The 59,048-nt window shown below is 41.7% G+C and overlaps 2 protein-coding genes across 2 annotated transcripts; both read left to right on the top strand.

The window, feature by feature from the left end:
• The first annotated feature begins 18,684 nt into the window (after positions 1-18,684).
• Positions 18,685-36,631, top strand: LOC122466679 (deleted in malignant brain tumors 1 protein-like). Its single transcript, XM_043551960.1, has 6 exons — positions 18,685-18,769; positions 23,200-23,235; positions 24,290-24,304; positions 25,205-25,355; positions 29,295-29,497; positions 36,594-36,631. Exons 1-6 carry the CDS (start codon positions 18,694-18,696, stop codon positions 36,629-36,631), a joined length of 519 nt encoding a protein of 172 aa, XP_043407895.1. The 5' UTR covers positions 18,685-18,693.
• A 568-nt stretch (positions 36,632-37,199) lies between these two features.
• Positions 37,200-58,766, top strand: LOC122466678 (deleted in malignant brain tumors 1 protein-like). Its single transcript, XM_043551959.1, has 10 exons — positions 37,200-37,260; positions 38,249-38,563; positions 39,064-39,085; positions 44,545-44,552; positions 46,611-46,761; positions 47,071-47,282; positions 48,646-48,818; positions 49,531-49,919; positions 52,581-52,883; positions 58,682-58,766. The coding sequence occupies exons 1-10, from the start codon at positions 37,200-37,202 to the stop codon at positions 58,764-58,766; spliced, it is 1,719 nt and encodes a 572-aa protein (XP_043407894.1).
• The last annotated feature ends 282 nt before the right edge of the window (positions 58,767-59,048 follow it).

Here is a 59,048-nt window from a genome sequence, read left to right as displayed (position 1 = left end):
CAGCTGGCCTGGGGGCCACCTGATCAGCTGGGGCAGCCCCTGGGCCAGTCGCACCTGCCGCTGCTGAGGCAGTCTTGGGACACCGCATCCATCTCCCCCAGCAGCAGTAGGCATTTGGGTGTGGGAGGGGGCTCAAGGCTGGGGCTGGGGCACGATTGGGGGTGAGGGCTCTGGGCAGCGCTTACCTCAGGGGGCTCTCTGGAAGCTGTGACATGTCCCTCTCTCACCTGCTAGGTGGAGGCATGGCCAGATGGCTCCACGAGCTGCCTCCACCCGCAGGCACGAACCCTGCAGCTCCCATTGGCCACGGTTCCTGGCCAATGGGAACTATGGAGCTGGTGCTCAGGGTGGAGGGAGTGTGCAGCGGCTCCTGGCCGTGCCTCCACCTAGGAGCTGAGGGAGGGACATGTCACTGCTTCCGGGGAGTCGTGAGGAGCCAGGTAGGGAGCCTGAAAGCCTCGCCAACACCCCACAAGTTCCTTCCTGGGCTGCTCCCCGAGCACCCACGATGCCCCCCCCGGGCCGCTCCCCTGAGCATCCGTGGTGCCCCTGGGCTTTCCCCTCAAGCACCCATGGTGCTCTTGGGCCACTCCCCCAAGCACCCGCAGCGCCTCTGAGCCACCACTCCCAGAACACCCAAGATTTAGTCAGGGATATATAGTACAAGTCATGGACAGGTCACGGACTGTGAATTTTTGTTTACTGCCTGTGACCTGTCCATGACTTTTATTAAAAAAACTTGTGACTAAAACGTAGCCTTAGTGATGAGCCATTGTCTTTTGAAGGTTGAATAGCGAAGACTGAATTTGTTGTCTACATTGTACTGAATTTGTGTGTGACATTGATCAGGGGCAAAAATGTTCACAGGAGCAGTTGTGGAAATGCAGGGGGAACCCAGCATTAGTTTTCCCCCTAAAATCTTATCAGTAATGTGCTCCTAAGAGCCCTTGATGCTCACTGGCATATAGGGTACTCTGTCTCTCGTCAGACCCATCCAACTCACTAGACCCAACACTGTGTTGTCATGATATTTATCCAAAAAGCATTATGTAGGGTATCATATAAAAGCTAATAGCTTGCTGGGTATTAATATCATTGCCTAGGTAAAGGTGCTAAACAGGTCTGTCCTAGGCAAAGGAATGTGGGTTTACCTAAATTTACATATTTGCAGTATAAAAAGCCATGCAGCTAAACTAGCAGTGGTTATCCTGATCCTGAACTCAAAAGACAGAGAATTAACATGGCTCCTGCACTCCAGAGAGACACAGGAGACTGAATCGTCAGGAGGCCTTCCTGACTTGTAAGACACAGACCTGCTCTACACTACAAAGTTATGCTGATGTAAGGCAACTAACTTTGACCTAGCTGTGCACGTGTCTACACTTACGTTAGTCTCCCACCAGTGTAAGTGCCCCGTTATGCTGACATGGTAACATCACCTGCCCGAGTGGCCTAGCGCCATGGTCGATGTACTTAGGTTAACTCAGCATGACTGTAACACAGCGTTTCCTATGTTGACCCTAGCAGTCCTCCATCAGCTGTCCCACAATACCTGACACTGACTGCTCTGGTCTACTGTCCAATGGTCACATGGACTGGATGCCTCCCCCAACTTTAAAGCCTCATGAATTTTTGAATGGTCTTTTCCTGATTGCCCAGTTTGGTGAGAGTACCTAGCAAGTCTCCACTGTTGTGTGCAACTGCCCAGATGACCATGCTGGCTACATGCTCCAGACGCACTGCAGCTTGAAGTAGGCAGGAAATATGGATCTCCTCAGACTGTGGGGAGAAGAGGCTATGCAAGCACGGCTACAGACCAGCTGTAGAAAGGTGGACCTCTACAAGCAGATTGCATGGAGGATGCAGGAGGAGGGGTATGACAGGGACCATCAACTGTGCCACATGACAGTGAATGATCTGCAATAGGCATACCAGAAGGCAAGGGAGGCCAACATTCAATCCAGTGCTGAGCCGCAGACTTGCCGCTTTTACAATGAGCTGTATGCCATAGTTGGTGGAGACCCCATCACCACCCTGTACATCACCACTGATACCTCCACAGGAGCTGAGTCACAAGCCCTTGGAGTGAACAGCGAGGACAAGGAGGAGGTGGAGGAGGAAGAAGGGGGACATGCAACCGGGGGGGTCCAGCTATGCTGCAAGCCAGGACCTGTTTCAGACTCCACCACAATCTAGTCAGTCCTGGCAGTTGAGCACAGATGAGCCTGATGCTGGGTAAGGATCCTTAAGTAAGTGTGTAAATGTATTTCCCATTAGAGTGATGGCACCCCCAACTTAACAGGCCACAGCTGTCAACTTTTCATTAACTTACTTGTACTAGAAGAGGTTCAGGTACAACAAAGAGAGGTAGTGTTGTTAACTGCTTTTCATTGCCCTGTAGAGTTAGGAAAGGAGAGGGGCATGCAGAGCAGTTTATCTACACAGGGATGCCCCTTAAATTCTCCTATGAGATCTTGATGACACTTAAGAATATAAGAACGGCCATACTGGGTCAGACCAATAGTCCATCTAGCCCAGTATCCTCTCTTCCAACAAAGAGTCCTGTGGCATCTTATAGACTAACAGACGTATTGGATCATAAGGTTTCATGGGTGAATACCCACTTCGTCGGATGCATGTAGTGGAAATTTCCTGAGGCAGGTATAAATACGCAAGCAAGAGCCTGGCCAATGCCAGGTGCTTCAGAGGGAATTAACAAAACAGTTAATCATCAAGTGATTCATCGCCTCTTCCATGGAGATACTCTGCAATCCTCTCCTGAAGGTTTCTAGGAATGGCAACCTTATTTCTTCCTCTGCAGTAGGCCACTTTCCCATGCCAGTTACTGATAACTTTGGCAGGCACCATTGCAGTAAACATGCTAACAGCATATGGGCCTGGGTGGCTTAGGGACACCAGCAGCTGCTGTACTCTTTGCCTTTGTTACCCTTGGGAGTGAGATTTCAACTAAAATAACCATCATCTGTGAAAAATGGTCAGTATTCAGTGCCATTGCCCTATATTCATAGTTTCACGCAACTGAGCAATTCCCTCTGCATTTCCCTCACCCCAGCGGGTCATACTCACCATTGCTCGAGCTGAGAGTGGAACTGGGGATCAAGAACTCCAAAGCAGAAATGTCAGTAAGCTTGTCTTGTTTAACTCTTTAAGGGAGCAAGGGGGAAGGCAGGAGTTCTGAATCTTAAATTTCGCTTTCCATTCTTAATATCCTGGCAATGGAACTCTTTGTATGTTTTATCGGCAGCTTCAGCCATTGTGACCTTGAGGTGGACTCCCTCTGCATCAGCAGAATGACTGAGTCAGCTAAGGAAGAGAAAGTAGAGGAATCAGAATGACTTGTTCAATGAGATTCTGCAAGCCAAAGCTGCATCAGACCATGAGCCCAGGGTCTGGAGGGTCAACACTGCACATAGTATGGAGGAGGAAAGAGTGGAGAGGAGAAAGGCCCAGAAGTCCCAGCAGGAAAAGGAGAGGGAGATGCACCAGGACATAATAGGGCTTCTCCAGCAGCAAACACAGATGGGGCAGACTCTGGTGGACCTAGAAGTTCAAAAATCCCGAGCTTGCCTCCTTCTGCAGCTCATTGAGAACTCCATTGCAAGATCTCCCTATACTTCGCCAACATTTCACATGGCATCAAGGACCACCTCACTACCCCTACCATTCCACCTCAGGAGACATTAAAGACAATCATAGCTTCACATACACTGACCTGTGAAAAGCCATGGTTGGTGTTTGTATAGCTGAAATGGACATTCATGTTCTTTCACCTTCATAAGTTCTGTTCTATTAATTTATTAAGTTTTTAATGTATTTGTTTTATAAATGAATGAGTTTTTTGAGTTTTTTGTTATGGAATAAAATTCTATTCTATTATTTAGAACATAATTCACCCCATATGCTGCTGAGCGCTCAGCACTTCTGAAGGCAACCAATTACCTGTTACTGCAGTGCACTGACAGTGTTAAATTCATACATGTAAACCAACCACCACACAATTCCTAACAGGCCTCAAAACAGGATAACCAGGTAGAGCACTGTACATAGAAACAAATTACTGTGGCTCACTATTACAGTGCTCTTTCAAAGTATCCTTCAGCCACAAATCTCCACACTGAGCTCTTCTAATAGTCCTTGTATCTGGCTGTTCAAACTCAGCAGACAGGTGCTCCACCTTGGTGGAAACTTTGCTTCGCAGATATTACACAGGACACAGCAGGCAGCTCTAACCATTGGAATATTTTTCTCACTGAGATCCAATCTTGTAAGTAAACAATGCCAGCATCCCTTCAATTTACCGAAAGAACATTCAACTGTCTTTCTGTGCCTGCTGAGCCAGTAGTTGAATCTTTCCTTGGTGCTGTAGAGGGGGTTGATGTATGGCTTCATCAGTCCAGGGTGCAAGGGATAGGCTGGGTCCCACAGGATCACTATTGGCATTTCAACATTCGCAATGGTAATCTGCCAGGCCCTGCTTGTAGCTTTCTGAACAGTCCTGTGTTCTTAAAGACGTGAGCATCATGCACCTTCCATGACCAGCCCACAATGATGTTGGTGAAGCATCCCTGGTGATCCACCACTGCTTGCATAATCATAGAAAAGTAGCCCTTTCTGTTGATATACTCTGTGGAAAGGTTGTTTGGTGCCAAAATAGGGATATATGTGCCATCTGTTGCTCCACCACAGTTCAGGAACCCCATTGCTACAAATCCTTCTACTATGTCCTGCACGTTGTTGAGAGTCACAGTCCTATGTTACAGGATGCAATTAATGGCCCTGCACACTTGCCTGACAATGGCCTCACAGTGTATTTTCGAATGCCAAATTGATTTCCCACTGACCAGTAGCAATCTGACATTGCAAGTTTCCACAGTGCAATCACCACTTGCTTTTCCATTGCCAATGCAGCTCTCATTTTGGTTTCTCTGCACTGGAGGGCTGGGACAAGCTCGGCACACAGTTCCAGGAATGTGGCCTTGAGCAGCTAAACATCCTTAAGCCACATCTTGGCATCCCCAGCCTGCATTACAATGCAATACCACCAGTGAGTGGTCGTTTCTCAGGCCCATCTGCAGCTGCTTCATGAATGCCACCAACAACCTTGAATTGGTTCTCGCTATGTCCCACAACAATCTGTCCTCCAAGAAATCATCGTCCCTGTAGACTCGGCTCTTGAGTCCTGTGCTTGCCACACACCTGAAAATAGTGCAGAGCTATGTAGGATCCATGCTTCTGTCAGAGTTGGTGGACAGTGAGGAGGATTGTGCGGGTTTGTCTGATTTTGAAAAAAAGGTGTGAAAATTATGGGATACAGATGACATTATGGGATGGAGTTAGTTGACTCCTTGCTTCCTGGCACTCCTGCGCGAATTAACACTTTAAAATGTTGCCATGTACCCCACCATGATTTGCCAAAACTTCCCAAAAGTCAGTGCTGAATGATGGCAGGTTGCAGTGTGGGATACCTATCCATGGAGCACTGCATTGAGCATCTGTACAAGCACTCCTGCTGAGTACATGCACTGCTGACACAGCAGCCAGTATACATGTGCACAAGTGATATACCAACTGTTGTGTCTGATGTACAGCGTATGCTGTACGCTGGTGTAACTTGCACTGGCAAAACTTTGTAGTGTAGACATGACCACAGACAATCCCTTTGGGGATATAAGGAACAGAAAGGGAGACTCTGTCTTTATTCTTTACCTTAGGAGACAAAGAAACCAAGTGATTTGATCTCTGTGGTGGGTCCTGGTAAGGCTGGGCAGAAAAAAGCCCTGGAAAGGAGACTGTGAGTGAGAGAAACCACCTTGAATAAAGACTGTATCTTGCTGGGTTAATTTTTAGTCTTTTAGAAACATATTTTCACTTTTATTTCCTTGTAACCATTTCCAATTTTATCCCTTTAACTTGGTACCATGTTCATCTGTTAATAAGCGTGTTTTGTTTTTATTATAAACCAGCAGTGCTGTGTAAGATCAGTAAAGTGTATGCTTCTAGAAATGTAACAGGTTGGAGTGTTTTATTGTCTGTGTAGGGACAGTGAACTTAATACTTTCTCTGTGAGGCTTCAGTGAGAGAGACTGGCCCCTGAAGTAGGATGATTTGGGGGCAAATGCGGGACTAGACGGCTACAAGGAGTAGCCTGCAAAGAGTAACCAAGTTGAGCAAAGCCAGCTTGTGGGCTGCTGGCAGGTTGTAGGGTCAGAGCTATAAACCAAAACAGCACAGCCACAAGACACCCAGCATTACAAGGTGGATGGTGACCGAATCCGTTACTGGTCTGAGTGAACCCCAAAATATCAAAAAGACATTAATAAAATATTCTACAAATACTTGGCAGTAGTTTATTTGTGATGCTGTGACTCAGTCTCATTTCTTAATTATGTGCTGCAGACAAGTGACTGACCTTTCAAACAGCATTCCTTCTTGAAGGAAGGTAAGTCTGATGGCCCTGTAGAAGCACCTCACTGCCATCTACAGCCTCAACCCTTTCATGCCATTAGCAGTAGCCAGGAAGAATAAAGCCCCTGGATCCACCCTAGAGATGTGAAAGTTAACTTTTGATTCATACATGGGTAAAAGGCACATGGGGTAATTTATGCCAAAGATGTTCTCCAGGAAATGAGAAGCAGGCTGGCTAACCTAGTGAGGAGGGCTTTAAACTAGGCTCACCGGGGGAAGGAGACCAAAGCCCTGAGGTAAGTGGGGAAGTGGGATACCGGGAGGAAGCACAAGCAGGAGCTGGTGAGAGGGCAGGGCTCCTGCCTCATACTGAGAAAGAGAGACGATCAGCGAGTTATCTCAAGTGCCTATACACAAATGCAAGAAGCCTGGGAAACAAGCAGGGAGAAATGGAAGTCCCGGCACAGTCAAGGAATTATGATGTGATTGGAATAACAGAGACTTGGTGGGATAACTCACATGACTGGAGTACTGTCATGGATGGATACAAACTGTTCAGGAAGGACAGGCAGGGCAGAAAAGGTGGGGGAGTTGTACTGTATGTTAGGGAGCAGTATGACTGCTCAGAGCTCAAGTATGAAACTGCAGAAAAACCTGAGAGTCTCTGGATTAAGTTTAGAAGTGTGAGCAACAAGGGTGATGTCGTGGTGGGAGTCTGCTATAGACCACCGGATCAGGGGGATGAGGTGGACAAGCCTTTCTTCCGGCAACTGACAGAAGTTACAAATCGCAGGCCCTGATTCTCATGGAAGACTTCAATCACCCTGATATCTGCTGGGAGAGCAATACAGCGGTGCACAGACAATCCAGGAAGTTTTTGGAAAGTGTAGGGGACAATTTCCTGGTGCAAGTGCTGGAGGAACCAACTACGGGCAGAGCTCTTCTTGACCTGCTGCTCACAAACCGGGAAGAATTACTAGGGGAAGCTAAAGTGGATGGGAACCATGAGATGGTCGAGTTCAGGATCCTGACACAGGGAAGAAAGGAGAGCAGCAGAATACGGACCCTGGACTTCAGAAAAGCAGACTTTGACTCCCTTAGGGGACTGATGGGCAAGATCCCCTGGGAGAATAACATGAGGGGGAAAGGAGTCCAGGAAAGCTGGCTGTATTTTAAAGAATCGTTATTGAGGTTACAGGGATAAACCATCCTGATGTGTAGAAAGAATAGTAAATATGGCAGGCGACCAGCTTGGCTTAACAGTGAAATCCTTGCTGATTTTAAACACAAAAAAGAAGCTTACAAGAAGTGGAAGATTGGACAAATGACCAGGGAAGAGTATAAAAATATTGCTCGGGCATGCAGGAGTGAAATCAGGAAGGCCAAATCACACCTGGAGTTGCAGCTAGCAAGAGATGTTAAGAGTAACAAGAAGGGTTTCTTCAGATATGTTAGCAACAAGAAGAAAGTCAAGGAAAGTGTGGGCCCCTTACTGAATGAGGGAGGCAACCTAGTGACAGAGAATGTGGAAAAAGCTAATGTACTCAATGCTTTTTTTGCCTCTGTCTTCACAAACAAGGTCAGCTCCCAGACTACTGCACTGGGCAGCACAGCATGGGGAGGAGGTGACCAGCCCTCTGTGGAGAAAGAAGTGGTTCGGAACTATTTAGAAAATTTGGATGAGCACAAGTCCATGGGGCCGGATGCACTGCATCCGAGAGTGCTAAAGAAGTTGGCGGATGTGATTGCAGAGCCATTGGCCATTATCTTTGAAAACTCATGGTGATCGGGGGGAGGCCTGGATGACTGGAAAAAGGCTAATGTAGTGCCCATCTTTAAAAAAGGGAAGAAGGAGGATCCTGGGAACTACAGGCAAGTCATACTCAACTCAGTCCCTGGAAAAATCATGGAGCAGGTCCTCAAGGAATCAATTCTGAAGCACTTAGAGGAGAGGAAAGTGATCAGGAACAGTCAGCATGGATTCACCAAGGGCAAGGCATGCCTGACTAATCTAATTGCCTTCTATGATGAGATAACTGGCTCTGTGGATGAGGGGAAAGTGGTGGACGTGTTGTTCCTTGACTTTAGCAAAGCTTTTGACACTGTCTCCCACAGTATTCTTGCCAGCAAGTTAAAGAAGTATGGGCTGGATGAATGCACTATAAGGTGGGTAGAAAGTTGGCTAGATTGGTGGGCTCAACGGGTAGTGATCAATGGCTCCATTTTCTAGTTGGCAGCTGGTATCAAGTGGAGTGCCCCAAGGGTCGGTCCTGGGGCCGGTTTTGTTCAATATCTTCATAAATGATCTGGAGGATGGTGTGGATTGCACCCTCAGCAAGTTTGCAGATGACACTAAACTGGGAGGAGAGGTAGATACGCTGGAGGGTAGGGATAGGATGCAGAGGGCCCTAGAAAAATTGGAGGATTGGGCCAAAAGAAATCTGATGAGGTTCAACAAGGAGAAGTGCAGAGTCCTGCACTTAGGATGGAAGAATCCCATGCACCGCTACAGCTAGGGACTGAATGGCTAGGCAGCAGTTCTGCAGAAAAGGACCTAGAAAAGGACAAGAAGCTAGATATGAGTCAACAGTGTGCCCTTGTTGCCAAGAAGGCCAATGGCATTTTGGGATGTATAAGTAGGGACATTGCCAGCAGATCGAGGGGCGTGATCGTTTCCCTCTATTGGACATTGGTGAGGCCTCATCTGGAGTACTGTGTCCAGTTTTGGGCCCCACACTACAAGAAGGATGTGGAAAAATTGGAGAGAGTCCAGCGGAGGGCAACAAAAATGATTAGGGGACTGGAACACATGAGTTATGAGGAGAGGCTGAGGGAACTGGAATTGTTTAGTCTACAGAAGAGAAGAATGAGGGGGGATTTGATAGCTGCTTTCAACTACCTGAAAGGGGGTTCCAAAGAGGATGGATCTAGACTATTCTCAATGGTAGCAGATGACAGGACAAGGAGTAATGGTCTCAAGTTGCACTGGGGGAGATTTAGGTTGGATATCAGGAAAAACTTTTTCACTAGGAGGGTGGTGAAACACTGAAATGCGTTACCTAGGGAGGTGGTGGAATCTCTTCCTTAGAAGTTTTTCAGGTCAGGCTTGACAAAGCCCTGGCTGGGATGGTTTAATTGGGGATCAGTCCTGCTTTGAGCAGGGGGTTGGACTAGATGACCTCCTGAGGTCCCTTCCAACCCTGATATTCTATGATTCTATGATTCTACTGTTCAAATATCTTCCAGCAGAGACCAGGAAGTTATAAAATAAAGCCAGGAACACCTTCATCTGAGACTGAAATGTAATCACTTTGTATTGATTTACTGTAGACGCAGAACAGAATATTGAGCCTCGCCCCTCCATAGTCAGAGCCTATAAATTCTGATGCTGCTTTTGTCAGGCACCCTGACAAGATGGGTACCAATCTTACCACAATGTTCTTCACTTGGATGCTACTGTTAATTTCCGAAACTCTGCAGACTGCTACAGGTAAAATGCCTACACTTCTTGCAAAGTCATTCTTTCAAAAAGGTAAAGAGAAGTTTTGCTCATTTTCACTGGGTCCCATTTAGAACTTACAATCATGGCAATGGGAGTTTTGTGAAAAAATTAAAGGTAGTGTAGGGCCGCATTGGCTAGCACAGCTTTGTTCTAGTGAAAAATGTGATCCAAGGAAGCTAGTTAACTATTACTATTATTTGAACCATGTAGTAAACTGCTCAGTATGATGAAATTAACCTTGCTCCCACTACCTAGGATTTTGTGTTAGGGGCTTGTACCACAATTAAAACCGAGTCAATCAATATACTGTAAGTTACTGATTTAATGTGTCCAAATCTTTGTGTTCAGGGTGGGAATTAAGGAGGGATGTGGTTTCTCTTGCTAAAAAGCATATTTATTTTAAAGTGCTTCAAATGTAATTCTTCCAGGTCCACAATGAATCACCCAGTTTATATTTCATTAAATATATTTTAATGACATGTAATCAGATATGCTTGTAAAATTATCATAGTGTACTTGGGGCAAATGGAATATTACACTCACTCCAGTATGCAGGCATCTTCCCTTTGTCAGCGATTTTTTTTCTTGCTATCTTATAAGATTAGTTTGGGTAACCGGTTCAAAATGTTAAAACAAGCTATTCTAAACAATCCTGTAAAGCTCATATTATATAGCTTAGACTTTGTACCTGAAAACACTGTGGGTGATTTTCATAACTAGTATTTCAGTAGCATTATAGTTATTTTTATTCACATCAGGCCCTTGATTAAATGAAAAATTTAAAGGGCAAATGTGCTATAGAGTGTGTCTATCCTTTCAGAGTATTGATGAATGGTTATGTTATAACAGGGGTATAAGGATACATGTATGAACCCTACCTGTAACCTTACAGCTGGGCAACTTCTTCAAAACAACTTAAAAATCTGACTCCTTCCCTGCTCTAAAACATCCTTCCTAACCTATCAATCATGGGATCTGAGTTACCCGTGTGCTCCCTGCTGAACAGATGGCTGGCCTCCTAACTATCTGACCTCGTCCCCTTTCTTCCTCTAATCTCTTTGTGTGTCTGTTTCTTTCTCTCCATCCCCTATTTCCTCCTCAGACTCTCCACATCTTTCCTCCCTCAGGATGGCCCTGACTCCTGCTTCCTCCAGCTTCTCCCACATTTTTCTACTAACTCTCACTTTTCCTGCCCAGTCCCTTGAGCACTGCTTCCCAGTGGGAGAGATTATTTCCAGTGCTCTCTATGCATTATGCAATTGGCTGTTTCAGGCACCTCTGTATTTTTGGCACCTTTCACCAGTGTTGTGGTGAGCAGACCTGTAGACTTACATCCCTCATGGACAGCTTAGGAAAATAGAAAGATGAAAAAGAGGTAGGCAATGGTGGCTGCCTTATAAGCTTTAGTGCGGGGCCCTCAGCTGGGATGTGGTTGACCCACGTTCAATTTTTCTCTCTGCCTGATGCAGAGCAGAGAATTGTAATTGGGTCTCCCCTGTCACAGCAGAGAGCCCTAGCCAGTGGACTATGGGATATTTGGTGTGGGCTCTCTGAAGCTTTTTTCTTTTGAAGGTGGTCTCCTTTATATAAATTGTCAATGGAGAAGGGACTTGAATTTGTGTCTCCCACATCCTAGGCAAGTGCCCCAACCACTGAGTTAAAGGATATAAGGAAGCTTCCTCCTACTGTTTTGTGAATCTAATCCTTTATTTCCTGTGCTTCTATTTTAAAATGCTCCAAAAATAATTTCATTTGACCTCAAATAATGTTTTTGTCATTCTGATGATTTTTTTTCTTTTGGCACTTTCAGTTTCAGATCAAACCAAATGGATTTTTTTTTTAAATTTTTTGAAACTGCCAGAGAACTGAAAAATCCTTTATTCACCCAGTCCCAGCGTTCAGTCCTGCTACTGATGCAGATATAGACTGACTGCAAGAAAAAATAACTACAGGTTACCTGTAACTGACCAATAGCATTGTGCATTGCTTCCAAATTTACCGTTTCAATTCTATGCAAATTGCAAAATGTTTTGGTATTGCCAAATCTACCTTTTTTTTCTGGAAAAAGTTTTGGCCTAAAAATTTTGCCCAGTTCTAGTTATAAGACATTGTTAACTAATGCTAAAATTTCTGATGTTTCACCCTAACAGTTTCGGGATATACAACATCTTCAGAAACAGGTAACTTATCACTTACATATTTTCCATCTTGACATAAATTTTAATATGCTGAAATGCACACGTACAGGATCACTACTGAAATTTATTACAGGCAGAGCTGCTAGTGCCACTTTTACTTAAGGTTGCCTAACACTGTCCACGATAAGGTCCAATTTTCAGTTGCTTATAACTTTGCCAAACTTCAACCATTTAGGCTCAAATCCATGATAAATGTTTGCCACACACTGATGTATTTTGGGAAGTTTCAGCTACAAAATTTCTTCTGTTTTCAAAAATAAGATTAGGGGAAACATGTTGTTTTGCCCAGGTTAAAAACATTCTTTAAACTGTTTCATTAAGGAATTCTTGAACCTCCATGATTGGGTATAGGGAGCTGGGATTTGGCAAAGGAGATATACCGGTACTTTTGGCCACCCTGTGAAAATTCAGCATAGGTCTCTAGTTTTGCCTGTTATCTTCCTGCAGGAACACTGGGATACACTCCATCATGGCCCTGGTACACAACTGGTAAGTGCTAACTCATGCTGGTTGCTCTGGGAGATTTCTCTTTTATGGGATTCTGTGCTTGAAATGTTTTGCAACTGCAATATATGATTTCAGGGTGCGGTTGCCACGTGACTGACATGAGAGGAAGGACAGGTTGAACAGCAATACAAAGGGCCAACGTTCAAACCTAGTTCAGGCAATAAAGGTTTCTCATTACATTTATAGAACTGTACAGGTGCATGTCACAGCCATAGTCTAACATATTTTACCCTCAGACAATTGAGGTGTGAAGAATAAATATAGTTCTCCTCAGTCCATCCCACACTCTCTCACTTCTGTTCCATGTCCCTCCCCAGGAGATAGTAAGGCACCTTTGCAACTGTTACAATTTTCCTCTGAGGACCAGATTTTCAAAAGTGTTCCTTCTCCCTGCATATATGATTCTTTTAGGATCCTTTGAGCTTGTTAGTTGAAGAGCAACTTTGTGGAAGGAGGCAAATCTTCCTATATCAAAAACAAAGAAACATTCACATGAAATTCTGAGAAGTTAACCACTGATTTCTAAACAGTTTTTAAAATGTTTGGGATGAATTCTGTCCTTACTCACATCAGTATAACTCCATTGACTTCAGTGGAACAGGCTGGAATAACAGTTCTATGGAGATTTTTACACAAAACCTTGCTATTCTGTGCTTGAAGAATGCAAATATCATAGTCATGTCTTTATTTCCCAATAGCTGGGGATTGTCACAATCCAATATGACCTCCCAGACTCCCAAATAAATCTTTCTGCAACTATAACTGTTCTTATAGAAATAGTGACCTTTGCTTTTGTCTATGTTTTTAGGCTATTATCACTGTGGTGGCCACCTTTCAGGTTCTTTTGGGGAATTCTCTAGTCCAAACTATCCTAATTACTATCCAAACAATGCACGATGCATCTGGGAAATACAAGTGGAATATAATCATTATGTAAACCTCCAGTTTGACCAGGTTGAGTAAGTAAAGCACTAGACTTTTATAAGTAATTTAGCCTTTTGTGATCTTTAATTGATGTGCTATCCAGTTGGTCATTTATTTTCACTGATCTTTATTAGAAGGCCCTTTAAACATTTGAATACATTATGGATGTATGAGTAGCACCATTAAGCGTGTATGTTCATCCCATTTAATGAATTTTCCTGACTCACGTGTGTACTAATTACATTTCTGTGTGCACACCTGACTTCAAAATCAGCAGACTGGGTGCATAACATGGGTTGGTTACATTGCAAAAACTCTGGGTGGTTGCAATTAGGCTTCATTTTTACAAAAAAATATTCTGTCTTCTATGTGCAAGTGATATATATAATTGCAATTTCACTTCATCTAGCATACGTACAAAATGTTAAGTACAATGAATACAATAACTTGGGGGAATTCAGGAGATTAGGCTGTGCTCTTCATCTAATGTTGATTTGTAAGTAAGTTGCAGTGCACATGTAACGTAACATGTTGAAATTAGATCACACACTTGGTGACTTGAGGACATAAAGAAATGTTCCCAGAACATCAGTCTTATCTACCCCATGATACTGGAAGTTCAATTGATTAAAAGTATGCATGAAGCATTTTTATTTTCTCAAAGTTTTCTTTAAAGAGCATTAAAAATGTTCAATCTTCACCTGGACATTCGCTTATACAGGGTGAACACATTGTACAGTAACACAGGGCATGTCTGCACAGTAGTGTAAACCTAGCATTAGTGGGACTCAAGTCAGCTGACCCATGTCAGGGAACCGTGAGCTTGAGCATTTACACTGCATTTCAATCCTAAAGGATTTTCTGACCCCGGGGTCTAATCTAGGGCTCTGGCATTCAAACTGCAGTGCGCACACCCAAGTCAAAGTAACCCTATTGTGGAATGCCTAGCTTCCCCTCCCCCTAACATTGACACTCAAGCCCAACGAATACGTTGCACTGTGGGAAAATTCATAGAATCATAGAATATCAGGGTTGGAAGGGACCTCAGGAGGTCATCTAGTCCAACCCCCTGCTCAAAGCAGGACCGATCCCCAATTAAATCATCCCAGCCAGGGCTTTGTCAAGCCTGACCTGAAAAACTTCTAAGGAAGAGATTCCACCACCTCCCTAGGTAATGCATTCCAGTGTTTCACCACCCTCCAAGTGAAAAAGTTTTTCCTGATATCCAACCTAAATCTCCCCCAGTGCAACTTGAGACCATTACTCCTTGTCCTGTCATCTGCTACCATTGAGAATAGTCTAGATCCATCCTCTTTGGAACCCCCTTTCAGGTAGTTGAAAGCAGCTATCAAATCCCCCCTCATTCTTCTCTTCTGTAGACTAAACAATTCCAGTTCCCTCAGCCTCTCCTCATAACTCATGTGTTCCAGTCCCCTAATCATTTTTGTTGCCCTTCGCTGGACTCTCTCCAATTTTTCCACATCCTTCTTGTAGTGTGGGGCCCAACACTGGACACACTACTCCAGATGAGGCCTCACCAATGTCGAATAGAGGGAAACGATCAAGTCCCTCGATCTGCTGGCAATGCCCCTACTTATACATCCCAAAATGCCATTGGCCTTCTTGGCAACAAGGGCACACTGTTGACTCATATCTAGCTTCTTGTCCTTTTCTAGGTCCTTTTCTGCAGAACTGCTGCCTAGCCATTCAGTCCCTAGCTGTAGCGGTGCATGGGATTCTTCCATCCTAAGTGCAGGACTCTGCACTTCTCCTTGTTGAACCTCATCAGATTTCTTTTGGCCCAGTCCTCCAATTTTTCTAGGGCCCTCTGCATCCTATCCCTACCCTCCAGCGTATCTACCTCTCCTCCCAGTTTAGTGTCATCTGCAAACTTGCTGAGGGTGCAATCCACACCATCCTCCAGATCATTTATGAAGATATTGAACAAAACCGGCCCCAGGACCGACCCTTGGGGCACTCCACTTGATACCAGCTGCCAACTAGAAAATGGAGCCATTGATCACTACCCGTTGAGCCCACCAATCTAGCCAACTTTCTATCCACCTTATAGTGCATTCATCCAGCCCATACTTCTTTAACTTGCTGGCAAGAATACTGTGGGAGACAGTGTCAAAAGCTTTGCTAAAGTCAAGGAACAACACGTCCACCGCTTTCCCTTCATCCACAGAACCAGTTATCTCATCATAGAAGGCAATTAGATTAGTCAGGCATGCCTTGCCCTTGGTGAATCCATGCTGACTGTTCCTGATCACTTTCCTCTCCTCTAAGTGCTTCAGAATTGATTCCTTGAGGACCTGCTCCATGATTTTTCCAGGGACTGAGTTGAGGCTGACTTGCCTGTAGTTCCCAGGATCCTCCTTCTTTCCTTTTTTAAAGATGGGCACTACATAAGCCTTTTTCCAGTCATCCAGGACTTCCCCCGATCACCATGAGTTTTCAAAGATAATGGCCAATGGCTCTGCAATCACATCCGCCAACTTCTTTAGCACTCTCGGATGCAGTGCATCCGGCCCCATGGACTTGTGCACATCCAGATTTTCTAAATAGTCCCGAACCACTTCTTTCTCCACAGAGGGCTGGTCACCTCCTCCCCATGCTGTGCTGCCCAGTGCAGTAGTCTGGGAGCTGACCTTGTTCGTGAAGACAGAGGCAAAAAAAGCATTGAGTACATTAGCTTTTTCCACATTCTCTGTCACTAGGTTGCCTCCCTCATTCAGTAAGGGGTCCACACTTTCCTTGACTTTCTTCTTGTTGCTAACATACCTGAAGAAACCCTTCTTGTTACTCTTAACATCTCTTGCTAGCTGCAACTCCAGGTGTGATTTGGCCTTCCTGATTTCACTCCTGCATGCCCGAGCAATATTTTTATACTCATCCCTGGTCATTTGTCCAATCTTCCACTTCTTGTAAGCTTCTTTTTTGTGTTTAAGATCAGCAAGGATTTCACTGTTAAGCCAAGCTGGTCAGCTGCCATATTTACTATTCTTTCTACACATTGGGATGGTTTGTCCCTGTAACCTCAATTCTACTGCCCATTCTGTTTCCTACCTGTGACAGTGCTAATAATGGGACTCAAGTGCCCATCAGGAGCCATGAGTACAAACACTGCATTATTAGCTCATTTGGTAGCTGTCTCAGTAGAATGATTTCAGTTTGAGAAGGCTTTATACTGAACTACCATCTAATCTGAGAATTGGTCTCGCCACCCCTAGGCTGAGTCACCTTGGCAGGAAAATGCCCGTGTGCACCTGTTCCAAGGATAATTAGGACATCCATCTCTTTGCAAGTCTTAAGTTTGAAAATAGGATTTTCAACGAAGGTGGTTTTTTTTCACTGTTTTTTTATTTATTTTTGTCTGTCTGTTTTGAAGTTTAATAATAAGTTGGTTTCAGAGGAGAAACACTCACACACGCCAGCCTGGCTGCTGCCAGCTGCAGAGCGAAGCGCATCCCCAGAGCTGGGGGTGCAGTGTGTTCTAGCACCCTCCAGGAATCCATGATCCCTTCCCCTGCCGCACCCCGGGAGGCAGGGATAGGGGATCCCTGGCAGGCTTTTGGAGCTGGCTCCCACTCACCACTCGCACAGTGCATGCTGTCTGGGTGCCCCTGCATGCACAGCTCCAGGGCAGAAGGGGTCAGAAAGCACAGTGGGAACCAAGCGGCTGTCCTGCAGGGATAGGGAACAGCCAGAGTATTGGGTGATCATTCCTTCCCTGGCCATGCTGAGCCAGGAGCTATGCTACTCCCCCTCCCTATAGCTGCTTGGTCCCCACTCTGCTCTCTGCCCTCCCTGCCCCGTGGGGCTGTGTGTGCAGGGCCGCCCAGACACTGTGCACCAACATCTAGCGGTGGTCTTGTGACCAGGAAGCAGCTCTCTTTGCAAAAAGCTTCTTCTGATCGGGTTCCATTGAAAACCCTGCAGGCTCTCTGATAGTTAGGGCCCTATGAATTTCACGACTGTGAAAAACATGTCACAGACGGTGAAATAAGCCCTTTCGTATGAAATCTGATCTCCCCCATGCTGCTGGGAGCGCCCCAGCAATGGGGCTTCTAGCTGCGAGTACCAACTGGGCTGGGGAAGGACAGGACTTGTCCTTTCCCAGCACGGACACTGTGGGGAGGTAGGAAAGATCAAACTCACCTCTGGTAACTTTTTGGGTTTGGACCCCCATGGTTACAACACCCTGAAATTTCAGACATAAACATCTGAAAATGTGAAATTGACCAATTAAAAAACCCTCTGGCTGTGAAATTGATCAAAATCGACCTTGAATTTGGTAGGGCCCTACTGAGAGTGTACTCGTAGACGGGTGTTCAGCAGACAATGAGTTAGTGCTGATCTGAACTGCTGCAGTATGCAAAGGGAGGTGTGGCTTCCTTTTGCAGTAGAGTGCAATACACCGCACCACAGATTGTTGGCATTGAGAGGACTAAGGAAGTTGCCTCAAGGAACTCTGGGATACATCTGGAAGACTTCTGGGACCTGAGTCAAGCTAGGGCTGCAGACAGAGAGAAAAGAAATAGGGCCCAGACCCGAGGTCCCAGCTTAACATTGACTCGGATTAACACATTAACACAGCCCTGCAGGATCCTGTGACCCTAGGTTCGAGTTCTAGGTTAACACAATTGGTGTATGTACGTAATAGGGGTTAGGTTGAGTCTGGGCTTAAGCCCGGGCTTACATTGCTGTGTAGACATACCCATAATTTCCACAAACAGCCACATTTTCAAAACATGGGCTCTGATTGTGTGTGTGTGACCTGTCACTTCTAGATGAACGAACAGTCCAGTGTGCCAAAAATGTAGTATCTGTGGTAGGCAAACATTTACCTGCATGCCTGCAAAAATGCCAGCAATTGTCACATGTGTAATGAGAGGTCAGGCTACTATAGACTGCAGGCCAACAGTGTCTGAGGCACTTTCAACGAAGTGTTTTGACTGACAGCCAAAAGGATACTTTACGAGTACAGTCTAACTTTCCCTCCACAGACTGGAGCCGCACAGTAACTGCGCTTACGATTTTATTGAAATCTATGCACGACAGCCATATACATCGACTTTGCTGGGAAGAATATGTACTGGTGGCTATCAAGCATTTACATCCTCTTCAAACAGAATGACCGTTGTGTTTTCGAGCGACGGCAGTTACCAAAATACAGGATTTCATGCTTCTTATTATACTGTCTTCGTAGGTAAGAGCAATTACTTTGTCTCTGATATGCTGCTTAGCATGGAACATATATTTTGTGAACATGGCAGAATGCACTAATTATTTAGGATTCTCATTCTTTCTGTTATATTATCCATTTTTATTTCTTCTTTGACGCTAGATAGTTTTAGCAATTTCAGCGGAAGGGGAGAGTTTTACAACAATGCATGTAAGTTTAAGAATGTAAACAGAGAAAGTTTCAAATGTAAAGAGAATATGAAGTTTCCAGAAAAATATGCATTCTCCACAAAAATGGCCCTCCTCCACAATCAAAGGGGGAGGAACACTGAGTGGCCACAGGGGAAGCACACAGTGCCCACATGGTGGGGGGGAGTTGGCTGATGTGAGAGAGCATGTGTGACTGGCTATCCATTAGGGTCCACCACCTTCCCCTTTGGCTGTAGGGGAGGGAATGAGCTAGCCAGTTGGCTCTTGTGCTCCCGCCACGTTGCCTATTTAAGCTTATCCAGTCTTTTCAAAACGTGTCTTGCTACAGCCAGCTACCCAGCCTTCCATCCCCTTAGCATAGCATGAGTGCGGTACTGTTTATGATGAGTTAGTGAGTAAGGTGTGCACAGAGGGTGAGGAGCTGAGGATGTTGGTGACAGAAGATTTTATGGGCCTGGCAAAAATAAAGCTGAGCTAAGCCATGGTCAAGTCCTGTTCAGTGGGTCGCTGAAAATGCAAATTGGCTGTTCCTTTTTCATCCACCAACCTCACCTCACTGACACATGTCAAGAGTGCAGCAGAAGTAGCTTTGCTGGGGCTCCACAACCTACAGGGAAGATTCAGTTTCTCTCAGCAGAGAATTTGACGCTTAACAATTAATACCGATCTTAATTAATAATAAACCTCAAAATGTCAGAGTATGGGTTTTGTTCAAATAACCATTCAGACGTTTGGAACCAAATGCTATTGTTCTATTTTGCTTCTCTGGCAGACCGAGGTTCGCTTTCCTAAGCCTGACTATGCAGTCTTCATTAGCTGGCAGGATGACAGAAGATTAAAAAATCTTGGCATTTTAGGAAATTGTCAAAAATGGGAAGAAGCTCTTACCGTGATGTGTAGGAATCCCCAGGAAAAGTGGAAAAGAAAAAAACATTATTTATTATGAAGAGAATCTGCAAAATATAAAATTAACTCAAATGTATAATAATCCTACTTTACATTTATATACAGGGGTTAATTTATGGATCTCAAAACAGCTTACCTAGAAGTAAAGGATCTTTATCCCCATTTTACAGATGGGGAAACTGAGACATAGCCCACACAACAAGACAGTTGAAAATGTGGGACTAGAAACCAGATTTCTTGACTCCCAACACCATGCTAGACCCACCCGTCCACAGTTCCTTCCTTGTGACATAACATTTTGCTATCTGTACATTATTTGCTCTTCTCTCAACAGGCTCTGGGGGTATAGAGTAGGGATTGCTGGAAAACAAGAAAATTCTAGTTTGGGGAATAATTCTAAGGTTTTAAATTTTGTTTTCATTCTGCATCAGAACAAAAATGAGACTGTTTGGGTTTTAATGAAAAAGCACAAGAGTTTTAGTGCAAGCCCTCCCCACAATAGCCAATAGCATGGTAGTTAAAGCATTCACTATGATGCAGAAAACCCAAGTTCAATGCCTGTTCTATCTATTTGGGAGCAGACACTTGAACCTGGGTTTCTCACATCAGGTGAGTGCCCTCCCAAAAACCAATTTCCTGCCTGGACCTGAGACAACTTCCCAGTGAAAGGCTTGTTGAAACAGATGTTTCCATGAAAAGTTTTGATGAATCAGCATTTTCCAACCGAAAAAACATTTGTCAAAAAATTCCCAACCAGCTCGAGTATAGCATGCAGCACATTAATATAAGCATAGGCTATAACCAGATGTGTGATTTAAACTCCTTAGTATTTTTCACGATTTCTGGTGGGGGGGGGAATTATACCAGTTGGAAAAAGATTACTCCCCATTATTCCACAAATCATTTCCCATGTCTTTCAAAGACTGGTGAATGGATGGAACAGATGTGAGGGTCATGTTGAACTTTATTGCAAAGGAAATTGGGCAAGGGTTTGTGATGATTACTGGAACACAGAAAGCAGAGGTTATTTGAAAGCAGCCTGAATGTGGATGGGCCATTTCAGAACAAGAAATGTCTATTTTGGTCAAGACTCAAAAATTTTTCTCTTTGATTATCTATATTGTGGAGGTAATGAATCCTATCTTTAGGACTGCCTTGGTCTAAGATGAGACTTATGTAACTGTGGTCCCAGTGAAGATGCTGGTTCCATCTGTACAGGCATTTTCCGATTTTCTAGTAAAGACCAGTTCTGCTACCCTTTCTCACATGGAGAAGTACCTTACTGCCATACTCCGAAAAAAAGAGCCAATGATTTTAGAGGACCTTCTTAGGGGTAAGTTCCTACACAACATGAGTAAGAGTTTAAGAATTGGGCCCAGAAGAAGGAAAAATAATCCTACAAATACTTTTGCACATAAATAATTTGAATCATCCAAGGTCTCATTGGCTTCAGTGGAACTAGTGGTGTGAATAAAGTTACTCATAAATGTAGGTTTTTTATATTATATGTTTTTCCATGACTCTGGCTCGCTGCATAAAATCTGTCCAGAATTTCAATGACTATGATTATTTAGTAGCTATATTATGGCAGCGCTTATAGCACTGGGCCACATTGTGCTGGGTACTGTACAAACACACACAAAGAAGCATTTTACCCCCTGAAAACATTTTTCTTGGTGTACGTTTTTGGCTATTACAAATAGAACTGGGCCAGATTCAATTTCCCTTCTGCCTGATATGGAAAAGGGATTTGAACTTGGGTATCCAATATTTCAGGAGTATTCCTGGGCCACTGAGCTATGGGATATCCTGATATAGAGTTTTCTCAGTCTCTCCTGTTCCATCTGTTCTACTTTGTCTAAATAATTAAATAGTCATTGGAACAGGGACTTTGAATTTGGGTCTACCGTACCCTAAGTCAGTGGTTCTAAACCAGGAGTAGAAGTACCCCTCGGGGTATGCAGAGGTCTTCCAGGGGGTACATCAACTCATCTAGATATTCTCCTAGTTTTACAACAAGCAACATAAAAAGTACTAGTGAAGTCCAAACTAAACTTTTATATAGACAATGACTTGTTTATACTGCTTTATAGTACTATACACTGAAATGTAAGTACAATATTTATATTCCAATTGATTTATTTTATAATTACATGAAAAAGTAAGCAATTTTTCAGTACTACCATGCTGTGACACTTTTCTGTTTTGATGTCTCCTTATTTTGTAAGCAAGTAGTTTTTAAGGGAGGTGTAACTTGGCGGTATGCAAGACAAATCAGACTCCGGAAAGGACTACAGTCATCTGGAAGGGATGACAGCCACTACCTTAAGTGAACATTCTAGTCACCAGCCTATAAAGTCATTCTTACACTTTGCCCCTCTCCCAATGAATTCATTGTCATTCATAGTGGCAATTCAAAGAGTCATTTATAATGATAATAATCTATTTGCCGAAAACCTTTTGCCCAGCTCTAATTATAAATATCCCTCTTCCTAACAAAAGAAATGCATTCCTAGGGCGAATTTCTTTCAGGAGCCATATGACACATGCAAGAAAATCAAACAATTTAGCAAATGTCTTCTTGTGATACTGAGAGATGTCATTGAAAATGTAAAACAGCCCCTAGCACAAAGGAGTCTGGTCTATGACCTGGGCTCCTAGGTCTACAGCAATACAGATAAAAACGATAATAATTAATCCACATGAATATTCATTTGAATAGTCATATTGACTTATATAGGACTAGTTAGCAGAGGAGAATTATTCTTGGAAATGTAGGGTGGCTGGAAGGGACCTTGAGAAGCCATCGAGTTTTTTCCCTCTGTGCTAAGACCAGGATTACATATACCAAGAACATCCTTTCTTCAAAACCTCGAGTGATGGGGATTCACATGCATGCATGTTTACAGGATTGGATCCCAAAGGGTTAACATTTGTATTTCTCAACTCTGTTTTCTCCTTCCTCTTCTTTTAGGTAAGTGTCTTCATTACAGTAATCAGAAGAAATGCAGACAGCTAGCTTTTTATCAGCTTTGTGAATTATATAATTGGCTAGAAATATAGTTATGTGTTATTTGCAAGATAGGTGCCTGTTTTGTATTCTCTAGTGTCATGATTTGCCAACCAGCCATCTCCCTCCATCCACCTACCTACCACATTCTAATTTTCATCCTTTGTCTCTCTCTCTCCCCCGCCCCTTCTCCTCCTTTCAGTTATGCTGTTAATTTGGTTATGATTTTCTTGGCGTTATCTTGAATTTGGCACATTACTCTAAAAGTCTCTCTCTCACTATTAAAAGATGTGGCCAATTTATACGTTGTTCTCCTTTTGTATTAATAGATACTACTACTCCTCCAACATGGCTGACTTCAACAGGTAATTCATAATTCTTTTACTTCTTTATTTGTATGTTGTAGTCTTCTCAATTTTATCTCATTATAACACACGAATAATTCCCATATAAATGGCACCAGATTCCTTGGATAGGAAAATAAGTTCGGCACAGTGATAAACCTTTGTATGTTTTGCAGGCTGTCTTCAGGCTGACGGCCATACATTTTTTTGAATATCAACTTTTTCTTTCTTTTGGCATCTAACTCTTCTAAGTAGGGATACAGTAGTACTGCAATAGTTTATTTAGGCATTTATACTTTAAAGGAAGCACTTAGGCCCCAATCCTGCAAACACATATGTATGTGCTTAACTTGGCTGACGTGACTAATCCCAGTGGCCTCAATGAAACTATTCCTGTCAGCAGAATTAAGCATGTGTGTGTATATGTTTGCAGAAACGGGGCTCTACAGCCTGGTGGTACTGGAGTACATTTGATATGGGAATTGATGAGACAATAAACATGGAACAGGGTGGAATCACTTTTCAGAGCAGAGCTGTACTATAAGAGAAATAAGCTGGGGCCAGTGAGCCTTTATTCTTGCTCACCAAACGTTTTTTTAAATTACTGCATTCCCTCTCTGTCTCTCATTTTCCCATCTATACAATGAGAATAATACTACTTACCTTTTTGGTAACTTGCTTTGAGAGCTATAGATGAAAAAGGCTATAGAAGAGCTTGGTGGTGTTATTATTATAATTTTCATGACAGAAGTAACTTGATCTGCACCTTCAAATGCTTGTGATCAAAAGATGAATCAATTGCAGTGAAAACTTTCTATGAATCACTGATTGGTCAAAATGTTCATTGATCGGAGTGAGGTCATAGGTTGCGTCCCTCTCATTCACCCAGAAGTTAGGGATTTGAGGGGGCTGTGTTGCTTTCAGGAGCCCACTGTCTCTCTGCTGCCCTACTTGTTGCTCTTTGGCACCAAGTTAATTGCAATTACACTGGTTTCAATATATTTTTGGTAAAACATTACAGTGCCCAAAACAAAACAAAAAATCACTAACCCCGTCTTTCTCTTTTATCTTTCAGACTCATCGACGTCTGGTAATTGTCTCTTTTTAGCATTTTTTGTTCAGTCCATCCCACTCTCTCTCACTTCTGTTCCCTGTCCTTCCCCAGGAGATAGTAAGGCACATTTGAGACTGTTACAGTTTTTCTTTGAGGACCTGATTTTCAAGTGCTCCTCCTCCCTGCATGCATGATTTTTTTAGGATCCTTTGAGCTTGTTAGTTGAAGAGAAACTTTGTGGAAGGAGGCAAATTTTCCTATATCAAAAGCAAAGAAACATTCACATGAAATGCTGAGAACACCGATTTCCACACAGTTTTAAAAGTGTTTGGGCTGAATTCTGTTCTTACTGACATTAGTATAGCTCTCTTGACTTCAGTGGAATAGGCTGGAATAACACTTCTGTGGAGATTAGTACACAAAACCTTGCTATTCTGTGCTGGAAGAATGGAAATTTCTTAGTCATGTTTTTTCTCAATAGTTGGGGACCACACTTCCTATATGTATCTTTTTTTAACATTGATTGTCACAATCCAATATGACCTCCCAGACTCACAAATTAAAGTTTCTACAACTATAATAGGTATTTATGCTATTAAGGAAGCACTTAGGCCCCAATCTTGCAAACATATATGTATGTGCTTAACTTGGCTGATGTGACTAGTCTCAGTGGCCTCAATGAAACTATTCATGTCAGCAGAATTAAGCATGTGTGCATATGTTTTCACAAATGGGTCTCTCGAGCCTGGTGGTACTTGAGTACATTTGATGAGACAATAACCATGGAACAGGTTGGTATCACTTTTCATAGCAGAACTGTCCTGTTTTTTACACTGTCACAATTCAATATGACCTCCCAGACTCACAAATTAATGTTTCTGTAACTATAATAGTTCTTACAGAAATATGGACCTTTTATTTTATCTATGTTTTTAGGCTATTACCACTGTGGCGGCCACCTCTCAGGTTCTTCTGGGACGTTCTCTAGTCCAAACTATCCTCATTACTATCCAAACAATGCACGATGCATCTGGGAAATACAAGTGCAATATAACGGTTACGTACATGTCCAGTTTGACCATGTTGCGTAAGTAAAGCACTAGACTTTTATAATTTAGCCTTTTGTGATCTTTAAGTATTGTGCTATCCAGCTGGTCATTTATTTTCACTGATCTTTATTAGGACGCCCTTTAACCATTTGAATGCCTTATGGATGTATGAGTAGCACCATGGAGTGTACGTTCATCCCATTTAATGAATTTTCCTGACTCAATTGTGCACTAATTACATTTCTTATGTGCACACCAGACTTCCAAAATCACGAGACTGGGTTCATTACATGGGTTGGTTATATTGCAAAAACTCCAAAGGGTTGTTGCAATTAGGTTCCGTTTTTACAAAAATATTCTGTCTTCTGTGTGCATGTGATATATATTATTGCAGTTTCACATCATCTAGCACAGGGGCAGGCAAACTTTTTGGCCTGAGGGCCACATCGGGTTTCCGAAATTGTACAGAGGGCTGGTTAGGGGAGGCTGTGCCTCCCCAAACAGCCAGGCGTGGCCCGGCCCCCTCCCCGTATCTGACCCCCACTGCTTCTCTCCCCCTGACGGCTCTCCTGCGACTCCTGCCCCATCCAACCCCCCCATTCCCTGTCCCCGACCACCCCCAGCCCCCTGCCCCTGACTGCGCCCTGCCGCCCCATCCAACCCCTCCTCTCATTCCTGACTGACCCCCCCAGGACTCCTGCCCCATCCAACCACCCCTTCTCCCTGACCGCCCCTAGAACCCTGGCCCCTGACTGCCCCCTGCTGCCCCATCCAACCTCCTCTCTCCTTCCTGACTGCCCACCCGGACCCTTGCCCCCATTCAACCCCCCTGTTACCCACCCTCTGATAGCCCTCCCCTATCCACACCCCCGTCCCCTGACCACCACCCCAAACTTCCCTGCCCTCTAGCCAACGCCCCCTGCTTCCAGCCCCTTTGCTGTGCTGCCTGGAGCACCGGTGGCTGGCGGGGCTGCAGCCGCGCCTCCCAGAGCACCAGGACAGGCAGCCGCGCCTCCCGGCTGGAGCCAGCCACGCCACCACGCAGCACAGAGCACTGGGTCAGGCCGCGGCTCTGCAGCTGTGCTGCCCAGCAAGAGCTCGCAGCCCCGCCACCCAGAGCACGCGTCGGCGGTGCAGTGAGCTGAGACTGCGGGGGAGGGGGAACAGCAGGGGAGGGCTAACAGAGCTCAGGGGCCAGGTAGGAGGGTCCCACGTCCTACGGATGTGGCCTGCGGGCCATAGTTTGCCCACCTTTGATCTAGCATATGTACAAAATGTTAAGTACAATGAATACAGTAACTTGGGGGAATTCAGGAGTTTAGGCTGTGCTCTTCATTTAAAGTTGATTTGTCAGTAAATTGCAGTGCACAGATAACATAACATGTTGAAATTAGATCACACACATGGGGACTTGAGGACATAAGGAAATGTTCTCAGAACATCAGTCCTATCTATACCATGATATTATATCTTCATTTGGTTAAAAGTATGCATGAAGCATTTTTTTTTCTCATAGGTTTCTTTAAAGAGGATTAATATTTTAATTTTAAATATTCAAAATTTGCTAAATCTTCACCTGGACATTTGCTTATACAGGGTGAGCACATTGTACAGTAACACAGGGCATGTTTACACAGCAGTGTAAGCCTAGGGTTAGTGGGACTCAAGGCAACTGATCCTTGTCAGGGAACCGTGGGCTTGAGCATTGACACTGCATTTTAATCCTAGATAAAGGATTTTCTGACCCAGGCTCCAACCTAGGGCTCTGGAATCCACACTGCAGTGCGCACCCAAGTCAAAGTCCCCCTGTCTCAGAATGCCTAGCTTCCCCTCCCCTCCAGCCCTAGCATTGACACGCGGGCCTGACAAATCTGTTGCACTGTAAGAAAATCCTACTGCCCATTCTCTTTCCTACCTGTGACAGTGCAACTAATGGGACTCGGGTGCCCATAAGGAGCTATGAGTACATACACCACATTATGAGCTCATTTGGTAGCTGTCTCAGGAGAATGATTGCAGTTTGAGAAGGCTTTATACTGAACTACCATCTAATCTGAGAATTGGTCTCTCCCCCTCTAGGCTGAGTCACATTGGCAGGAAAATGCCCATTTGCACCTGTTCTGAGGATAATTAGGACATCAGTCTCCAGGACTGTCAAACTAGGACACTTTGCAATTCTTAAGTTTCAAAATGGGACAGTCAATGAAGGTGTTTTTCTTTGGCTGTCTGTTTTGAAGTTTAATTATAAGTTGGTTTCAGAAGAGAAACACTCACACACCCCAGCCTGGCTGCTGCCAGCTGCAGAGCAAAGCTCATCCCCAGAACTGGGGGTGCAGTGTGTTCCAGCACCCCCAGGAATCCATTATCCCTTCCCCTGCTGCACCCCGGGAAGCAGGGATAGGGGATCCCTGGCAGGCTGTGAGGAAGTTTTGGGGCTGGCTCCCACTCACCACCCGCACAGTGCATGCTGTCTGGGTGCCCCTGCATGTACAGCCCCAGGGCAGAAGGGGTCAGAAAGCACAGTGGGAACCAAGTGGCTGTCCTGCAGGGAGGGGGAACAGCCAGAGTATTGTGGGGTCATCCCTTCCCTGGCCATGCTGAGCCAGGAGTTATACTACTCCCCCTCCCTGTAGCCACTTGGTCCCCACTCTGCCCTCGGCCCTCCCTGCCCCCGTGGGGCTGTGTGTGCAGGGACGCCCAGACACTGTGCACCAACTTCTAGCGGTGCTCTTGTGACCAGGAAGCAGCTTTCTTTGCAAAAAGCTTCTTCTGATTGGTGTCCATTGAAAACCCTGCAGGCTCTCTCATAGTTAGGGCCCTACCAATTTCACGGCCATGAAAAACATGTCACCGACTGTGAACTAAGCTCTTTCCCATGAGTCCCGACTGGGCTGGGGAGGGACAGGACTTGTCTTTCCCCTGCACAGCCACTGGCGGTAGTGGGGGAGATCAGACCCACTTCCGTTTACCTCTTCGATTGGGATCCCCATGGTTACAACACTGTGAAATTTCAGATGCAAACATCTGAAAACGTCAGATTGACTAATTAAAAAACCCTCTGGCCGTGAAATTGATCAAAATGGACCGTGAATTTGGTAGGGCCCTACTGATAGTTTACTTGCAGACCCATGTTCAGCACACAATCGGTTAATGCTGATCTGAGCTGCTGCGGTATGCAAAGGGAGGTGTGGCTTCTGTTTGCACTAGAGTGCAATACACCACACCACAGATTGTGGCATTGAAGGACTAAGGAAGTTGCCCCAAGGAACTGTGGGATACATCTGGAAGATTTCTGGGACCTGAGTCAAGCAAGGGCTGAAGGCAGACAGAAAAGTAATAGAGCCCAGACCCTAGGTTCCAGCTTAACATTGGCTCGGACCCCCCAGCCCTGCAGGATCATGGGTCCCTATATTAGAGCCCTCGGTTAACACAATTGGTGTGTGGACACAAAGAGAATTAGGCTGAGTCTGGGCTTGAGCCCAGGCTTATATTGCTGTGTAGATGTAGCACTGATAGACGCCAGTCACTGGCAGGCAGGATCAAACCTGGGGCCTCTGGAGCTTAGTGCATGAGTCTCTACTGCATGAGCAAAAAGCCAATTGCCTGTTACCTAAGGCTGTAGAGCAGACTCATTAATCTCTCTGTCTGTCTCTCTAAATGGTGCCACTAAATGGGACAGAACACCGCACCCAGGAGGTGTGTGGGTTACAAAGACATACCCATAATTTCCAATAAAGGCCACATTTTTGAAACATGGGCTCTAATTGTGTGTGTGTGACCTGTCTCTTCTAGGTGAACGAACAGTCCAGTGTGCCAAAAATGTAGTATCTGTGGTAGGCAAACATTGTTACATGTGTAATGAGAGGTCAGGCTACTATAGACTGCAGGCCAACAGTGTCTGAGGCACTTTTAACAAAGTGTTTTGACTGACAGCCAAAAGGATACTTTACAAGTACAGTCTAACTTTCCCTCCACAGACTGCAGCCGCACAGTAACTGTGCTTATGATTTTATTGAAATCTATGCACAACAGCCATATACATCGACTTTGCTGGGAAGAATATGTACTGGTGGCTATCAAGCATTTACATCCTCTTCAAACAGAATGACCGTTGTGTTTTCGAGCGATGGCAGTTACCAAAATACAGGATTTTATGCTACTTATTATTCTGTCTTCGGAGGTAAGAACAATTACTTTGTCTTAGATATGCTGCTTAGCATGGAGCATATATTTTTGTGAACCTGGCCAAATGTACTTATTATTTAGGATTCTCATTCTTTCTGTTATATTATCGATTTTTATTTCTTCTTTGACACTAGATAGTTTTAGTAATTTCAGCTGAAGGGGAGAGTTTTACAACAATGCATGTAAGTTTAAGAATGTAAACAGAGAAAGTTCCAACTGTAAAGAGAGTATGAAGTTTTCCAGAAAAATATGCAGTCTCCACAAAAATGGCCCTCCTCCACAATCAAAGGGGGAGGAACATTGAGTGGCCACAGGGGAAGGACTCAGTGCCCACATGGCGGGCGGGAGTTGGCTGATATGAGAGAGCATGTGTGGCTGGGAAAGGGGGGGGGGCTATCCCTCATGGTCCACCACCTTCCCATTGGCTGTAGGGGAGGGAATGAGCTAGCCAGCTGGCTCTTGTGCTCCCCCCACCTAGCCTATTTAAGCTTATCCAGTCTTTTCAAAAAGTGTCTTGCTACAGCCAGTTACCCAGCCTTCTCTCCCCTTAGTATAGCATCTGTGCTGTGTTATTTATGATGCTGAGGTTCTGACTGATCATGTGGTATGGGGCCTCTGGACAGAATGTTTCCTGTTGGACCAAATGGGCAAGAATTCTGGGGGGAGGGAGGTCAGCTTCTTCTCAGGATCATGGAGGCACAGTAAGCTTATAGCATTAAGACATACAAAAGGTTAACATTAGGAAAAGTTATACTGTTTTAGCACTGCAAATGGAGCTATGTTGATTTACAGTTGAGCATCTGGCCCAAAATGTATTAAGCAATACTTATCTGACAGGTCGGTCTTTATTAATCATGTATAATATTGTGGGTCTAAAAAGGACCAGACTGCCTTGTAAATGTTGTTTTTGTTAATTAGTTGTTACCTTTTCTAGGTTAGTGAACTCACTTAGAGCCATATATGAGTCAACTATATTTAGAGCTGAGGAAACTCCAGGTGTCTAATATTGTCTTATAGCCAAATCCATGTCTTATGGGTGCAAAAAAAAAAAAAAAAAGCCAAATTGCATTGGAACCACAGCACAAGTGAGCGGCCACAGAAAGGTCATGCAGGGAAACTCCAAGACCTCTAATTTCTGCACATCAGCACTGTGAAACTTTAAAGAGGCCTGGGGTTTGCTCACAACTATCTGACCTGATGTTCAATATGACCCATTCCTGTCTACACTGACTGCAGAGCTATGGCCAACATCATATTAGTTCACATGAGTCAAGGTTATTTCTAACTTGATGTAATGGTCTAATGAACACTAGTCCCCATCTCCTCCGACTTAGAAAAGACAGCCGTAGAACCTGAGTTGCCGAAAGCTTTCAGTGCCACAATCTGCTAGACGAATTGCGATACAACGTCAAAAAGATTACTCTTATCCTTGGAGCTGCCTTAGTTTGAGTTGTGGCAAATGTTTACAATACGTCAACAGTTTGAGACACTGTTTGTGTTTTACACTGAAAATAGTTTGTATATTTTCAAGTTGAAAATCCAAGACATTTGTTCCAGGGAAGGAATGGTGCTAATGGGTGTCACGAGTGCACAGATGGGTTTGGTAGCTGGGAAGCTGCCAAATAGGAAAAGGCTTGCCTATGCCACCCTGATATATTTTCTATGATATTTATCTTCCTTTTTTTCCCTTATCCTAGTGTTTACTTTCTCCTTTTTCTTTACAATCCCTTCTCCTCCCTGATTCTCATATTTGTCTTCCGCACTTATTCATTCCCTCTCTCACATCTCCTCTGTCTATCCCTGTTCCCTTTTGTTCTGCCATCCTCTGACCCAATATCCTGCCACAATCCAGTGCTCACCCCATGGTTCGGGGAGGAGAGGAAGAGTGACAATATCAGCCAACTGTCGGCATGTGCTGGGATTATATTGCCGATTTATACTAATGCAGAGAGGGGTGTGAGCAGAGTACAAAAGGGACTTTTTTTTTTGAGGGATGGGAAAAGAGTTAGTGATTTAGGGGTACACAGACGGGGAGGAGCTGAGGATGTTGGTGACAGAATATTTTATCGGCCTCGCAAAAATAAAAGCTGAGGTAAGCCATGGTCAAGTCCTATTCAGTGCGTACTGAAAATACAAATGTACTGGCTGTTCCTTTTCCATCCACAACCCTCACCGACACATGTCAAGAGTGCAGCAGAAGTAGCTTTGCTGGGGCTCCACAACCTACAGGGAAGATTCAGTTTCTCTCAGCAGAGAATTTGACGCTTAACAATTAATACCGATCTTAATTAATAATAAACCTCAAAATGTCAGAGTATGGGTTTTGTTCAAATAACCATTCAAACGTTTGGAACCAAATGCTCTTGTTCTATTTTGCTTCTCTGGCAGACCGAGGTTCGCTTTCCTAAGCCTGACTATGCAGTCTTCATTAGCTGGCAGGATGACAGAAGATTAAAAAATCTTGGCATTTTAGGAAATTGTCAAAAATGGGAAGAAGCTCTTACCGTGATGTGTAGGAATCCCCAGGAAAAGTGGAAAAGAAAAAACATTATTTATTATGAAGAGAATCTGCAAAATATAAAATTAACTCAAATGTATAATAATGATACTTTACATTTATATACAGGGGTTAATTTATGGATCTCAAAACAGCTTACCTAGAAGTAAAGGATCTTTATCCCCATTTTACAGATGGGGAAACAGACATAGAGTTTAAGTGACTTGCCAAGGGCCACACAACAAGACAGTTGAAAATGTGGGACTAGAAACCAGATTTCTTGACTCCCAACAATATGCTAGACCCACTCGTCCACAGTTCCTTCCTTGTGACATAACATTTTGCTATCTGTACGTTATTTGCTCTTCTCAGGCTCTAGGGATATAGAGTAGGGATTGCTGGAAAACAAGAACATTCTAGTTTGGGGAATAATTCTGAGGTTTTAAATTTTGTTTTCATTCTGCATCAGAACAAAAACGAGACTGTTTGGGTTTTAATGAAAAAGCACAAGAGTTTTAGTGCAAGCCCTCCCCACAATAGCCAATAGCATGGTAGTTAAAGCATTCACTATGATGCAGAAAACCCAAGTTCAATGCCTGTTCTATCTATTTGGGAGCAGACACTTGAACCTGGGTTTCTCACATCAGGTGGGTGCCCTCCCAAAAACCAATTTCCCTCCTGGACCTGAGACAACTTCCCAGTGAAAGGCTTGTTGAAACAGATATGTTTCCAAGAAAAGTTTTGATGAATCAGCATTTTCCAATGGACTTGGAACTTGGGTCTCCAGTATTTCAGGAGTATTCCTGGGCCACCGAGCTATGGGATGTCCTGATACAGAATTTTCTCAGTCTCTCCTGTTCCAGCTCTTCTACTTTGAATAAATAATTAAATAGTCATTGGAGTAGGGATGTTGAATTTGGGTCTACCGTACCTTAAGTCAGTGGTTCTAAACCAGGAGTAGAAGTACTCCTCAGGGTATGCAGAGGTCTTCCAGGGGGTACATCAACGCATCTAGATATTCACCTAGTTTTACAACAAGCAACATAAAAAGCACTAGCAAAGTTAGTGCAAACTAAACTTTTATATAGACAATGACTTGTTTATACTGCTTTATAGTACTATACACTGAAATGTAAGTACAATATTTATATTCCAATTGATTTATTTTATAATTGCATGAGAAAGTAAGCAGTTTTTCAGTACTACCATGGTGTGACACTTTTCTGTTTTGATGTCTCATTATTTGTATGAAAGTAGTTTTTAAGGGAGGTGTAACTTGGCGGCGTGCAAGACAAACCAGACTCCGGAAAGGGCTACAGTCATCTGGAAAGGTTGACAGCCACTGCCCTAAGTGAGCGTCCTAACCGCCATCTTACAGAGTCATTCTTACACTTTGCCCCTCTCCCAATGAATTCATTGTCATTCATAGTGGCAATTCAAAGAGTCATTTATAATGATAATAATCTATTTGCCGAAAACCTTTTGCCCAGCTCTAATTATAAATATTCCTCTTCCTAACAAAATTCCTACGATGAATTTCTTTCCAGAGCCACATGACACAAGCAAGAAAATGAAACATTTTAGCAAATGTCTTCTCGTGATACTGAGAGATGGAATCTGGTCTATGACTGGGGCTTCTAGGTTCTACAGCAATACAAATAAGAACAATAATAATTAATCCACATGAATATTCATTTGAATAGTCATATTGACTTATATAGGACTAGTTAGCAGAGGAGAATTATTCTTGGAAATGTAGGGCTGGAAGAGATCTTGAGAAGCCATCTAGTTTTTTCCTTCTCTGCTAAGACCAGGATTAAGTATACCAAGAACATCCTTTCTTCAAAACCTCGAGTGGTGGGGATTCACATGCATGCGTGTTTACAGGATTGGATCCCAAAGGGTTAACATTTGTATTTCTCAACTCTGTTTTCTCCTTCCTCTTCTTTTAGGTAAGTGTCTTCATTACAGTAATCAGAGGAATTGCAGACAGCTAGCTTTTTATCAGCTTTGTGAATTATACAATTGGCTAGAAATATAGTTTTGTGTTATTTGCAAGATGGGTGCCTGCTTTGTATTCTCTAGTGTCATGATTTGCCAACCAGCCATCTCTCTCCATCCACTACTTACCACATTCTAATTTTCATCCTTTGTCCCTCTCTCTCCCCAGCCCCTTCTCCTCCATTCAGTTATGCTGTTAATTTGGTTATGATTTTCTTGGCGTTATCTAGAATTTGGCACATTACTCTAAAAGTCTCTCTCTCACTGTTAAAGATGTTGCCGATTTATGTATTGTTCTCCTTTTGTATTAATAGCTCCTCCTACTACTCCAACATGGTGGCCTTCAGGTAATTCATAATTCTTTTACTTCTTTATTTCTATGTTGTATTCTTCTCAATTATCTCATTATAATACACAAATAATTCCCATATAAATCACACCAGATTCCTTGGATAGGAAAATAAGTTCGGCACAGTGATAAGCCTCTGTATGTTTTGCAGGCTGTCTTCAGGCTGACGGCCATACATTTTTTTGAATATCAACTTTTTCTTTCTTTCGGCAGCTAGCACTTCTAAATAAGGATACAGTAGTACTACAATACTTTTTTTAGGTATTTATACTTTAAAGCACTTAGGCCCCAGTCCTGCAAACACATATGTATGTGCTTAACTTGGCTGACGTGACTAATCCCAATGGCCTCAATGAAACTATTCCTGTCAGCAGAATTAAGCATGTGTGTATATGTTTGCAGAAACGGGGCTCTACAGCCTGGTGGTACTGGAGTACATTTGATATGGGAATTGATAAGACAATAAACATAGAACAGGGTGGAATCACTTTTCAGAGCGGAGCTGTACTAGAAAAGAAATAAGCTGTGAGGCCAGTGAGCTTACTAACTGAACTCCATCCAGCCTTTTCTCTTGCTCACCAATTTTTTTAAAAAAAAAATTACTACTTTCCCTCTCTGTCTCTCTTTTTCCCCATCTATACGCTGAGGATAATACTATTTACCTTTTAGGTAACTTGCTTTGAGCGCTATTGATGAAAAAGGCTATAGAAGAGCTTGGTGGTGTTATTATTATAATTTTCATGACAGAAGTAACTTGATCTGCACCTTCAAATGCTTGTGATCAAAAGATGCATCAATTGCCATGAAAACTTTCTATGAATCATATTGGTCAAAATGTGCATGGATAGGAGTGAGGTCAAAGGTTCCACCCCCTCCTTCACCCAGAAGTTAATGATTTAAGTGTGCTATACTGCTTTCAGGAACCCATTGTGTCTTTGCTACCCTACTCGTTGCTCTTTGGCACCAAGTTAATTACAATTACACTGTTTTCTATATAATTTTGGTAAAATATTATGATGCCAAAAACAAAAAAATCACTAACCCTGTCCTTCTCTTTCTCTTTTCCAATGTTTGCCAATCGAATATACAACAGTATTACTACTCCTGGGGTACCAGGTTCAGGAGTCACTGCACAACTAAGTTGTACCACACAGTTGGTGTAAAGAGAGATGATAAAGCCTCCTGCACAATGCATTCTACCCCGCTGGTCAGAGGGGAGTGGCTGTGAGAGATACCAGCAAAAGGGTCAGGGGCAAGTGAAAGGAAAAAATGACTGAACTGATGGGTTGGTGATGTATGTTGGGGAGTTTTAGGAGTTGCCCCCTACTGATTAAAAAATAGATTACAAGCTTCTAAAGTACCCTCACAGTTTCTACAAAGCTGCACTACTCTTGGATCAGATTTTTGAAGGCTGATTTTTATTCTAGCAAAATAAGTAAATTGACAAACTATTTTCCAGAAATCTTTTGCCCATCTCTAATTAGAAATAGGCCTCTTCTTAACGAAAGAAATATATTCCTGGGATGAATTTCTTGCAGCAGCCAACTGACACACGAAAGAAAAGGAGACATTTTAGCCAACATCTTCTCATGGTACTGAGAGATGTCATTTAAAATGTTAAACATCCCCTAGCACAAAGGAGTCCTGGTCTATGAATGGGGGTCCTACGTGCAAGAGCAATAAAAAAAAAACCTCCCAATAATAATTAATCCACATGAATATTTGTTTGATATAGCCATATTTAAATGGAACTATTCAGGAGAGGAGAGTTATTCTTGGAAATGTAGGGCTGGAGGGGATCTTGAGAGTCCCTCTAGTCTATACCCTCTGTGCTAAGGCAAGATTAAGTATACCTAGACCATCCCTGAGACATGTTCATCTAATCTGTTCTTCAAAGCCTCCATGCATGTTTACAGGATTGGGTACTAAAGGAGTAACCATAATATTTCTTAACACTGTTTTCTCCTTCCTTTTCTTTTAAATAAGTATATAATTCTTTGTACCTCTACATAAAGCACTCAGATATTTAAAAATGAAAAGCACGGTGCAAGTGTGAAGTATAGTTACTGACACATATTAAATTTGCTTCCTGTTCACAAAATGAAAATTTCTTCAGACATATTTGTTAGTAAGGTGTTAATTAGAGCTAACGCAAATATTGAAGGGGAAATTGATTTTTCTCTCCCATTCCTCTCCCTTGTTTTCCAATTGCTCATAATTTTCTCAAACAAATTCTTTTTTCAGCTGAAATAACCCGTGCTTGGTCTGAAGCCTCAAAGTGATTGTGTTGTGTGGAAAGTTTTGAGTAAAACATGTGCAGCCATTTTTGAGTTATCTGAGGAAGGGAGGTTAAAAATTCTCTGTGTTCCTATTGACATCTTGCTGGGAGTGGAAATTTCAGTCATGGTTTGGTTTGCAGGTCTTATTTCCTGTGTCTTCACACCTTTTTTCTAGTGTTCTTAACCTGTGTTAGCTAACCCAAGGTAAAATCCTAGTCTGATGTTTGGAAACGAGTGAGCAGGTTGAGTTAAATTGTAGGCTGCCCCATGGTCTATAACTTGACCTGCTAACTCATGTGAAAACTTCCAGCTGCCTTGTCTTCATTTGAATTTCATCTCAAATGAACTCAAATTAAGAACACACCTATTTTCCTAGTCAAGACCAGTTCTGCTACCCTTACTCACATGGAGAAGAACCTTACTGCCATACTCTGAAAAAAAAGAGCCAATGATTTTAGAGGACCTTCTTAGGAGGTAAGTTCCTACACTACATGAGTAAGAGTTTAAGAATTGGGCCCAGAAGAAGGAAAAATAATCCTACAAATACTTCTGCACATAAATAATTTGAATCATGCAAGTAGATCCCATTGACTTCAATGGAACTAGTGGTGTGAATAAAGTTACTCGTACATGTAGGTTTTTTGTATTTTGTGTTTTCCCATAACTCTGGCTCTCTGAAGAAAATCTGCCCAGAATTTAAAAAATGTATTAAAATTAGAACTGGAACAGAACCAAAACCATGTATCCAAATATATTTGGCCTCTGGGATCATTTGGATCCCAGTCGAAACTGTGATTTGGGCCCATCTCTAATTTAAAACTGAAGTGTTCTTGCATGCATGTTAGAGCCTTTCCTAGTCAACCTTTCATTGTGTTGATAAATGAAGAAGGTCATAATATTTGGTATGATCTGTTAAAGCTGCCTGAGCGAAGGCCTGCTAAATTAAGGGTGCCTCAACCGATACACCACAATCAAGGCTGTTTCAGTTTTGGACATTTCTACCCAAAGCACATTGCTGAAGATATTAAGCATGCATAGATGCAATTCAAGAGACTTCCTTGTTTTCTTTCTTTCTTTCTTTCTTTCTTTCTTTCTTTCTTTCTTTCTTTCTTTCTTTCTTTCTTTCTTTCTTTCTTTCTTTCTTTCTTTCTTTCTCCTTTTTTGGTTTTGAGTTTACTTTTCTTCCTTTTACATTTTTAAATATTCAGGGAAATGGGTATTTTATAAGACGAAACATGGGAATTATTAATAAATGCATAAAAGATGGAGATGAAAATGGCCAATTTAAGGTAATTTATATTTATGAAAACAAATCTCAGTACCATTGGAATGTTCTCGTTGTTTGAGAGACATAGAGTGGAGAGTTAATTTCTCCAAGACATTTCTTTGTCAATGATAAAGTTTGTGATAGAAAGATATAATCTGTCATATTTTCTCAATTATCAGGAGAGAAGGAGCCCAGTTCTTCCTCTGCAGAACACAAGTATATTTCATTAACTGTAATGGGAATTAAGGGTATCCCCTGTGGTAGGAAAATCAGATTCCAGTAACATGTATGAAAGCATGCCAACGTGAGAAACTTTGTGAATGCTCATTGAGTTGTTTTTCTGTCTTTCAAAGGTGTTTTTGATCTCAGACTGGTGAATGGCCAGAACAGATGTGAGGGCCGTGTTGAAATTTATGCCAATGGAACCTGGGGGACAGTCTGTGATGATTTCTGGGACATAAATGATGCTCAAGTTGTATGCAGGCAGCTTGGCTGTGGATCGGCCATTTCCGCACCAGGAAGTGCCCGATTTGGTCAAGGCAGAGGAAATATTTTCCTGGATGATGTGCAGTGCAGAGGAAATGAATACTTTGTCTGGCAATGTCAACACAGAGGGTGGGGCATACATAACTGTGGCCACAGTGAAGATGCCAGTGTCATTTGTTCAGGTACTGTCTTTTCTCTTATAACTATTTTAGTTAAGAATCAGAGAGCAGGATCTTTTATAAATGTGGAATTCTTGCCATTGGCAATTCCTTCATTTTCTACAAATAGCTTATGACAAAAAGTATGTTAAGATACTATCACACTCTGAGGTGCAATCCAGACCAGGGAGGGGTTGTGTCAGTACCTGCCCTGCAACTTGGAGTGCCGCACAATGCCTTGCTGATGTACTCCCAACCAGACCTACGTCAGCCAGACAGTATGCAGGTCACACCCTGAGTGTTTGTATATAGCCACAGCCCTGGTCCAGCTGCTCTGACCCCAGTAGCCTGTCAGCGACAATGCAGTCACACTCTGGCTTCCAGCAGCCTTGATAACTACTTCCAGGGTGACTCCAATGCACTCCCAGTCCCAGATTTCCCCCCAAAACACGTTTTCTGCATTGTCCAGTCAGAGGTGAAAGTAAGCCGGTACGTGCCAGTACAGTGTACTGGTAAGAAAGTAGCTGAAGCATTCAGTACAACTGGGTAAATTAGGCTAGGTTTAACTGTAGTAATAACAAAAAAATCAGATTTATCACTTGGATTAAATATATTTTACATTCTCTAGAAACAAAATGCTCCCCTTCAGTTTTCAGTTGTAACTTCTTGTCACTGGGAAGATGTTCACGTGATTCCAAATGTTAGCTTTTGAGTGCCATCAGGGTAACTGCTTGCTTCTTATTGGTCAAGTCTCTCGTGTCAGGCGCGCAATTTACAGTAGAAACTAAGTGAAAAAAAATGCTGTCTAAGAAGATGCATGTTCAACAGACCCGAAAGGGTATGTTTAATCGTAAAAGTGAGGAAATGGGGGATTGTCAGTCAGAAAGAACAGCAACAAATGAAGGAGCTGAAAGTCTTCCACAAAAGCGTATGTCTACCCAGCCGGCAGCGCTTTAACGTGGCTGTGTAGTCGCGACTCCAGTGCTAGGAGAGAGCTCTCCCAGCATGTAATAAAACCACCTCCACGAGGGGAATAGCTCCCAGCACTGTAGCACTGTCTACACCAGCACTTTACAGTGCTGAAACTTGCGTCACTCGGGGGAGGGGCGGTGTTTTTTCACACCAGTATTCTAGAATAAAACTAGTATACAGCGACTGTATCCAAGCCATGAAAAGGGATCCATGAAGTTAAGTGTGTAGGAGTGGAGATGGGAAGGGGGGCGTTGCGATAGGACCGTACCAGTAAGAAATTTAAGTTACTTTCACCCCTGTGCCCAGTCCTCTCCTGGACAGTTCAGATATTAGAGGTCCGTTGCCCCAGAAAGGAGTCAATGTGCAAGAGTTTGCTACCTTAATTGGAGTTGTCAAACAATTCAGTTTAAACACACAAGTTTATTTAACTACAAAGAGAAAAGCTTTAAGTGAGTACAAGATTTGATACAAGACAATATTAGACACATGAAGTTTCCTCATCCCTAAATGTAGTTGACTTGAACTTGGTTCTAAGTGAGTTCAATAACTTAGAAAAGGTAACAACTAATTAACAAAAACAATATTTAACAGGCAGTCTAGTCCTTTTTAGATGCACAGTTTCATACATGTTTAACAAATAAAGATCTGTCAGATAAGAATTACTTAATACATCATAGACCTGATGCTCTGTGCTAAATCAGCATAGTTCCACCTGCTGTGCTAAAACAATATTGCTTTTCCTAATAGTAAGCATTTTTAAGTCTTAACGCAATAAGGTGACTGTGCCTCCATGCTGCTGCAAGGAAGGCAAAAAAATCCCGCTGGACCTTTTGCCAGATTGGTCCAACAAACAAAAATTCTTTCCTGATCCCATAATGGGTGATCAATCAGACCCACAGCATCATAAATAACACAACACATACTAAGGGGAGGCTAGGCTGGAGCAAGAGGCTTTTGGAAAAGACTGAGTAAGCTTAATAGATAATGGGGGGGAGGGAACACGAGAGCCAACCAGCTAGCCCATTCCCTCACTTCCCTCCAATGAGGATGGTGGCAGACCTCAGGGGATAGCCCCCTTTCCCAGCTGCCTCAAGCCAGCCCTCTACCCCCACCTCCTGGGTGCTGCCTCCTTCCCCTCTGGTCACTCAGTGTTATTTTCCCCATTGATTGAGGAGAGTGGGCATTCATATTATCATAGAATCATAGAATATCAGGGTTGGAAGGGACCTCAAGAGGTCATCTAGTCCAACCCCCTGCTCAAAGCAGGACCAATCCCCAATTTTTGCCTCAGATCCCTAAATGGCCCTCTCAAGGAATGAACTCACAACCCTGAGTTTAGCAGGCCAATGCTCCAACCACTGAGCTATCCCTGCCCCCATTATCTGAGGGTCTGGCCCCATATTTTTATGGGTAATTTCATACTCTGTTTAAATTTGGAACATACAAATCCCCTCATTATTCATTAACCATTTATGCATTATTATAAAACTTGCCCATTTAATTGAAATTCCTTCTACTGTCTACTGGCAAAGAAGAAATAAAAATGGATAACAGAAAGAATGGCAACCCTAAATATTTGGTTCATCCCAGCAACTTCATAAAATATATATTCTCTATGTTAACCAGAGAGTATCTGAGACAAATTTACCAGTAATTGTTCTTACCGCATTGAAAAGAGTAACAAGAAGCATGACATCCTGTATTTTGGTAATTGCCATTGCTTGAAAACAGATCAGTCATTCTGTTTGAATAGGTTATAAATGTGTGATAGCCACCAGCACAAATTCTTCCCAGTAAAGTAGATACAGATGGCTGTTGCGCATAGATTTTAATAAAAACGTAAAGGCAGCCGCTGTGCTCCGCCAGTCTGGAGAGGGAAAGTTAGACTGTATTAGTAATATATCCTTTTGACTATCAGTCAAAACACTGTGGTTGAAAGTGCCTCGGACATTGTTGGCCTTCAGTCTACACTAGCCCAACCTCTCATTGCATACATGCAGGTAAATGCTTGCCTATCACATTTGCTACATTCTTGGCACACTGGACTGTTTGTGCAGGCAGAAGTGACAGCTTACACACGGACAAGGAGAACTATGTTTCGGAAATGTGGCCCTTAGTGATAACTATGCTACCTTATGGAGAAGGGCAACAATAATGATCAGGGGTATCGATCAGCAGGAGTATACAATTTTTATAGTGGGGGTCTGAGAGCCATTGAACCAAACTGTAAACCCCGTATATCACGGAAATCATTTCAAGCCAGGGAGTGCGGCAGCCCCCCTCGTTCCAGCACCTATGTCGGTCAGCTTCCATATGAGGAGAGATTAAAAAGACTGGGACAGTTCAGCTTAGAAAGGGGGCGAGCAAGGGAGAATAGGATCGGTGTCTATGCAGTCATGAACGATATGGAGGAAGTGAATAGGGAAGTGTTAGTTACCCCTTCACATAATACAAGAACCAGGGGTCACCCAATGAAATTAATAGGCAGCAGGTTTAAAACTAACAGAAGGAAGTACTTCTTCATACAATGCACGGTCAACCTGGAACTCATTGCCAGAGAATGTTGTGAAGGCAAGAACTATAACTGGGTTAAAAAAATTGGATAAATTAATGAAGGATAGGTTCATTAATGGCTATTAGCCATTGGTCAAGGAACAACCCCATGCTCCAGGTGCCCCTAAACCTTCAACTGCCAGAAGCTGGGACTGGAGAACAGGGATGGATCATTCGAAATTGCCCTGTTTTGTTCATTTCCTCTGAAGCATCTGACAATGGCCACTCTTAGAAGACAGGATACTGGGCTAAATGGACCATTGGTCTGACCCCATATGGCTGTTCTTATGAGATCCAGGCTCAAGTCCCTGCTCTGCCTTGGAGCAGAGACTTGAACCTGGGTTTCCCTCACCAGGTGAGTGCCCCAACCACTAAGCTGTAGAGTCTCTTTCTTCCTAGCTATGGAACTGGATGGAATCACTTTTCAGAGCAGAGCTGTACTATAGGAGACATAAGCTCCTGCCAGTGAACTTATTAACTGAGCTCAATCCAGCCTTTTCACTTGCTCACCAGACATTTTTTTTAAAAAAAGTACTTTACCTCTCTCTTCCATCTGTAAAATGGGGATAAGAATACTTACATTTTTTGTAAAGTGCTTTGAGATCTAATGATGAAAAGTGCTACATAAGCACTTGGTGGTAATGTCATTATTATTACTTTCATGACAGACTTAACTTGACCTGTACCTTCAAATGTTTGCAATAAAAAGGTGCATCAATTGCAGTGAAATCTTTCTATGAATCACTTACTGGTCAAAATGCTACCTTATTTATGTGAATTTGACCATGGTGGCTTGTCCTTAATTCATTGGAATATAGCATAAATTGCAAGTGAAAATGAGCTTTGCGGTGTAATCCCCTTTACGTACACATCAGAAAAGCACCATACAATGTTCTGTCATGGCAATCTTTCTTTAAACAGAACTTAGTTGCAGTACAGGGAGAGCCTGCCCACAATGAACTTTGCTCAAGTCCCTTTTTAAAAGTCCCTTACTTCAGTGGGCATCAGATAAATAATAGATATATGAATAAGCTCACATGTATTTTTATGGTTTGCATAGTCTAAAAATGATCAGCCCACTCTACTCCTTGGGAATAACCTCAGCATCGTTTAGATGGCCTGCCTTGAAATTAATTGGAGGATGGAACTGATAGTTAATATCCTTAGAACATTTCTGAATATTAAGGATTTCCTCACAAGATTGAATATATTGATGGCACCAATCCAGCCAAGCACCTCTGCACATGCTTAACTTTAATCACATGTTGGTTACAAGTCAGTGGAATTACTTCCTCGCTTACATTTAAGCACTGTTTTCTATATATTTTTGGTAAAACATTGCCATGTAAAAAAAAAAAATCAAAATCACTAATGAAGTGAGCTGTAGCTCACGAAAGCTTACACTCAAATAAATTTGTTAGTCTCTAAGGTGCCACAAGTCCTCCTTTTCTTTTTGTGAATACAGACTAACACGGCTGCTACTCTGAAAACTAACCTGTGTCTTTCTCTTTTATCTTTCAGATGCAACAACACATGTTAATTGTTAATTGTCTCTTTTTTAACATTTTTTGTTTAGATACCTTTCTCTTTCCCAGTGTTTGCCAATCCAATAAACAGCAGCATTACTGCTCCCAAACAGGGGTACCAGGGAGTGGTGCTGGAACAATGTGTATAGTGGGGGTGCTGAGAGCCATTGAAACAAACTATAAACCCTGTCTATGATGGAAACCACTTCAAGCCAGGGGCTGCGGCCGCACCCCGAGCACCTCTAGGTCAGCACCTATAGCTCCAGGTTCAGGAGTCACTGGCAGAACTAAGTTGTACCAAACAGTTGGTGTAAAGAGAGATGATGGAGCCTCTTGCACGAGGCATTCTACCCTGCTGGCCAGAGGGAACTGGCTGTGAGCAATAAAAGCGAAAGTGTCAGGAACAACTGAAAGAGAGAAATGACTGAATTGATGGGCTTTATATAGGTTGAGGAGTTTGACCACCCCCTACTGATTAAAAATAGATTACAAGATTTTAAAGTACCCTCACAGTTTCTACAAACCTGCACTACTCTTGTATCAGATTTTTGAAGGCTGATCATTATTCTAGCAAAAAAAAAAAATTATAAAAAACTATTTGCCAGAAATCTTTTGCCCAGCTCTAATTATAAATATCCCTCTTCTTAACAAAAATAAAATACATTCCTAGGATGAATTTCTTTCAGGAGCCAACGGACCCACAAAAGAAAATAAAACATTTTAGCCAACATCTTCTCATTGTACTGAGAGATGTCATTTAAAATGTGAAACAGGGCCTAGCAGAAAGGAGTCCTGGTCTATGACTGGGGGTCCTAGGTGCTACAGCAGTACAAAAACCCCAATAATAATTAATCCACATGAATATTCATTTGAGTACTCGTATTGCTTTAAATGGGACTATTGAGGATAGGAAAATTATTTTTGGAAATGTAGGGTTGGAAGGGACTTTGAGAGGCCCTCTAGTCTATACCCTCTGCACTAAGGCAAGATTAAGTATACCTAGACCATTCCTGAGAGATATCCATCTAATCCATTCTTCAAAGCCTCCAATGGTAGGGATTCACATGCATGCATGTTTACATGATTGGGTCCTAAACTGTATTTCTTGTATTTCATTGTATTTCTTAACACTATTAGAATCATAGAATCATAGAATATCAGGGTTGGAAGGGACCTCAGGAGGTCATCTAGTCCAAACCCCTGCTCAAAGCAGGACCAATCCCCAACTAAATCATCCGAGTCAGGGCTTTGTCAAGCCTGACCTTAAAAACTTCAAAGGGAGGAAATTCCACCACCTCCCTAGGTAACGCATTCCAGTGCTTCACCACCCTTCTAGTGAAAAAGTTTTCCCTAATATCCAACTGTTGTTTCCTTCCTCTTCTTCATTGCGGTAATTATACGCAGACAACTAGCTTTTTATCAGCTTTGTGAATTAGACAATTGGATAGAAATATAGTGATGTGTTATTTGCACAATGGATGTGCATGCTTTGTATTCTTTAGTATCATGATTTGCCAGCCTGCCCGTCTGCCATCTCTTTTCCCATCTCTCCATCTACTGTCCTACTTATCCCTTTCTAATTTTCATCCATTCTTTATCTCTCTTCTGTCTGCATTCAATTATACTATCAATTTAGTTTTCTGATTTTATTGGCATTTTCTTGGATATGGCACATTATTCAAAAACTATATATGTCTCTATTAAAGATGTTGCCCATTTAAATATTGTTCTTCTTTTGTATTAATAGTTCCTACTACTACTACTCCAACATGGCTGCCTTCAACAGGTAATTTCATAATTATTTTACTTCTTTATTTGTGTGTTGTACTCTTCTCTACTCACTTATTATAATACACAAGTTATCCACATATTAATGGCACCAGATTCCTTGGACAGGAAAGTAAGTACGGCATGGTGATAAATCTTAGTACTTTTTGCAAGCTGTCTTCAGGCTGAAGGCAATACATTTTTTGAATATCAACTTTTTCTTTCTTTTGGCAGCTAGCATTTCTAAATAGGGACAGAGTAGTACAGTACAATACTATATTTAGGTATTTTTACTTTAAAGGAAACACTTAGGCCCCAATAATGCAAACACATATGTATGTGCTTAACTTGGCTAATGTGACTGGTCCCAATGGCTTCAATGAAACTCTTTATGTCAGTAGAAATAAGCATGTACATGAATGTTTGCAGGATTGGGGCAATAGCTGGATCAAATAAAACAGAGTTACCAGTCAACAAATACATGCACTTAAAGTCAGTTTCTGTGTGCTTCACAGGAGGAAAAATAAAAATCCAATATTTTTTTCTATGAGTTGCTCAAGAAGATAATGACTGTCCTTGTTGTTTTCCCCCTTTTTGTATAAGCAGGGCAGGAGTGGTGCCCCTAGCCTTTGTTTTCCAGAAGCTGGGAATGGGCGACAAGGAATGGATCACTTGGTGATTACCTGTTCCGTTCATTCCCTCTGGGGGCACCTGGCATTGGCCACTGTCGGTAGACAGGATACTGGGCTAGATGGACCTTTGGTCTGACCCAGTATAGCCATTCTTATGTTCTTAAGCCTTCTGTCAATTAAAGCTCTGCATTAAGTAAAAATTGTTACATTCCAAAGTTGGCTGTAGACGCTATTTTCATTCAGACTGTAATTTTTGTTCCCAGTGCACCAGGTGCTTCTTCAGAAAGTTACTTCCAACCTGAATTAAGAACTTAACATTATCAGAGAAAAAAAGCATAATCTTTCTTCCCTGAACATTTTCTTTGGTCCATATTTTCTGTCTTCAATTATATACATTTAGGGCTTAATCTTGAGAGACGCTGAGCATTAAATGAGACTGTGAGTGGGATCCACAGCTCTCGGGATTAGATACTGATCATAGAGCACCTCATTGAAGTTATAGGAGGCTTTCCTTTAACTTTAGCAGGTTTTGGCTTCAACTGATAAATCATATACAAATATATGCAAAAATATATATAAATGACTCATATGTATTTTCTTTTCTTACATTTTATTCTGCAGCAAAATATACTTGTGGTGGTGTCCTTCAGTATTCATCTGGGACATTTCAAAGCCCATTCTATCCTGAAAATTATCCAAACAACGCAGACTGTGTGTGGGAAATAGAAGCAGTGAGCAATTACCGCGTAACACTTTCATTTAGAGATATAGTGTAAGTAAGGCACTAATTGCCTAGTCAATTCATAAGTTCAAAATCATGGAATTTTGAAATTGGTACCCTCTCCATTTCAAGGACATTTCTCACTTGTAAATGACCAGTAAACCTAAAATGAAAATTGTATGAATATAGTATTATTTGTGGTTATTTGTTCAGTCCTGGTTGGTACCATATAAGAAGCAAAATGAAGACAATCTGTCACAAACACTTTGCAGCCGGAAGGGTTTAATGTGAGATTTAGTGGTGACTAGTTAAACAGGAGTTCACAAAATCGTTTACAAAATGTTCATGTTTATTCCCCAGGACAGAAGGTAGTAGATGCCAGTATGATTATATTGAGATATATGATGGGCCACTCCATACCTCTCCTTTACTGGGGAAAATTTGTTCTGGTTCCTATATCACATATACATCGTCCTCAAACTTGATGACAGTTCGATTTCACAGTGACTCAAGTGTCACAAAGAAAGGGTTCCGTGCTGACTACTACTCCATTCCAGCAGATCAGAATACTAGTAAGTTCATGTTTAATACAGAACTTCGCTTTTCAGCAGACAAGCCTATTTACTGACTTTATTTGCTAAATAACTATTTATTAATGTTGTTGAACCACTTCAGTATAGCAAGCACTCACTGTCATCTTTCATACTTTGGGATTATTGACCTATTACTTTCAGTTTTATATTTAAACAAAATCAATGTTTGTTATTATAAAATTTATTATTTTTAGACATTTTCTCTGATATTCAGCCTCAATTTACTTTTTCTTTATATCATCTCATTACTCTTACTTGTGGCCCTTTGTACTACCTAAGTGCTCGTTCTTTATGGGTTTGATCCTAATCCTGATGTAGGCAAAACTCTCATTGCAAGCATGAATGAATTTCATGTCCTCTCCACAGCTCATTAGTTATTATTTATTTGAGCTCAATGCCTGTTTAGCACCTTGCTGGTACACGTTTAGTATTAGAATGATTTATATTTAGAATCATTCCCTCCACTTCCTTTTTCATTTTTGATGCTCTTCCTTGAATTCCCTGCAATTTGTCCACGTCTTCAGCTACAGAGGTGCCCACAAGTGAACTAGAACACCTTCCACAGCCATACAAAGCCTGATCCTTAAGCGCTCATTCAGGCAAGACTCCTATTCTTTTCAATGTGCATTTTGCCCAAGTGAAGACCACAGGATCCAGTCCCCAATGAATGACTATCACTTTGATGTTATTCAGCCTCTGCACATGTATCTCCAAACCCCATATGGCTCATGTAAGGCCATACATGCAAACCCTTGATTCGGCAACCCTTGATTGTATTGAATAGAACATAACTGGTTAGTTCCATTGGCTGATCAGTATAATTCAAGATACCAAATCTGGTCCATAAATTGCTGTCAACAAACACCAATTTCTCTTTACTTTATTGTTCCCTTTGTCTTCACCTCCCATTGCATTTTAGATCATTCTCTCCCAGAAGTACTGAAATGCTTCATTTTATTTGCTTAATAATGGCCCTGGTAATACTGTTCTTAATTTTACTCAAGCAAAATTCCAAGCAACTTCAATAGGACTTTTACTTCACTCCAGAATTTTTTCTACTATGGTAACTGAGATTCATTGATGAGACTCTCTGAGACACAGGAAGCAAAGTTATAATTTGCAGATTTTCATAGTAATAGTAATCCACAGCCGAAACCCACAGGCCGCTGGTGCATCATTCAATATTTATGACGTAATATAGTAAAATCGTGTGGTTTGGCTTATGAACCCCTTCCCCCTCCCAATCTACACACAGAGTAGATAACAGCATCTGTATAGGTTGCAACATTTAATGATTGTATGCCTGAATGCACTAATAATGTATGTTTTATCCACCCACTAGCTCTTCTGTGCTTGCCAGAATACATGCATGCAGTTGTTAGCAGAGCCTATCTCCACTCACAAGGCTACGATGCAGGGGATGTCAGCTTGAATGACCCTTATTGTAAACCAATTGTTACACCAAACTACGTTATATTCAACATACCATACAATGGCTGTGGCACAAGACGAGAGGTATGAAGTTGAATATTTAGCAACCTGAGTAAGTAGGTCTGTGCAAACTGCAGAATTTATTTTGAAAAGGGTCATGAACAGAAACCTGCTTTGGTTCACAGGAGTTACAAGTGAACCAATCACTGCAGGTTCAGATTCATCGAACGCTCCCACCTGTCCTTCCCCTGCCTGCAGGAAACACATCACTTATTGTAGATTGACTTTATGGGGAGTACTGGGGGGACAGGGAAGATAAGTGAACAACCTCAACCCATGTTCATAGACTTTTTTCTAGCATGAGCTGACGTTCATGAAGACTAATAATACTTGGCACTTACATAAGCCACAGTTCAGCAAGGTACCAATTTAAAGCATTCACTTCTATAGTACTTTAGATTAAACACAACTCTAAGTACCTTGCTGAATCAAGACCTTTGTGCATTACATGTTCAAAGCTTTGCATGAATGTAAACTAACTGGGCTGTGTTTGGGTTCAAAGAAACTATTTTTCACATCTCAATGTAATCACCGCATCATACAGCCAACAAAGTTTTTTAAAATGTGTTGTGAATAGAAATAACCAAAGTCACACTTCTTTTCAAAATACTGAAACAACACTTTAAATGCCTGTTATTCTATGGACACATCAAAAGTTTAGTAAGAATAATGGTAATTGTGATGTCAGGCAAAAGTGGACTACATTAGATAATTTTGTATTTAATGTGTCAAACAGGGAAACAACAACACTATCATCTATTCCAACTTGATCAAAGCAATCTCTTCTGGTTACATAATCAAAAGGCAAAAAGATCTTCATTTGCATATCAACTGCAAAATGCTCCAAAATAGATGGATAGAAATAATGTATGTTGCTGAGGATGTTACTGAGGTCAATGAAACTCAGTATGGCAGATACGACGTGAACATTTCATTTTATGAATCACCATCCTTCTCATGGCCAGTGTATGATTCTCCATACTACGTTGACTTGAACCAGAATTTATTCCTTCAAGCTTCAATTCACAGCTCTGACCCAAATCTGGTGTTGTTTTTGGACACGTGTGTTGCATCACCTGATCCCAATGATTTTACAACAGTAACCTATGACATTATGAAGAGTGGGTAAGGACTTTCCCAGCAATAGTTTAGAATGAAACTGTGCATGGAGTACTGTATCTCTTTTGTTTATGCAATAATTTGAATGGGGACAGTGTGAAGTAATTTCAGTTTTCCTTGCCAACAAAGTATTTAAAAAAACTTTTTTGGGAAATCCTGGAAAAAAATGAGAAATCAATAGAAACAATAGAAATGACATTTAGATGATGCAACTCTGCATCTGTGATTCCATTCAAGAATGTAACGTCGTAACTAAAGAGGTAAATTCAGTTCTTATGTAAGCAGCTGTAACCCCAACCTCCGCTGATGTCAGTGGATTTTCACCTGCCCACATCAAGATTGAGTTCAGCCCCAATTAGTTTGTCTATAGAATTCAACTGTATTTTTAAAATATTCTGCTCCATTTTTTAAAAGAAAAAAATTCATTCTTTTGCAGTCCTAGTTTTTTTGGTAGCATACTGTAAATGTTATTTCAAATTACTGTAATTCAATGTTTGGTTCAAATGACTGAAATTTAAGGTTTGATTTTTCCTGCTTTTCTGTATTTTCCCTGCTTTTTAACATCTTTTCAGTTTCTTTTCATGAGTGTTCGGTGTTTTGCAAGTAACACTTAAGAATTTTAATGTCACTTGGATGACCCAGAATTGTTCATCTGTCTTGGCTTAAACCATTTCTTGTGGAAAAGTCAGACTAAAGAATTATAGAAAACAAATTAGATTTAGATCTGGTATGAAAATAAAAATCACTGATCTCATCCAGAATAGCAATCCCTATGGTTCTAAACCCTTCCTGCCAGAATTTCAGTAGACTTCTCCATTATTAGACTCAACACCTTTCTGCATATGAAAGCACAACTCTTTCATGAGCAGGTCCCATTGTCAATGAATATGACTATTTATTGGTGCAATCCTAATTATATATAAATAATGGGGAATAAGAGTGAAATTTCAAAATAATTCAGCCAGAGTAGCATTAGAGCTGCAGAACATAGAGAAGTTAAGTTTTAAAGAAGCCACCTGCATGATAGTTTAAAACCCCCTATCTATTGCAGGAGATGAAAATTAGATATTCAAAACAGCCCTTTTAAGAAATGAGCTGATAACATCATACAATGAAGAAACAGCCAAATCTTTTAAACCTCATATTTATTTAAATTAAAACCCAAAAGGAAATAAATTTTCCATATCTACATTCAAACATATCTTAACCATCTATAGGTGACAGAAGTGTTGGCATGAATATAAAACAACATAGTAACATATGCAGTCTTATAATAATCTCAGTTTATACAAGTTTAATACCTTGTGATCTTTCTTATGCAAATGAGTTTATTAAAATGTGTATAAAATACATTGATGATATGACAACTCTGCAGCTTCTTCTGAGATAAGAGCTGTGTGTTAACAGGTCAGCTAAGTTTTTTTTCGTGGTGGTTAAATTGAATGCACTGGCATGGAACTTTGGCACTTACTCAGGTGAGTCAAGGCTGACAGGAAAGTGAAACATACTAGAATCTTGTTCTGTGAAGTTCCTCTGCAGCTGATTTAGTAGAGATTAGAGTCATTGGAAATGGCGACTTTCTTGCTTCTTGCATCCAAAGCAGAAATCAGAAGAGTGGGAGTGAGTTGGATAAGATGGCAGAGAATGGAAGAAGGAATTTATCATCCTTATTATTCATATCCAGTAGCACCTAGAGAACCCAGTCAGACATCAGGGCCCCACTGTGCTAGGGTGCTGTATAACCATTTAGTATAGAGATGGAGCCTACCCTTCAGAGTAGAGCTGGTAGAAAAAATGTGGACTGAAATTGTTCCTGTCAAAATATAGCTGTTCAGAGCTGAAGAGTTTCATGGCAATGTATCACTTCTGATAGAACTGTCACTGGGAAGGGTTTCTCCGGTGAGACAAAGAGAGACCTAGGCCAAGTGATTAAGGTGTTTGCCTGGACTGTGGGAGACCCAGGACCAAGTCCCTGCTCATGCAGAGCAGGGACTTGACCCTGGGTCTCCCATCTCCTGTGTAACAGCCCTGGCTATTCTGCATTGAGATTCTCTCATGTATGGTTTTTTCATGAAAAAAATTGAAATCTCATTTTTCATCTGCATTGGAACAAAAACAAATTTCAAAACGGTGTCTGAAATAGAATGGTTGTTTTCTGGCCAGCCTCACTTAAGAGCTTAAATCTTGGTTTCATTTTCCCCTTAATAAAAATAAACCCCCTTTGCTTCAGCTGTTCTATAGGGGTCATATACATTGCAGCCTGGAGATCTAAATAAGCAGCCTTGGGCTCATTTCACCTCCAGGGGACCTCTTTGCAACTTGTCCGTCCTGGGCCCCGATCCTACAAAGACTTATGCACAAGTCTAACTTTAAGTATGCAAGTTCAGTAAAACTACTCACACTCTTAGAGTTAGGCATGTACGTAAATACCTTGTTGATTTAGAGACATCAGTATTTATATTTTGCTTTCAGACAAGTCACTACTACTATTTTAACCTCTTTCATTTTCTATTCTTACTATAATTGTATATTTTTCTCTCCCTTTCTGTTGTCAATGAAATTTAAATTTTTTAATTTTTATCTGTGCACATAGGGCATGCTGGATGCCAGTGATTTATTTTTGTGTGGATGCATGAAGACTAATTGTATTTTATTTATTTATTTTAGATGTGTTAGAGACCCTACCTACAGGACATACTATTCATCCTACAGCTCCACAATACGGTTCAAATTTAATGCCTTCAAGTTTATTAACCAATATTCATCAGTTTACCTGCAGTTTAAAATGGTGGTGTGCAGGGTATATGATTATTCTTCCCGATGCTACCAGGGCTGCATAACCAGGTCCAAGAGAGATACCAGCTCTTACCAAGAAGAGGTGGATGTTGTTGTTGGGCCTATTCAGCTTCGGAAAGATGGCACTAAGAACAGGAATTCTGGTAAATTTAAATACACTAAACAAAAGAGAAGGTTAAGTGTGACTATGAGCATTCTCAGTGTGGCCCCCTCCAATGACCAGTCTGGGCAAACTGCAAAGAATAGGGCAGACAATCCCCCAAACTGGTGGTTTATTCCCATAATTAGATTCACCAAGCCAGTAACAAAACAGCTTCTGTACTATGTACCAAGAAGCTAAAATACAGTTTCTTTTAACCAATCCAGCATTTGGCTCCCACCCTGAGAACCAAGTCTATACAGTGAGAGTTACTTTAAACCTTATTCACCATAAAGTTCGACTGCAAAGTTCTACCAATCCCAAGAGATCGGACACTGTTACCTACCATGTCAAGGAATATTTCAGATCTGACCCAAATAAATGCTTACAGCCAATTCTTATTAACTAAACTAAGATTAATTAAAAGAAAAGAAAGTTACTGTGGTTAAAGATGTTTATACATACAGATATGAGTAAAGTTCTTAGGTCAATTTCATAATAGAGATGGTGAGGCTGCTGGTTTGTGAAAATACTTCTAGAATCAGTTCAATAGGTTTTAGTCCAATAGGCAGTCCATGTGTAGAGTTTGTTCAAATTCTTCTGAGAATTTGCAGGGATAGTCCAGGGTACACCTGGAGACCTCAGTCTGGTGAGTTGAACTTCCCCTGACAAAGTTTAAGCATATCTGAGATAAAACAAGATCAGGTCCAAAGCTTCTTTTATGTTCTCTAGCAAGTTGACAGCATCTTGACAGCAGACATCACAGCAAGGGCCATCCCAGATGAAGAATGGGCAGTGTATATTGTTGCTTTGAAGCTAAACTTTTATTTCTTATGTATATCCAGATAAACTAGTTGCACTGATTAGCATAAGGCAATTGCCCATTCAAACAGTTCATAGGTAGTTTACTACAAACATCAAAGAGAAATAAAGACAATATTATTATACCACAAGTTTAATTTAAATGTTAATATCCCCTTTTGATCTCTGAATCAATTGACTATATAATGAAACATTACAGATAGGATCCGAAGTTTAACATTTACAAGCTAATTAGATTACATTGTTAAACTTCTAATAAGATATAGGTAAACACAAACAAATACAATTAGTATCTGCTTCTAATTCTCTAACAATACAGGTTTACATTTTAAGAAGTTTGGCCTATTTAACACGGCTTTGTTAACTATCTACAAGGAATGGTTCTGTTTACCATTTCAGTACTTTTCTAATATGACCTTAAAGGTTGATTTTGGGTCACTTGGCCTGCTTGCTGCTTAACTCTCTCTGGCTCAGTGTCACAATAAGGTTCCGTAAATCACTTTTCATTTCATTTTACAAAATCTTACTTCTGATTTCTAACAGCGCAGCATGCTTTTACTGGTTTAGCAAAAAATCCCTTATAAATATCAGGGACTTGTTTATTGACTAAGAGCATCTACAGATTTGTTCCTTACTTAACACATTTCAAACCCATCATTTTAATCTGCCCAGCTCAGAAATTCTAATTGAATCAATTCTTCAGGAAGAAAGATGCAGTCCATCTCCTTATTATAGCTTCATTGATTTAATTATCCTCAAACTCTTCAAGCATTGTGGTTGTCATGGCTCACCTTGACTATCTCCAGTAACGTGAAACCTCAACCTTCCTTGAAAAGTGATTCCATTCCCTAGCTAGTTATGATGTTTTCTTAATATTGAACGTAAAACATCCCTGTTGGGGGGTCAGTTCATGAAATAGTCTTTACTAATATAAAGATGGATTGTTGTGTCTAGAATGTCTTCTATAAAATAGAGTGAAATTGATTTATTTCTTGACCTGATCTAGAATGTAACTTTACAATTCAAGTTCTGTTTGTCCTGGTGTCTTTGGCAATAACTAGAGCAGAGAACGAACTGAAACCAAAACTCTCTCTCTCAATTCACAGAGCTGGACTATTCTGAACATCAGGAAGACGTGGATTCCCGTGGTTCACTTACTACTACTGCTGGTCATTCCCAGGCTCCATTTATTGTTACGGGTGTGGTGCTTGCAGCTGTTATTTTCACTCTTGTTGGGTTTCTTTTGAAAAGTAAACTGAGGAGACCGATTCCGTACCAGATAATGTGAGACGCTAAAGACACCAGCATCAGGGCATTTATGTAATGATTCAGTTTCTAGCATTTGCACTCAATAACTTTTATACGACAAATCATGCCTTAAAGAAAAAGTATGAAAATGTTACTGTAATGAGGCTACACTCTGAGTTCTGGTAAATTCAGGCTAGAGATGGGCCTGAGGTTAAAACCCCACCTCCAAATAACATGAGAATCTAGGAGAAGTTTGAATCCAGATCCCAACTCTCTAACTTGCTGCGAGTTCCATGGACTTGAATCCCAGCCCCATATCCGGCCCACCAGCTCCCTTCCCCACTATCTAGAACCAGACTTTGCAGCTCAGGACTATCTCTAGTCTAGATAGACCAAAAACTGGGTTCAATTCGTGTTTCACCACAAACATCGTGTGTGATCATGGGTGTGAGACACAGTCTCTCTGGGCTTCAGTTACCCATCTGTAAAATGGAGATAAGAGCACTTTCCTGCCTCACAGGATTGTTGTGTGGAGAAATACATATAAGATTGTGAGATGGGCAGATACTACAGGGAACGGGGCCATACAGGTACTTAAGATAGACAGAGAGTACTTTGTTTTGATAACTTTATATATAATAAAGGGCAGTTTGACATTATTTTTATGTTTACCTTTGACACCTGCCTAGCACATTTCAGTCACTTCTGATCAAGATATTTAGATTCTAATGCAAGTTTTCTCCCTCATAATCCTCCTCTCACTTCCTTTCAAGACCAGTGTTTCTAACATCTCAAATAGTCTGACGTGGAAATTATGGTGAGGAATCAAATGTAATAGATTATGCAAATTTGTAGGATGGGATGATTTCCAGTCTAAAAAAATCTCATATATAAACACAGCAATTTAAAATCAGAAAAGTGTTTACAAAGCAATATTTCTATTTGTGTACTTGCAAATATAATGTCTCTGCATCTCCAGATTACTGCTTTGCAATATGAATAATGTGGTTTGTGATAAAGAAACTTTGGCAAGAACCAATTTGTGTTGTTTTTTTCCATTTCCAAATCAATAAGTGTATTTATTTAGGCTTTTTATAAGAAAATGAGATTTGTTTCTGCCTTTAAACAGAACACAATATTATAGAGAAACTGGTTTTAAGAAGCCAGATATTTAAATGGGATCGGTCACTTATATTTGACTCAGAAATTTTTCTATCATCTTAGTGTGGTTTTTTTTAAACCTGGAAAATGTCAAGATTGCAGTGGGGAACAGAGGAGACTACAAAGGAGCCAGTTGCAGCTCCCTGGGTCCTGGGGCTCTCCCTAATGATGCCAGCTGATTATGGCCCCCAAAGAGCCATCCACCAGCCAAGGATTACGGGACCATATTGGTGCACTGGCCATGCCCACCCCCACCCCCTCTATGTCACCAAATGCAAGGGTCACAGGGACACTAGCATAGGAGCTGGCTGTACCAGCTCTACGCAGTTGGGGACTAGATCCACACCAAGAGAATCATCAGTTAGGGAGATCCAGCAGCTTTCCAGCTTCATGGCAAGCCCAGTGCTGACGAGATTTTCTGATCCCGTATTTTATTAAAGTTATTTCTGTGTAGAGTAGCTGGCCTGAGAACACATACCATGCAGATGGATTCTAGATGCACTTTAAATGTCCCCTGCATTTTTGCAATTTTTTCCTGTAGGTCCAAGCACACGCTCTTTCCCTTACTTTCATTGACTCTAATGAGTCATATGTATATTTTTTATTAGAGAAAGTGCAGTACATGTCAGAATGTAACCACTATGCCCTTCAGCTAGTATATTTTTCTAAATGATTTTCTGATATGGGCAAAGAAATTATTGTAAAAAGGACCTGAATGGAATCTGTTCCTGGTCAATTGTTACATTTTCAAACATTTCAGATGACTTTTGTCTATGAAACCCAAGGTTCCTGCTGATGTCAGTTTTTCAAATTCCCTCCCCTACCCCTAAATTAACTGGTTTGAACTTCCTTTATCAGGAACTATACTTCATAGTGATTGGGGGGGGGGGGGAGGGATTTGTTCTGAGAAAACTGTGTGTGTGAAATGGACCGTGTGTTATTGGTGGGAGAAAAGATCTTTTAAACTTTGTGGACTAGGTAAAATAAATAGGAATAGAATGGAATAAGACTGAGGAATGGTCAATGAGTCTCACACTGCTCTATATAGGTTTAGTTGGCAGTCATGTAGATCTGGCTAGCCATATGGTGCTGGCTATTCTGAAAATACATTACTGTCCTAATATTACTTTTTCATATGAGCAATTGCTTTAGTTGCCACAGGGAAGTTATGTATTAATAGATGGGGCAGTGATCTGGTCTGCATCATAGCAAATGGGAAAGGAAGTGGCCCTGTAGATAGTCTTCATGATGATAAGGTTTGAGAAACCCAGGACTGAAGAAAGAAGATAATAGTACTTCACAGGGTTGAGTATTAATACTTGGAAGACTGTGAAGTGCTCAGGTATTGCAGTAATAGGATTCATCTACATACCTGTAACTGGGGAAGCTCTACTCCTGTCCCGCGATCCTTGCAATCTTGTATGCCTCTAGCCTGTTTACACCTCAATGTGATTTGTTAACATTACCTGATGTATCAATCCTGTGCAGCAGCTCTGTCTACAGCATTTTTCAGATGTCAGCCATTTCTCCAGGGAGATCTCACCCTCCTGAATTCCCTTTTCCCTCGGCTCTGCTAGCACTTACCCCCGGTACTATTTAACTCCTCCTCCCAGCTGATAGGACAATTAGCTCCTTAGCATCCCCAGCCCCATTAGGGAATGAAGTACTGTATTCCTCCATCGAGTCTTCTCTGGGGGGAATTAATCAGAGCTTAAGTGACCAGAGTGCTGGGACAGATGTTGGCTCTCAGCACTTGGATATTGTACCTTAGATACATTTAAAATACACATATACTTACTAGTGATGCTTCTCTATCTGCTGCCAATTCCCTCCCAGAGAAGATCTAAGGATGAAGCCTTATTAGTGAATTGGAACAACTGAACTGCACCAAACACTTGTGCTGGCACAATCATGCTCTTAATTTTTCTATTTCCTTTTCCAGAAAATGTTGGTAATTATTTCATACTTTTTCTTTTGAGATTTGTTTCAGTTTGGGTTCACTTCTTTCTCCTGCATTTTAAATTACTCATGCCTCACAGTCTCCTTGAGAAGGACTCTCTTTATCTCAGTCTGTCTTTTCTCCATTCATGCTTATCTTTGGCTTATCTTTCATTTTGATAAGATTATCTGTGTTCTGTAACTTTTCTAGTTCTCCTACGTTCCTGGCTCCTGCAATGCTTGCCTCTTGCTTTCCTTTTTTGGATTAATTATTCCACAGCATTGTTCATTTTGTTTGCGTTATTGATTGAAGGGGACACGTAGAAACCTTTGTCATGAACTGAGCTGATTGGAGAACATTTGTCATTGTACAAATTTCTTGTTATTTTAATAGTGAATTATTAGACATACTTTCCCCCATTATTTGTTCTGCTGTGGTCATGAGTGCTTCAAAGGATGTGGGTCACTCTCTGCTGGGTGTCTGCTAATATGTTTTTCTAGTGAGATAGACCTCAGGTTGATGATTATAATGATTTGTATAATCAGTAGCTGCTGTGACCTAATGAGCAGGAACTGTGAACAGTTCTTACTTAGAATTATTTCACCTCAGGATAATAATTTCAAAAATGCCTAAATCTCATTTTCAAAAATAACTTAATTTCAGATTTGTAAAGGTTATTGGGTACTTTAGGATGCAGATTGGTGCCTACTTGGATTTACAAAAGCACCGAACTTCCAAAAGTGCCTAACTTCCATTGGTTTCAGAGTAACAGCCGTGTTAGTCTGTATTCGCAAAAAGAAAAGGAGTACTTATGGCACCTTAGAGATTAACCAATTTATTTGAGCATAAGCTTTCGTGAGCTACAGCTCACTTCATCGGATGCATACTGTGGAAAATACAGAAGATATTTTTATACATACAAATCATGAAAAAATGGGTGTTTATCACTACAAAAGGTTTTCTCCCCCCCCCCCCCCGCCCCACTCTCCTGCTGGTAATAGCTTTTGTAAAATGATCACTCTCCTTACAA

This window comes from Chelonia mydas, chromosome 7 (assembly GCF_015237465.2).
Source record: "Chelonia mydas isolate rCheMyd1 chromosome 7, rCheMyd1.pri.v2, whole genome shotgun sequence".
NCBI lineage: Eukaryota > Metazoa > Chordata > Testudines > Cheloniidae > Chelonia > Chelonia mydas.
This window is presented reverse-complemented; position numbering and strand designations above follow the sequence as displayed.

Excerpts from the sequence above, each read along its gene's own strand:
- LOC122466679 (XM_043551960.1), top strand. The coding sequence starts at position 18,694 with ATGACCGTTGTGTTTTCGAGCGACGGCAGTTACCAAAATACAGGATTT. Across the intron at positions 18,770-23,199 it reads TTATTATACTGTCTTCGTAG|ATACTACTACTCCTCCAACA; the intron begins GTAAGAGCAATT and ends TTGTATTAATAG. Across the intron at positions 29,498-36,593 it reads TTATTATTCTGTCTTCGGAG|CTGAAATAACCCGTGCTTGG; the intron begins GTAAGAACAATT and ends TTCTTTTTTCAG.
- LOC122466678 (XM_043551959.1), top strand. The coding sequence starts at position 37,200 with ATGCAAGTAGATCCCATTGACTTCAATGGAACTAGTGGTGTGAATAAA. Across the intron at positions 48,819-49,530 it reads GCTGTGGCACAAGACGAGAG|GGAAACAACAACACTATCAT; the intron begins GTATGAAGTTGA and ends TGTGTCAAACAG. Across the intron at positions 52,884-58,681 it reads TACACTAAACAAAAGAGAAG|ATTTGTAAAGGTTATTGGGT; the intron begins GTTAAGTGTGAC and ends ACTTAATTTCAG.